Raw genomic sequence first — 60,948 nt, forward strand, 5'->3', positions numbered from 1 at the left:
TAAGTGTATGTATAGAGTAGAGGCAGAATGCTTCTCTTAAAGAGACAGTAACCAATTAACCTGCTTAAGTCTGTGTCATTAATGTTAATCAAACAACCCAAGACAAAGAAAATCACTTCTGTAGCTCTAAAAATAACAGTATTTAATTTATACAATAAAAACGAAGTGTTATTATTCATTTAATTCCATTTCCGGACCTAATGCTAATGTACGACCGTACTTAATGTGCAACTTTGTTCTTTTTTTTATAAATGTTTGTAATTTCTATATTTGTTCTTATTAGATTTTTCCCACCCTTTTTTTCCCAATCCGAAAACATTATGCGATCCATGACTCAAAAAGTGTAGTGTCAGCCGATCCGTGAGTTTTGTGATCCATCACACCCCTAAGATGAACATTTTGTAGGGTTTTCTCCTGATTATGATTGAGTTTTGATTGTCCTATCCAACATCTTGTGTAAATAACTTAAGGATCGCTGTCTCTTTCTATCTAGAAGATGCTGAAATATCACGTATGCAATAGCATGACTTCTTTCCAATAAAGGATACATATGGACCCCAAGTTCTCCTCCTCCTTCTGCCACAGTCTCGATAATCTTCTTCATCACTTCCGCATGTCTAATAAACAACAGAAAGAGAACGGCTTGATACTTTAATTCTTATTGATTTCTGAGATTAGAAAGGGTTCGGGTTTAAAACACTAGATTATTAATATTATTATGTGTGTGACGTGTTAATGTTTTTATTGACCTGCATGGATGCACCGAGCACATAGCAGGTGGAGGAAGGTGAGGGTGATTCTCAATAGTGACGGTTTTCTTGACGTGATCCTGGCTGATATCTTCATACATCTGATCCACGGTCAAAGGCTGTCTGTCCTGAGAAAAAGCAAATCATGCAGAGTTCTAACAAACTGCAGAAAGCATTCAGACACAATATCAGACAGAATATCACTTATTACCTCATCATATCCAAATAGCCACAGTCTCGGTGTCTGATAATATTTGTCATATGTGATATAAAGATCATAAGTTCTAGTCTGTAGGACGCCGTCCTCTCCGCCAGCCTCTGCCTTTGTTTTACTCAAGTCTGCCGTCATTTTACTTGTATCAAGAGTGGCCTAAACAGAACCGAGATAACATGAACTCATATTCAAACATTTGTGCTGTCTGTACCGTAGGAGTATAATTTCTCACATCATCTGTCTCCAAAAGTCCACTTTCTTCATATTCTGAAACACAAATACCAGGAATCAATCACATACACTCATAGCGTGTCATGATGAGTAAATAAAGGGATGTACTGATGGCTACCTTCCATGTCTGCTGCTTCTCCTTCACCATCCTCATCGTCGTCATCACCACCGTTTCCACCCGCCTGCACGTTCATATTCATATTGTCCTTCACATGCACACAAATCAACACATCTATGATTAACAAAACTGAAATAATAACATTGGTAAATTCGCCAACATAGCACCACCTTACCTTATTATCCAAAGAGATTTCCCGAACCGCTTCCGTCACTCCTGTGACATCTGGCAATGCAAAAACATAATGTGTTTGACACTTATTCTCATTTAATATGGATATGTTTTGTGAAGGTCCTTCAATACACTTCGGACTTCGACTTGCATTAGAAACCAGAGCAAAATATTGAATTGTACAGTACATTGTGTCAGATACAATGACGCTGATCATTTGTTTCATACCAGCGTTGTGATAAGTATCAACCCATCCTCCATCTCCGTCATCCTCTTCTATAATGGCCTCCAGTTCATCAGAGTACTCCATCTGTTTACAGCGCTTGTAGCAGGGTACTGCACCGAACATTTACAGAACAGAAAAAAACTGTTGTAAAATGATCTCACCGTCACATCACATACTTATGAATGGTTTAGTCTGTAGATTTGCTACGATTTTCACTTCCTTTACCATTTCGGGTTAATAGAAACTGCTTGTCTTTGGGAAGATAGGGCTTCACTTTTGCTTCTTCTCCAGATGACCTATAAGTAGGCAAAATATATTCTTAATACTGTGAAAGCCTATAGCTGGTCGCAAGAAATCCATTAGTGACAACAACTCTTTTTTATTTATTTAAAAGTTTTCACGAAAACCCAGACCTTTCTTATCTAAATGCTTTGGTTTAATTTGTAGATATTTTTAGATCTGTCCAAACCTGGCCTAAACGTGCATAACCAGTTGTGTGTGTGTGTGTACTTGCCATTGCCATGTCGGGCAGTGATGAACCAAGTGATCTCCGGCAGCAACAAACTACAAAGACCAAAGTGTGTTTACGCTTGTGTTTTTAATTCGCAATCAATAACACAATGCACAATTAAAAAGCCTGAAAACACACACTCACCTCCTCTGGAGTAATGACCCCTGTTTCCTTAAACTTAGATTCCTAGTAAAGTAAAACGAACAGTAAAATGAACTGAACTACCATGAGGAATGCAATTGTATTACAGGCATAATACAAGTAACCTTTCACGAGATGGTAACACATTCCAGATGTGACAACGAGTTAGCAGTGGACAACTTAACCTAGTCACATTTCTCTAGTGGATTATAATAATTATAGTGACTATATTGACATATGAATATTAAATAATGACACATAATTACACTATGAAAAATATTATTAATGACTTAAAAAAGTTTAATGACTTAATATTCTTACATAGGAGGTCATTTTCAACCAGCACAGACATCAACCTCTCATGTCACAATGTTTATGCATACTAGTACCCACTAGAAAAAATACCATAGTATAATGTAGGACTTACTATAGTTAATAGTAAAATATTCTGTGACATTAACAATAGTAAATTGATTGTCGTTACCATACTAAGGTTCAAAAACATTATATTTTGCTTGGAATTTTAGTTTATATTAAAGTATAATACAGTATTTTGTTATGTGTTGATAATATATACTACAGTGTTTTGTTGTATTAACAATAGTGAATTGATAGAACTAGTAAACACTTAAGTATTTATAGAAAACTAGTAGTATATTAATCACGTCACTTCACTTCATTATAGGAAGTGCTACTCTTTGGTAATATACTATAGTATATTAACTATATTGAATTGATACAACTGTAGTCAATACTGTAATATACTTTACTGTGGTAAGGTTCAAAAACACAGTATCTATCAATGTTACTACAGTTTACTATAGTAAATACTACTAATAGTTTTGTCATATGGGTAATATTGATCTCACAGCCTGTCAGTTCATCAATTTCTGCTTACATGTCGATAGGTAGATGTCAAACACTCGATAAACCTCACATTTAATGATGAATAAATACAGACTTCAAACCATGCTAACATTCCTCATCTTACCTTCAGAACTGGCGTTAAAAACTCTGCCACTCCCAGAGCTGTGCCTTTCACCGAGTTTATAACGTTCTGCATTCTGGATGAAATCGCTCCAGGACAAAATAAATTGCTTGTGCTCAATGTATTAGACTTTGAAAAACACTACACACAAACAGAGTCTGGTTAAGGAATTCCTTAGAACCGAGCTGAACCACACGACCTGAATCATCTGACACAGAAACTTCCGCATTTCAAATATCGCGATGCTTCAAAATCACGCCTCCGTTGAAATTTATGCGGCTCTGCGCAGATTTGTATAGCGGATTACATCACAGTACCGCGAGAGCAGGTTTATAGAACAGCGTTCGAATCGCTCTCGCGATACTTTGATGTCATATGTCACATGAAGTCGATCAAACTGACTAATTATAAGCATACTTTTTTTTTTTACAAAAATCAAAAGAACAGTTTTTTTGTATTAGTGTGCCTTCCCTAAATAATGCTTTTCTGTGCTTTTCACTATCAAAATTTAATCTGAATAAAAACTGAATTATTTTCATTCATATACTTCTTTTCATTTACATTTGTATTATTATGTTTAATTTATTATGTTGAATTATCTACATTGCATTCGTTCCGTGTTTAACGTTTGCCAACCCCAAGGGAAAATTTATTTAATATTAAAAATACAAGAAAACATAATAGTGTGATTGTGGACGTAAGCCTTTCGCAAATGCCAGAAATATATCAAAGCTCGCAACTTTATCAAACACATAGGGGCGCGGCTTAATGGCAGAATGGAAAGTAATTGGCTAATCGTGGTCATGTGACGGGGGTGACGTCACGTGCGGGAATCTTTAATCGTCTTTGGTGGTCCAGCAGCGCTCTCCAGAACGACAAAAGGACATTGCAATGTTGCAAATATAAGTTAAACGATCACACATTATGTTTAAAGTGCTTAAACACACTTGATTGTATTTACATAAAGACAAAAAATACGTAAACTTAACACATTATTGTCATAATAAACTGACATTTTAAGTTTACTCTGTACCAGAAATTCGGTGTGCTTTTTTTTACCACGTTTAGGTAATGAATCAGATTTAGCACTTGGAGATTTGTGTTTTAACTTTTTACAACTTAACATGTGAATATAAAGAGACAACTGCGAAAGTCGGGACCACACACAGACTAACATACAGGCTGGAGAGAGACGGGACAGAAAAGATCCGCCATTACGCTGGTAGTTTCTTCTCTCTTTATCACCAACAAACTGCAAATGCATCAGAAAATATCGACACATCTCATTTCAAGCGTAAATTTATTCAAACTAATAAAATCGAGGTGAGTAAATATTATTCAGCTGGCGCACTAGTATCGTGATTTCCTTTCAAAACTCTCTCTGTTAAAACAGAACTGTGATATCTTTACATCTATCTGCGATTAAACCTCACTAACGATTTGATTTTTTTACTATTTACTCTAACAATCCAGAGTTTCTTAAGTCTACAACGTAGTTTTGTCAGATGATATTAAACCACACTAAACAGTTAACATCGCTTCTTAACGTTTAAAGAGTTGTATGCATGCAATGGATGATTTAATCTTTTACTTTAATTTGAATTAAAGTTACATTTATTGTTTAAATAAGATTGCCTGGCGTACGAAACGAAATAAAGTTAATGTAATTTACCTCAATGGGTAGCTCATTGCGTCAGCAACGTAAACATCATAGGCTGGATCCCAAGGGAATATTCATAAAATATATAGATTGAGTTCACTATAAAAATAAAATGTATGTCTGTAAATAAAACCTACATACTGAGTATTAAGAGGGAAGTTTACATTTTAATTTATTTAAAAAAAGCAGTTTACTGTAGTATACTATTAAAATGTAGTATACTACAGGATAGTAATGACTACACTTTGTCAATAATGTATACTGTAGTGAATTCATAAACTGTAGGTATTGCTGTAGTGTATTATAGTGATTACTACACTTTGTTAATGTGTACTATAATATTCTGTAGCATTAATTACAGTGAATTGATAAATTAGTAAATACTGTCATATCATACTGTAGTATATTATAGTAATTGCTACACTTTGCTAATGTATACTATAAAAAAGTGTAAATGCTGTAGTATACTTCAATATTAATTATGGTAAAATGAAAAAACACAGCATCTAGGAATTTTAACAGTTTCATGTAGTAAATACTAAAGTATACTACAGTATTTTTCATGTGATTTACTTGCTCACTGAAAACTTTAATATCACTCAATACTCAGGACTTTCTGTAACACAAAAGCAAATCATCTTTTGTGCTCAATAGAAGAAAGTAAGTTGGATGAACTATTCCCTAAATGCTTCTTTTGTTTGCTCCAAGAGATCTCCGTGAGATGCCCAAGAAATGGATCAGCGTCCTGTGCAAACACACCTTTGTCTCCATCTGGGTGATAGGGCGTCTTTAACATGAACACAAACATCAATGAAACATGGCTGGGGAACGTCACAGACACAGGAGACGGCAGAACCTGGGTGATAGAGTCTGTCGTCATCATAGTCATCGCTCTGTTCGTCTGTCTGGGGAACCTGCTCATTGTGGTGACCCTGTATCGAAAGCCATACCTGCTTACTCCCAGCAACAAGTTTGTCTTCAGTCTGACCCTGTCAAACCTCCTGCTGTCCGTTCTGGTTCTGCCGTTTGTGGTCGCCAGTTCTCTTAATGGTGATTGGCTGTTTGGTGTGGTGTGGTGTAATTTCACAGCCCTCTTGTATCTGCTCATCAGCTCTGCTAGCATGCTGACATTGGGAGCCATTGCCATTGACAGGTGAAGAATATTTTAGTGTTGATTTTTTTTATCGTTTTAATATAGTTTTGTACTTTTGTGTTTACTACACCTTAAGTATAGTAATCATTACACTTCATTAATGTATACTTACTATAGTATTCTGTTGTAATGTTAACTATTGTGAATTAATTCATAAACTGTAGTATTTAGTATCTACTTTCGTAAAACATAATACAATGGGAAAAATAAGTATTTCACATCAGCATTTTTATCAGTAAGGGCACTTCTATGTAGGCTATTGACACAAAATATCCACCAGATGTAGCCATCAAGCCAAATATTGAATTCAGAACATTTAAGTATACAAGTTGAGTCATAATAAATAAAGTGAAATGGCACATGGAATAAGTATTGAACACACTTTATTTAATACTTTGTAGAAAAGCCTTTGTTGGTGATTACAGCTTCTTGACGCCTCTTGTATGGAGAGACCAGTCGTCTGCATTGCTCAGGAGTGATTCTGGCCGATTCTGGCCCATTCTTCCACACAAATGGTCTTTAAATCTTGAAGGTTCCTTGGGCCTCTTTTATGAACTTTGATCTTCAGTTCTCTCCATAGATTTTCTATGGAATTTAGGTCAGGTGATTGACTGGGCCATTCAAGCAAATTGATTTTCTTTCTTTGAAACCACTTCATTGTTTCCTTGGTTTTGTGTTTGTCCACCCTCTTTTCATTTTCAGCTTTCTGGTAGATGGCATCAGATTTTTATCCAGAATGTCCCGGTACATTTCTCAATTCATCCTTCTTTCAATAATAGGAAGTCTGCCAGTACCCCTTGCTGAAAAGCAGCCCCAAACCATGATGCTTCCACCCCCAAACTTAACTGTTGGTATGGTGTTCTTGGGGTGGTGGGAAGTGCCATTTCTTCTCCAAACATGGTGTGTAGAATGACTGCCAAAAAGTAAATTTTTTCTTTAATCTGACCTTACTATAGTCTCCCAATAATCCACAGGCTTTTCCAAATCCTCTCACATTCTTAAACCGAGCCTCAACATGCTTACGTGGTGAGTGTGCATGGATGCCATGAGGTTCAATGCATTGCTTATAGTTTTCTTTGAAACAATAGTACCTGCTGATGCAAAGTCTTCCTGAAGTTCTGCCCGAGTGGTTCTTGGCTCTTGGAGAACTCTTCTTATTATTCTTTGGACTCATCGGACAGGGATCCTACGTGGAGCACCTGATCGTAGCCTGTTTATGGTGAAGTGATGTTCTTCAATTCCGGATAATGGCCCCCACAGTGCTCATAGGAACATTCAGCATTCTGGAAATACGCCATTCAACGATAAGATTACGAAGATCTTGAGAGACTTCTTTGCTTTTACCCATCATGAAGTCTTTCCTGTGTGCCTCCTGGGTAATGAGAAGCCTTTATAAGCCATCAATTAGGACTAAAGCAGCTGATATCAATAAGACTGATAGGATGCAGGGTTTCTCTCTCAATACTGACAGATTTCAGGTGATCTCCTGGCTTTCTATGCCATTTTGCACCTTGTTTTCTTCATGTGTTCAATACTTATTCCCTGTATTATTTCACTTTATTTATTATGACTCAACTTGTATACTTAAATGTTCTGATTTCTTTGTAGGAATTCACACTTAGAAATCCCCTTTCTGATAAAAATGCTGATGTGCCAAATACTTATTTTCCCCGCTGTATATTGTAGTATTATAGTTATCACTACATGTTTATGTTTACCACAGTATTAGTAAACATAAACACTTTATAAATGTGTAATACAGTATTCTGTATAGTAAACTGACAAGGTGTGGTGGATGCTGAGGTATGGTGTAGCTTTTACTATAGTAAACTGTAGTAAATTATTTGTACACTTATATTGTAGTAAATTGTAGCATACTGTAGTATATTATAATAATTACCACACTTTGTTAATGTATAGTATACTATAGTATTCTGTAGTATGAACCATAGTGAGCTGATAGCTAAAACATGCAGATGCTCCCATGACCATGTTGAACTTTGGTATACAAATGAAAAATGTTGGGTTTAAATGCTTACACAAATCTACACAACTTTTTTCTGTGTTCTCCCAGATATTATGCAGTGCTGTTCCCTTTGGTTTACCCCATCAAGATCACAGGAAACCGTGCCGCAGTGGCCATCGTCTATCTGTGGTTGCATTCTCTGTTGGGCTGCCTTCCACCGCTGTTTGGGTGGTCCACGTTCGAGTTCGACCCTTATAAGAAGACATGCTCGGTGGCTTGGCATCGCGAAGTCGGCTACACTGCGTTTTGGGTCGCGTGGTGCTGCCTGATTCCGCTCTGTGCCATGCTGGTCTGTTACAGCCTCATCTTCCGAGTGGCACGGCACAAAGCCCGCAAGGTGCATTGTGGGACGGTTGTAGTAACCCAGTCGCCCTCGTCATCCAATAGGAACGGACGAAAGAACTCCACCACCTCGATTTCATCCGTCGGTAGCCGTAGAGGCGTGATTTATGCTGGCAGCCAGTGTAAAGCCCTAGTCACCATTTTAGTGGTGGTTGGCACCTTCTTGTTGACATGGGGGCCGTATGTTGTAGTCATCAGCACAGAAGCGATACGAGGGAAAGGAAGTGTGTCACCAGGACTGGAAACGTTGGTGACCTGGCTGTCATTTGTCAGCGCTGCATGTCATCCTCTCATATATGGGCTGTGGAATAAAACTGTTAGGAAGGAACTGCTTGCCATGTGCTGTGGTGACCACCATTACAGAGAATCATTCATCGGTCGTCACAGGAAGTCCCGCCTCTTTAGCATCTCCAATCGAATCACAGGTAAATGTTTAGCTGTAATGGGATGTTTGGACCTTATTACAGAATAACATGCATACAAAGTTGAAATGCATCTTTCATCAAATATTTGAATAAAGTTTAGAATCACTTTTGGCCACTACTTGGAATTGAACCTTGGTGTCCATACAGGACACCATGCAACTACTGTGCTGAATAAAAATCTTTGTTTTGCAGATCTTGGCATGTCTCCACATCTGACAGCCATGCTTGCTGGTGGAGGTCAGCTTTTAGGTCCCGGAAGCAGCACAGGAGACACCGGATTCAGCTTTTCTCAGGACTCAGGTGTGTGATGTTGCATTTTTAAAATGTTGTCTTTGAAACCCACCTGTTTTTCCTGAAGTGTTTTATGTTGTAAATGTGATCTTGCAGGTACAGACATCATGTTGCTGGATAACTGTTCTGAGTTCGCAGAAACCTCCCATTGCAGCGCTTCATTCAACAAACGCAGGAGCTCCGTCAAGTTTGAGGATCAGGTGGAACATATCAAAGGTATAATAACCACGAATATGAAGGTCTGATGTCAACTTAAAACAAGAATGATGTCAACTTGAATACATCATGCTGATCTTATTGGGACCCTTAAAGGGATACTCCGGCCAAATATCAAAATAACCCCATGATGACCTCACCCTCAAGCATTTCGAGATACATACAGTATGTCCATCATCTATTGGAGTTAATTTAGTAAATGTCATTGCTTCTCCAAGCTTATAATGGTAGAAAACAGGGATCAGGGAACGACTTTTCATTTAAACTCGAAAAAAGTGCATTCATCCTTCACAGAAGTAATCCACATGGCTCCAAGGGGTTAATAAAGGTCTTTTGTGGTTAAGCTATTATCCATATTTTAAACTTTATGAATTATAACTAGCTTCCGGTAAAGACGCCGTCTTGGACTCACGCGATTCATGAGAGAGTTTTAGCGTAGTGAGCGATGGTTGCCATAGGTACAGTGCACAGTGACTTGCGTGAGTCCAAGATGACGTTGTTACCGAAAGCTAGTTTTTATGGTTTATAAAGAGTTAAATATGGATATTTTACTTACAAAATTGCATTGATTATTTGGAAAAGACATTATTATTAGATAATTAACCCCTTGGAGCCATGTGGATTACTTCTGTGAAGGATGGATGCACTTTTTTGGGCATTAAAGTCAGAAATTGTTCACTTCTTCTGTATACAAATCATCTTCTGTATAATCTTCTGTATACAAATGTTGATTCATACCAAAATGCTTTTTTTGCATAGTTGTGTTTGACACATGAAAATGTCTCGGGTTACGTATGTAACTGTTGTTCCCTGAGAAAGGAACAAGACGCTGCGTCTCCCTTGGCATATTTCCTGCGTTCCTGTAACGCCGTCTTTGGCAATATTTTAAGATAGAGATATACTTCCTGGCTCCCGCGTCACCCTGTCTTTGTCGTTAAGCCTCACCATTGGTTGAATTTGATATACACATTCAGACGCACTTACACTTGGAGGCGTACCCAAATTGTCACCCCAGTGACTCAGCGCAAGTTCCCTCGTAAGGGAACTGTAACAATCTATCTTAAAAGGTAACACAATGTAACTTTCTCTCACTTGAAATGTGTCCCCACATTTAGTCCTTAAATTTGAGGGTATTGAACTTGGTAAGTCCTTGAAAGGTCCTTGAATTTGAAGTTTACTAAGGTGTGGGGACCCTGCAAATGTGTTTGTCTGAAAGATGATGGACATGTGTATCTGAGATTGCTTGGGGGTGTGTAAATCATGGGGTAATTTTAATATTTGGCTGGAGTATCACTTTAATGCACATAATTTCCGAGAGAAAAGCATGTCTTTTATAATATTTAACGATAGAATGATACATTACTCTAAAAATAACTTAAAGCCACAATATGTATCAATATCTGCACTATCTTAGTTTCCGCTTGTAGAAACGATGGCAACACGAGTGGACAATTGCAGAAGTGGTGCTTATACAGCATCTAACACGCAGCTGTTGTTCCTTGCAGCTAATTCATTACGATGGCATAAAATAATGTGATCAAACGTACAGATATAAACATTCACTCTCCTTCATAACTTCATTAAGCGACAAATAGCGTCCTCTAGTGGTGAAAACCATACGTGTGAGGTGAAACCCGTACATGTGAAATAGGGACATCTAGTGGTGAAAACCGTACATGTGATAAGCGACATTAGTGGTGAAAAACCTACATGTGAATAGCGTAAAAATCGTACATGTGAGGTGAAAATCGTACATGTGAAATAGCGTCCTCTAGTGGTGAAAACCACACATGTTAGGTGAAAATCGTGCATGTGAAATAGCGACTTTTTGTGGTGAAAACCGTACATGTGAAATAGCGTCCTCTAGTGGTGAAAACAGTACATGTGAAATAGCAACCTCTTGTGGTGAAAACCATACGTGTGAGGTGAAACCCGTACATGTGAAATAGGGACATCTAGTGGTGAAAACCCTACATGTGAATAGCGACATTAGTGGTGAAAACCCTACATGTGAATAGCGTAAAAATCGTACATGTGAGGTGAAAATCGTACATGTGAAATAGCGTCCTCTAATGGTGAAAACCACACATGTTAGGTGAAAATCGTGCATGTGAAATAGCGACTTTTTGTGGTGAAAACCGTACATGTGAAATAGCGTCCTCTAGTGGTGAAAACAGTACATGTGAAATAGCAACCTCTTGTGGTGAAAACCATACGTGTGAGGTGAAACCAGTACATGTGAAATAGGGACATCTAGTGGTGAAAACCCCACATGAATAGCGTGAAAATCGTACATGTGAGGTGAAAATCGTACATGTGAAATAGCGACTTTTTGTGGTAAAAACCGTACATGTGAGGTGAAAATCATGCATGTGAAATAGCGACTACTTGTGGTGAAAATCGTACATGTGAAATAGCGTCCTCTAGTGGTGAAAACCACACATGTTAGGTGAAAATCGTGCATGTGAAATAGCGACTTTTTGTGGTGAAAACCGTACATGTGAAATAGCGTCCTCTAGTGGTGAAAACAGTACATGTGAAATAGCAACCTCTTGTGGTGAAAACCATACGTGTGAGGTGAAACCCGTACATGTGAAATAGGGACATCTAGTGGTGAAAACCCTACATGTGAATAGCGACATTAGTGGTGAAAACCCTACATGTGAATAGCGTAAAAATCGTACATGTGAGGTGAAAATCGTACATGTGAAATAGCGTCCTCTAATGGTGAAAACCACACATGTTAGGTGAAAATCGTGCATGTGAAATAGCGACTTTTTGTGGTGAAAACCGTACATGTGAAATAGCGTCCTCTAGTGGTGAAAACAGTACATGTGAAATAGCAACCTCTTGTGGTGAAAACCATACGTGTGAGGTGAAACCAGTACATGTGAAATAGGGACATCTAGTGGTGAAAACCCTACATGTGAATAGCGTGAAAACCGTACATGTGAGGTGAAAATCATGCATGTGAAATAGCGACTACTTGTGGTGAAAATCGTACATGTGAAATAGCGTCCTCTAGTGGTGAAAACCACACATGTTAGGTGAAAATCGTACATGTGAAATAGCGACTTTTTGTGGTAAAAACCGTACATGTGAGGTGAAAATCATGCATGTGAAATAGCGACTACTTGTGGTGAAAATCGTACATGTGAAATAGCGTCCTCTAGTGGTGAAAACCACACATGTTAGGTGAAAATCGTACATGTGAAATAGCGTCCTCTAGTGGTGAAAACAGTACATGTGAAATAGCAACCTCTTGTGGTGAAAACCATACGTGTGAGGTGAAACCAGTACATGTGAAATAGGGACATCTAGTGGTGAAAACCCTACATGTGAATAGCGTGAAAATCGTACATGTGAGGTGAAAATCGTACATGTGAAATAGCGACTTTTTGTGGTAAAAACCATACATGTGAGGTGAAAATCATGCATGTGAAATAGCGACTACTTGTGGTGAAAATCGTACATGTGAAATAGCGTCCTTTAGTGGTGAAAACCACACATGTTAGGTGAAAATCGTACATGTGAAATAGCGACTTTTTGTGGTAAAAACCGTACATGTGAGGTGAAAATCATTTATGTGAAATAGCGACTACTTGTGGTGAAAACCGTACATGTGAAATAGCGTCCTCTAGTGGTGAAAACAGTACATGTGAAATAGCAACCTCTTGTGGTGAAAACCATACGTGTGAGGTGAAACCCGTACATGTGAAATAGGGACATCTAGTGGTGAAAACCCTACATGTGAATAGCGACATTAGTGGTGAAAACCCTACATGTGAATAGCGTAAAAATCGTACATGTGAGGTGAAAATCGTACATGTGAAATAGCGTCCTCTAGTGGTGAAAACCACACATGTTAGGTGAAAATCGTGCATGTGAAATAGCGACTTTTTGTGGTAAAAACCGTACATGTGAGGTGAAAATCATGCATGTGAAATAGCGACTACTTGTGGTGAAAATCGTACATGTGAAATAGCGTCCTCTAGTGGTGAAAACCACACATGTTAGGTGAAAATCGTACATGTGAAATAGCGTCCTCTAGTGGTGAAAACAGTACATGTGAAATAGCAACCTCTTGTGGTGAAAACCATACGTGTGAGGTGAAACCAGTACATGTGAAATAGGGACATCTAGTGGTGAAAACCCTACATGTGAATAGCGTGAAAATCGTACATGTGAGGTGAAAATCGTACATGTGAAATAGCGACTTTTTGTGGTAAAAACCATACATGTGAGGTGAAAATCATGCATGTGAAATAGCGACTACTTGTGGTGAAAATCGTACATGTGAAATAGCGTCCTCTAGTGGTGAAAACCACACATGTTAGGTGAAAATCGTACATGTGAAATAGCGACTTTTTGTGGTAAAAACCGTACATGTGAGGTGAAAATCATGCATGTGAAATAGTGACTACTTGTGGTGAAAATCGTACATGTGAAATAGCGTCCTCTAGTGGTGAAAACCACACATGTTAGGTGAAAATCGTGCATGTGAAATAGCGACTTTTTGTGGTAAAAACCGTACATGTGAGGTGAAAATCATGCATGTGAAATAGCGACTACTTGTGGTGAAAATCGTACATGTGAAATAGCGTCCTTTAGTGGTGAAAACCACACATGTTAGGTGAAAATCGTACATGTGAAATAGCGACTTTTTGTGGTAAAAACCGTACATGTGAGGTGAAAATCATTTATGTGAAATAGCGACTACTTGTGGTGAAAACCGTACATGTGAAATAGCGTCCTCTAGTGGTGAAAACAGTACATGTGAAATAGCAACCTCTTGTGGTGAAAACCATACGTGTGAGGTGAAACCCGTACATGTGAAATAGGGACATCTAGTGGTGAAAACCCTACATGTGAATAGCGACATTAGTGGTGAAAACCCTACATGTGAATAGCGTAAAAATCGTACATGTGAGGTGAAAATCGTACATGTGAAATAGCGTCCTCTAGTGGTGAAAACCACACATGTTAGGTGAAAATCGTGCATGTGAAATAGCGACTTTTTGTGGTAAAAACCGTACATGTGAGGTGAAAATCATGCATGTGAAATAGCGACTACTTGTGGTGAAAATCGTACATGTGAAATAGCGTCCTCTAGTGGTGAAAACCACACATGTTAGGTGAAAATCGTACATGTGAAATAGCGTCCTCTAGTGGTGAAAACAGTACATGTGAAATAGCAACCTCTTGTGGTGAAAACCATACGTGTGAGGTGAAACCAGTACATGTGAAATAGGGACATCTAGTGGTAAAAACCCTACATGTGAATAGCGTGAAAATCGTACATGTGAGGTGAAAATCGTACATGTGAAATAGCGACTTTTTGTGGTAAAAACCATACATGTGAGGTGAAAATCATGCATGTGAAATAGCGACTACTTGTGGTGAAAATCGTACATGTGAAATAGCGTCCTCTAGTGGTGAAAACCACACATGTTAGGTGAAAATCGTACATGTGAAATAGCGACTTTTTGTGGTAAAAACCGTACATGTGAGGTGAAAATCATGCATGTGAAATAGTGACTACTTGTGGTGAAAATCGTACATGTGAAATAGCGTCCTCTAGTGGTGAAAACCACACATGTTAGGTGAAAATCGTGCATGTGAAATAGCGACTTTTTGTGGTAAAAACCGTACATGTGAGGTGAAAATCATGCATGTGAAATAGCGACTACTTGTGGTGAAAATCGTACATGTGAAATAGCGTCCTCTAGTGGTGAAAACCACACATGTTAGGTGAAAATCGTACATGTGATATAGCGACTTTTTGTGGTAAAAACCGTACATGTGAGGTGAAAATCATGCATGTGAAATAGCGACTACTTGTGGTGAAAATCGTACATGTGAAATAGCGTCCTCTAGTGGTGAAAACCACACATGTTAGGTGAAAATCGTGCATGTGAAATAGCGTTTTTTTGTGGTAAAAATCGTACATGTGAGGTGAAAATCATGCATGTGAAATAGCGACTACTTGTGGTGAAAACTGTACATGTGAGGTGAAAACCGTACATGTGAAACAGCGACCTCCAGTGGTGAAAATTGTACATGTGTAATAGCGACCTCTTGTGTTGAAAATCCTACATATTGTGCCTTTAATTTTTCATCTTCACTCACGTTACCGCAAACTCTGGTGTAGATGCAAACCGCTTACGAACTTACGACGATGCAAGTTCAAATCTCTGTACACAATTCCTCTAATACTTATTTATTTATCGCTGCTGGTGTCAATGAAAAGGCAAGAAGGGCAACATAAAACCAATCATTTACAAAGTTGAACATCTGTTGACATAAAAATGTTTACATGTCATGTACTAATTTAAGATTCCTACCTTTTATTTTTGAGCAGGTGAAGATCAGTCCCAGCATCTGGTGAAGGCAGAGATACACCAGGTGATTGACAGCTTTGCGTCCTGCATGGCTAAATCCATAGAAAGCGATGCCAAACTTCTGCTGTTTGGAGCTGAGTCTCTAATAGACAATATTTCATCGTGTCAAAGATCCTCACGCTACCCAGATGGTCAGAGAGCTCGTCTGGAGAGTATCGATGAGGGAATAGTTTACGATGACAAAGACGAGGATGATGAAATCGAGGAAATATGTGCATAGAGTTGATAAATATGCACAACACAGCTGCATATGGGTGACTGTAAAAAGCATGCATTACAAAGATAAGATTTATCAGGTCCTCAAAAGCATATGAAGATGAAATACTTGATTGTTGGAGAACATTTGCCAGCGAAGTTGGAGACAAAATTTGTGTCGTTTCTAACTAACATACAAAACCACTGCAGGAGACAAAGGGACTTTACTCATATTTCCTATAGTTATGGAGAAATAGCCAATGTGATTTCATTTTTGTGATGTAAAATAAGTTTGTACAAATGGATGCCCACAGAAATTATTATCCGTTTTGGATCAAGGCCTTGCTTACACATGTACAGATTTTTTAGTTGTGTGCCTTAAAAATATTTTGTATTGCTGTATTTTTTAATGCACTATCACCATGTGACCAGTACTGCATGTTTGAATGGACTCATAAATAACATTTAATCCAGCCACAAGTGTATGAGATCAGTTTTGTACTATGCTGAAGCACTGCTTGAGCTTATAATTCATAAAAATGCATTGACAACATTCAGTTTTTTGAACAACATTTGACATTTCTACAGTGAATTTTTTGCCTTTTTTGTGCTTAGAATGGCAAAATATTTATATTATACTTTAAGATGGAAATTATTTTATGATATTGTGATAGCTTTTTTATTTTTATGATAATAAAAGCTCCTGTTATTTGTATTTATCTTAGTGGTCAGTAACGTTATTTATCTCGTCTTATTCATTTTTGAAATTTTTATGGATTTGTATTCATAATTTTCAGCAATCTTGCAATAAGACACAGTTTCTTAGTATTTTGTGCATCTTATTGACTGATGGAAATAAAAATGTTTTTCTAAAAGTTGCACATATTCATTCATCCATCAGTTTCCTGCCCAGAGCCTTCAAATCGATCTGCAAATAAAATAAAGTGAGAGTATCATAACGTTCTGGTCTAAACCATGAGTTAAATAAGCAATGATGTGTGGATTTACAGGGAACAAGCAAATTGATCAAATGTATAGGAAGGTTTATAGCGTTGTAGCTAAAGTGTCTGCTAAATTTGTAAAAGTAAAAGTAGCCTATAGGCTACTGTATGTTTGGTGAATAGAAAAATTATTCATTTAATTTACTAAATTTTTTCCAATAACTTTATTTAATTTACATTCAAACAAAAGTTTTAATTTAATTTATTTGTCTTAATTTTTTGTTTAAATATAGCTTAAATAAATTGATTGCAAGCACTTACCTTAAAAAATTGAGTTAATTGAATGAATCATTTTCTTCAGTGTATATTTTTATATTTAGGCTATATGTAAGGATCAAAACACTAATAGTAATTTTACTCCTGTTTACTATACAAAATATCAAAATATACTACTTCTTTTTTCATGTAGGTTTCTATTCCTTAACCCACACACCAAAACATGTGATCAACATTAAAGAACATGATCTGGCCTGTAAATCTAGTGAGAACTAGTAAATGTCCAGACCAAGTTAGTTGTCATGATTCACTATGTAATGTTAGTGAGGACATTTGGCCCTTACAAATATAAGTAAAAATGCCAGTAATACATTTAACTGTTACAAAATCTATATGGAAAACATCAGCTTTGTAACTTACATTAAATCAACCTTCGGATGAAGTTTTTTTTATTTCCAGCAGCAATCGATATTTCTTTAGGATAAACGTAAAGCAAAGGAGTCTAAAAATGTCCCACGACACATCGGGATATAAAAAATAAAGCAAGATCTACAGACGGACACCCAAAGAGAGAAGTATTATCCATATCAGTCAAAAATCATATCAACTATAACACTCAGTTGAACATCACACACACAGGGCCTGAAATGATGACTTTTGAGGTATTTTTAACAGCTTTTCTTTTATGTGAGGAGAGTGACCTGTGAGTGTTGTGGATCTTAATATTGCTGTCAGAAATGATCGGTCTGTTCTTCTTCATCCCTACTGACTCCTCATTCTTGATAAACTGAGAATGAGGCTTTAAATTTTATAAGGTGTTTGTCTCTGCAACAGTTTTATTACTTTGATCTGCACTTAAGAGAGATACGATGTGTCATCGTATGTTTTAACTCTCTATAGAATTGAAATCTTAACAGCGTCACAGATTTGAACTCTTCTTACTTGAAACAACTTGCAAAACTTACTTGCAAAATTACACACATAGCCTATTGATCTGTCTGTACTTTTTATTTATTTATTTTTTATGATTTATTTACGTACTTTATTCAGATATTTACTAACAAAAAAAGTGATACAATTATTTTGACCTGTACAGTATTGAGCTCACGTAAAAATGTATCATGAAGTGACGGACTCTTGTTCAATAGCACCATCTAGTGGTCTCTGAACCGCGTTTAATTTTTAGTGTCTCTAAATGTTGTCAGTTTATTGCTTTATTTTTCCTTTTTGGTTGGAAAGTTGGAAAAAAAGTGTTCCTGTAGCTTATTGCGATACCTACACTACACACAACAGTTGTGGTTTGATCCCAAGGAACACATAATAATAAAAACAGCTTGGGATAAAAGCGTCTGTAAAATATAAATGTAAAATCAAAGCTATTATAAAATATATTACATATATAATCTGTAAGTGTTGTTTTGAATGCCAATTATTAAAAAGGGGGGAACTGTGAAAAAAACATTAAGCAAGACGACTTAAAGACATTTGGGTCAGTCGGTATGAATGGTTTAAGGCAGATAGGAGATGGATCAGCCTTGTCAATTGAATGAGAAACTTAAGTTGACTCCATAAAGAGTTGAACAGAGGTTCCCAAACGTATCATTTTGCGACCCATATTGTAGAGGCGGACACTACTTGAGTACTTTGAGTAGCCTAAATTTTCCAAACATCTTTGCTTTATCAAAGTGTTTGTCTTGGGATAAAATTTACTTTACTTTACTGAAAAATGTTCACTACATTCTAAAGCATAGATTCATAGGCTACTGTTTATTCCTTTTATATTGCATATGAAAATTGATTTAATACCTAATTACATAAAAATTGTGTACTTTTACTTTCTTGAGTAAAAGTACAAAAGCACTTTTTACTTAAGTAAAAATAAAAAAATACTAGATGTTCAAACAGAAATATGATGAAATGCTCTTTAAAAAAAAGTTTTATAATTGCATATTTTTATTTTCTTTGTCATTTATTAACCCTTATTCAGTGTTTGGGGTCCCATGGGACACCACTGGACTTTTCCTTCATTTTTTAAAAGTGTAACCTTCATCTTAGGGGCATGAAACTTTTCCTAAATAATCTATTGAAACATGCACAAAAAAAGGGGCTTTATTTTGTTGTCCTAAACATGTGTAAAAAAACATTTTATGGTGTTTGGGATCAAAATGACCCTACTTTAAAAATGAATGGGAAAAAACCGTTTGAATGAATGGGAAAATGAAAAAAATATTTTTTTCATTTTGTTCGACAAAAAAAAGTAAATCCACTAAAAATCTGAAAATACATTTTAAACCAAGGTCTACATACTGTTTAACCAACTTCCAAAAAGTGGAACGAACTTTCCATCTAATACACACACGCACGCGCACACACACACACAATACAGATTTTTGTATCTATTTCAGAATGTTTAAATATATATTCACAAAATTATATATCATAAAGAAGTTTTTTTTTTTTGAGAAGTTTTTTAAAAACTTAAGTGAAAATCAAATGAGTCCCTATGGACATCTATTTGATATATGTGGTCATTGCACTTTCTTTCTTTAATTATAATTTCTAAAGTTTTTCCACAAACCAGCAGATGTCTAGCAGATTTAATTAAGATCGACATTTTCTTTACAAAAAAACAATTTTTCATGAGCCAATTTATGGCCTAGTTAAGTAATTGTGCAGTAAATCGGTAAAACACTTCCAAATTAAAAAAAAACACAGCATAAATGTACACTCACTTAAAGGATTATGAGGAACACTCATTCAGTTTGAAGACATTCAGATGGTAGAGTCAGAATTTGGCGTAAACAGAATAAGAACATTGATCCATCATGCCTTCTTACCACTGTGCAGGCTGGTGGTGTAATGGTGTGGGGGATGTTTTCTTGGCACACTTTAGGCCCCTTAGTGCCAATTGGGCATCGTTTAAATGCCACGGCCTACCTGAGCATTGTTTCTGACCATGTCCATCCCTTTATGACCACCATGTACCCATCCTCTGATGGCTACTTCCAGCAGGATGATGCACCACGTCACAAAGATCGAATCATTTCAAATTAGTTTCCTGAACATGATTGAGTTCACTGTACTAAAATGGCTCCCACAGTCACTCAACCCAATAGAGCATCTTTGGGATGTGGTGGAACGGGAGCTTCGTGCCCTGGATGTGCATCCCAAATCTCCATCAACTGCAAGATGCTATCCTATCAATATGGGCCAACATTTCTAAAGAATGCTTTCAGCACCTGCCACGTAGAATTAAGGCAGTTCTGAAGGCGAAAGAGGGTCAAACACAGTATTAGTATGGTGTTCCTAATAATCCTTTATGTGAGTGTATAGTTGAGAAGTAAATTTAAAAAAATAATATTTTCCTATAAAAAAAATTATATTTCCTTATGCAATTGCTCTTTTTGGGGTCTATCAGAACGTTATCCTTTTTGAACACAGATTAAGGGTTAATGGAATGTAAGTTTAATTGCAATATCAAAATACCTGAATGGTATATCATAGTAAAACCATTGTCATTGCTTGTCATTAGTTGTACTAAACTATGTTGTGTCATTCACCACTACAGCCAAGCGACCCACCTTATCCCACCGTGCGACCCACAAGTGGGTCTTGTTCCACAGTTTAAAAAAACCTCACTATAGAGTCTTTAGAGTAGAGGGCAAAGATGTGTTTTTAAACACCAAAGACTTATGAGATTATTAGGGAGGTCTTTTTTATTAAATTTATAATCTTCATGTCATGTTTTTAATAGATAAACTCAACAGGGATATAATGCACTTGGGAATTACTTGGGAAGTCTTATTTAAAGTTGAATAAATCAATCTTTCCCAAACCACTTTTTGGCGTACTATAATTTAAAACGGTTTCTAACATTTCCCAATTTAGCTCATCCAACATTTCTAGCAGCATTATTTGAGTCTCAGTAAACTATCACCAGTCCCACATAATCGGAGATGGAAGAAATAAGGAGGCTATTTTAGTCGTCTCTGGAAGGTTGTTATCTTCTGCATCCATCTTTCTGAGCAGGTGAAATATTAATTAGGGACACGTGGTGGCTGATGTTGCTGGAAGCAGATGGTACGATGCATTGCAAACATCATCAGGATGGACAGCTGCCGGTCACCTGCACGAAAGTCACAGTGAGCTGCTCATTAATGGCATTCGCCAGGGGAATATGTCAAAGTGTGCGACAGTGTCGACCTGAATATGTTGTTCCCACACATCGTATACTGTATAATGGCTTAATTTTAACCCTGTCTGGGAAACTGCCCAATGATATTTTAAAGCCACTTTGGATAGAAAAACTTTTCTGGGCAACTTGAGAAGTGTGCTAGTTGTTTCATAGGAGCCCTATTATAAATGTGACTTAACACAAAAATGAACATTCCTGTGTAGGAACTGCAAACTCCCAGAGGAAAAGGATCTATTGCTCTCTACACAGAAGAGACCTTTGAGAAATGACTATAGTGGACTGCATTATTTACAGGAGAGGAACACATAGTGTACAATGCAGTAACCAATGCACATTTTACATACAGTAAGGTGGTAGAGGTGAGATATCACACACAGCTTTTGGATTGCCTCATTCAGAATTTCGTTTTCCTTTCATCCGTCTTGATTTTATTTCAGAGCTCGCTTCTGTGGTCTATTTTGGGAGCCGGTTTCTCGAGGTTTTAGGAGATTATAGCTGCGAGTCTGGCAGCTCATGCAAAAGCGCAGCAGCTCGTCTGTACACAACCACATAGACTCACAGGAGAGCACAGAGCACCACGTGCCCAAACTCTCTGCCTACACACACAGACACGTTGTTATAACAGGTTGATTGGAAAGACAATTTCTTAATTACAAAATCTCACATTCCCTTCGATTTTGAAGGCTACTTGCAAAACATTTCACAGAATTCAACCTGGTACCCTTAAAAAAATGGACACCTCTGTGCCATGTAAAGAGGTGATTTATTGCATGCACCTGCTTTAATGTGAATAAAGTGGTTTGGATCCATCCAGATGGAGTAAATTCTGTAGATGTCTATTTTTTGTGACTCAAATCATGTTTAGTCACTATTATGATCGACAGGCCTCATAAAGTTATGAATACACATTCATATGACCTCATTCTTATCTCGTAAAATCCTGAAAGGACAGCTCCAGTGTAAAGGAACATAAAATGTGTAAATAGTCCTTAGGTTTTAATAAAATCGAATCTTGCTCCCTGTTGTGATAACAAAGATGTGGAAAGCTAAAATATTTATACATCATTTGTAGGGATGCACCGATGTATCGGCCTATAATCGGTATCGGCAGATAAAAGCAAGTTTTCCCACTATCGGTCAACATCAATGAGAATGACAACAGAAATCCAGTTTGAACGCTCTGCATTTCTATGATTTCAAAATAATTTTTTAATAATAATAACTATCGGTAGATGTCATTCTGAGTAATTGAATATCGGCACCAGGGTTGACAAATCTCTGGTTTTCCCGCAAAGTTGGGCTACTTTAATACTGTTGCCATGAGCTGTTTTTCATGTCTGCAGGTTGAAGCCACCCCAATAATGTGTTATTTAGTTTCAGAAATGCAAATTTTAGCAGATAACCCTGTAAAATAAAGCAATAAGCCCAAAGAAGCAGTGGGTTACCAGTGCATTTATAACAAGAAGCGTTGTTGGGCACGACGCGAAGTGCATAAAACCCCCTTAGCTGTTATAAAATGCACTGTAACCCCACTGCTTCGCGGGGGTTATTGCTTTTATAAAACAGTTACTTCATATATATAACGTTAGCGGGATCTTATTAAATAAAACACAAATAAGCTGTAATTATATTGGTACAAATATTACTCTTCCGCCAAACAAAGTAGTTCCTCAGAATCAAGTGTGACTGAAACAGAGCGCAGTTCCCAACCAACACAGACACAGCAAAGACACAATAAAAAAGACTGTCGTGTTTATTTTATAAACCAACATTCATCTTATTTATACATTAAAGGAATAGTCTACTCATTTTCAATATTAAAATATGTTATTACTTTAACTAAGAAGAGTTGACACATCCCTCTATCATCTGTATGTGTGCACGTAAGCGCTGGGGCGCGCTGCGACGCTTCGATAGCATTTAGCTTAGCCCCATTCATTCAATGGTACCATTTAGAGATAAAGTTAGAAGTGACCAAACACATCAATGTTTTTCCTATTTAAGACGAGTAGTTATACGAGCAAGTTTGGTGGTACAAAATAAAACGTAGCGCTTTTTTAAGCGGATTTAAAAGAGGAACTATATTTTATGGCGTAATAGCACTTTTGGGAGTACTTCGACTCGGCGCAGTAACACCCTCCCTCTCCCATTATGAGAGTGAGAAGGGGAGCGGACTTTTCAGGCGAGTTGTAGTACTCCCAAAAGTGCTGTTCCACCATACAATATAGTTCCTCTATTAAATCCGCTTAGAAAAGCGCTACGTTTTATTTTGTACCACCAAACTTGCTCGTATAACTACTCGTCTTAAATAGGAAAAACGTTGTTGTGTTTGGTCACTTCTAACTTTATCTCTAAATGGTACAATTGAATGAATGGGGCTAAGCTAAATGCTATCGAAGCGTCGCAGCGCGCTCCAGCGCTTACGTGCACGCACACAGATGATAGAGGGATGTATCAACTCTTCTTAGTTAAGGTAATAACATATTTTAATATTGAAAATGAGTAGACTATTCCTTTAACATTTATATCGATCAAGTGATGATCAAATATGCTTGGAAGCATGCTTAACTCTTTCCCCGTCAGAGTTTTTTTTTAAGTTGCCACCCAGTTTTAGTTTAATGCCTTGCAGAAAAATTATCTTCTTTAAATAAACATAAAATATCAAATGAAAGAACAGACGATCCGCTTTCAAACAACAACAAAAAAAAAAGGTTCATCCTACCTTCATTTGTTCTCTTATCACCTCTCAGATTTTTTAGCTTAAAGCGGAGATAATTACATTTTTGTGAATATCTTTTGTAAGAGATCAGATTCAGAGCCTGATCAAAACACGCTGTTTTTAGTGTTGAGTGAATGCGTCAGTGTTTAAGTTGGGTAATATTGCCACCCAGTGGATAGCGGAAATATGACTTTGAGATATAAACTTCTCAGGGAGCGTTTTTTCTTTATTGATTAGATGACTCAACAATATTTATTGAAATTTATCTGGATATCGCCATAATTGTGCAATTGTATACAAATTAAAAATATGATTAAAGACACTGGTGTTTATTTTCATAAATCAGTACGCAGCAACAGTGGCGCAGTGATACTCCTGTAATGCGGTCTGAACCGTGAGGTTACCGGTGTATTTTATCACGGCTTAGAACGAGTTTCAACCAATCAGAATGAAGAACCAGAACTGCCCGTTTTATAAAAATTATTTTACCCCAGAACCTGATTTTAAATGGAGATCCCCCTCTTCAAAAAATTATTGGGCTCATTTTGGCTAATTTTGAGTAGCAATTGATTGGGTTTTGCTTTGAAAACCTGGCAACCTTGATCTGTACATATTGTGCATCCCTATATACTTATACATTGCAAATAAAGCAATTGTTTAGATACACTGATTAGTTTTGTAACAAGATGGTATCTCTGTGAAATAGAAACCTGGAGTTGCAAGAGTATTTAATAATCAATTAACTTTAAAGCAGTCAAAGGCACACTCCACTTTTTTTGAAAATATGCTCATTTTCCAGCTCCGCTAGAGTTAAACATTTGATTTTAACCGTTTTGGAATCCATTCAGCTGATCTCCGAGTGTTAGGATGTAATTTTATGCATTGGTTTCTGCATGTTTTTCGTCCGCTTTTAAAACTATTCTCGCCTGGAGTTGGGGTTAGATTTAGGAAGTCGCAGAAAGTGATTTTAACCTAAGAAAGATAAGAAAACAAAATATAAAATGACACGATAAAGAAAATCGTGCCAAAGACACAAACACCCATTGATAAAAATTTGTGCTGGGAAAGACAAAAAAGACATTCATCTCCAGAGACACAAAAAACAGTCCAAATTCGTGTAAGCAAACACACATAAAATTAATCAAAATTTTCGTTACTTTAACACTTTAAAGTTTTAAATAGGAAAAATATCGAAACTCTGATTATTTTTGAGTGTGATGCTAATGGTCTAATCAGATTCAATGGATTGTGCTGAGCTATGCTAAAAGTGGTAACGCCAGACCCGTAGATCAGCTGAATGGATTCCAAAACAGTAAAAATCAAATGTTTAACTCTAGGGGAGCTGGAAAATGAGTATATTTTCAAAAAAGTGGAGTGTCCCTTTAAGAAAGGATGCGGTAAGTGGATTTAGTCTTCACAAGTACATGGACAAAGAGAAATGGAAAACTGGAGATGCTTTCCGATATATAATATGCATTTATTTGACTCAATAAGTACACTTGTAAAACAAATTGAATAAATTAAAGTGAAACAAAATGCACCTGCTGACCATGCAAACCTCAATTCTCATTCTATGTAGTTTATTCGTATCTCTCACTCTTTATAAACTTAAGAAAACAAGCAAACATTCAAGTAGACAAATTGGTTTGTGTCATTCCGTCTGTATGTTCAGTGTCCTTTATACACACTATTATTGTACCAATTACCCCAAAGGACAGAGGTAATAGCAGTTGGTATTGCAATATTGTGATAAATCACAATGTCTGAAGTCAAATAAAGTTTTTCAATATTAGGTCCTTTAATTGGCCGCTTATGCTGTCGAATAAGTCTCAGATGAAAAACAGAAAAGTAATGATGAAGACATTCAAGCCACCACACTGTAATGTGAAACTGAACCGAAGCTTTGAGGTGAAAAATATTCCCATCTCTTGAGATTAAAAGTGAGATATGACTGCTTTAAAACCTTACAACCACAGGTCTGATGGTGTAAGATGGATGGATTTCATCAACCATCTGAAAGAAGGACAGATGGCCTTTGGGAGACCATGAAGAGGACAGTGTTTGAATTGCGAGAGTGGGTAAGTGACACTCCTGACAACAAATAAAACCTTATGAGGTAGAAATAAAAAAAGCATAAATAAAAAACAAAATAACGTCATTGCCCTTTAACGGTTTAATTGTTGATTTGTAAAATTGAGTTTATATCTAAAATGTGTGTTAAAGGAAAACACCACCGTTTTTCAATATTTTACTATGTTCTTACCTCAACTTAGACTAATTAATACATACCTATTTTTTTTCAATGCGTGCACTTAATTTTTGTACAGCGTGTCTGGAATGTGTTAGCATTTAGCCTAGCCCCATTCATTTCTTAGGATCCAAACACGGATGAATTTAGACGCCACCAAACACTTCCATGTTTTCTCTATTTAAAGACTGTTACACAAGTAGTTACACGTGTAAGTATGGTGGCACAAAATTAAACATAACGATTTTTTAAGCAGATAAAAAATGAGACCTATATTGTATGGCGGAAGAGCACTTAGTTTGCAGCACTTTGACCTCGGCGCGCAGTCGCTCAAACTTCATCAACCATCAATATTACAATATAAAAAAACTTGTCGCGTAACTACTCATGTAACAGTCTTTAAATAGTGAAAACATGGAGGTGTTTGGTGGCTTCTAAATTCATCCCTGTTTGGATCCTAAGGAATGAATGGGGCTAGGCTAAATGCTAACACATTCACGACGCGCTGTACAAAGATTAAGTGCACGCATTGAAAAAAGAAAGAAATGTATTAATTTGTCTAAGCTGAGGTAAGAACATAGTAAAATATTGAAAAACAGTGGGATGTTGCTTTAATTATGTGGCATTAAGCATTCATTAAAGATAAACTATATGTTAGTTTGAAGATTTATTTAATAAATATTATCCCTTAAAAATGTAGCATTTTAACAATAAATAAAACAATATAACAATATTATATAGACTTTTAAAAATGCTGGGCTATTTTCAACCGAGCGTTGCGTCAAAAAGCGAATAACCCAACCAGTTGAGAGTTGGGGGGCCCAGATTGTCATATATACTTGGGGCCCCTAAGGAAAAAATTTTGGGAAACTTTCACTTGATCTGTTAAACCACCCAAGACCTCACACAATTCAAACACTGAATGATGGCCTCACCATCTCACCACCTTACTACTGTAATCTTCTGTCACACCTCGGACAGTTTTGATTTCCTCTTCCACATCTTCTCTTTCCCCTTCACCCGGGTTCGTAAACTGAGGCGGTTTCTGCTCCTTCGTTTTCCTGCGTTGCTCTCGTCTCCTCTCTCTCACCTCCTGCCTCTCCTGCTGGTGACAGTACTGCACCCTTCGCAAGAAAAGCTCCCGCGCGTACTCGTACAGCTGCACGTCCAGAGCGTTCAGCTCCTCTATGCGCCTCCTGGTGGACGTCCCTACCGTGACGCCGGCCGCCCGGGTGCCGTTGATCTGAGTAAAAGCAGAGATGAAGTGTAAGCCGAACGTCCTCTCAAACAGAAACTGTGTCTTCCGCTGGAACTCCGTGAGGCCGAAAAAAGCCATGTGACGGAGGTTGCGTTTGGCACTGCTCAGGAGCAGTTCGGCACGACGCTCCTCGCTCATGGAAGATAGGTTGTAGCAGCCCACCAGGCTCAGATCGGCCAACATGCGAGTCTGACGGTTGTTGGCGAGGTTTGACGGGCAGGCCATGAACTCCTGTAAAGACACACCGGTCCAGTCTTCGCTGCTGTAGCAGGCCGGCAGCTCGTCCGGAGTGGGAGGACGACCGTCACACATGTGCAGCGCCGTCTTCCATGTGGCTCCTCGCTGCACGTGCTTCCACTCGCTCAGGTAACGTGACACAGGGTCCCGCAGAAGTGTGATGTAGTAGAAATTCCTGTGTAGATCAAACAGAGGATCAGTGACTTAATCCAGCACTATAAAAATTAAAACAAAATATTCTGTTCTCAAACACCACCAGCCAACTCTAGTATCATATCTAGAAACTCTATACCTAAGATTCAAACTTTCAACCTTTCTGGTGTCCTTCCAGACATTTTATGGTCCTCATCTTGTTACCAAAATAATAGGATTTAAGATATTAAAGTAATCGTGTTTTCCATATGTAAAAATTCAGGGAAACTTGCACACTCACGTCATTGCAAACACATACACAAAAACAAGACTGAAATCAGACAGATAGATAGTTTTTGTTTATTAATAAAGTACTATTAATAAACAAAATGCTCAAATCTTATTTTTGCTTGACATGAGAAAAACAACATTCGGCAGTACTAGTAGTGATTTTTTAACTTCAACACAACATGAAATAAAAAAATTATTTGATGTATGTAGGGATGCCTAACGTTCCATTAGTAGTGACTAAACGTTCAAATAAAAGTTTTAGTTTACATAATATATGTGGGTGTACTGTGTATAATTACTATGTATAAACACACGCACATGCGCACGTTCTGGTTTACATGTTTTTTGGGGACATTCCATAGACGTAATGCATTTTATTCTGTACAAACTGTATATTCTATTCCCCTTACCTGCCCCATTCCCTAACCCCAACCATCACAGGAAACTGTCTGATACCTTAGATTTTCAAGAAACATTATTCTGTTTGATTTATTAGCTTGTTTCCTCATGGGGACATCAAAATGTCCCCACAAGGTCACAAAAATACTGGTATTCCTATCTTTGTGGGGACAATTGGTCCCCCCAACGTGATAATTACCCGGCCGCGCACACACACACACACACACACACACACACGCACGCACGCGCACGCACGCGCGCGCACGCACGCACGCACGCACACACACACGTATTATGTTTAAGAAATATTTGCATGAGTATATATATGTTTATATTTATATATAATTTATAATAATATAAATATAATTTTTTCTTAAAATTATACATGTATGTGTGTATATATATACATAATTATTATTACACATATATTATGCAAACTTTTATTCTGCAAACAGTCGCGACAAGGAATCCCTAGTTCCACTTGACATAGAGCTGTTAATCCCATACAGAAAAAAATTTCTTTGGCCAAAATTTGTTTTAAATATATGCTTAATATATTTGGTAGAAAGTAAAGCTTAATTAAATATATTTACAATTATTAATATTAATAAAATTAATAATTTAAAAATATATTTAGTTTTAACCTTATTATATTAATTTATATTATATTATATAATTTATAATATATTTATATTTACATATATCAATTTATTTCAAAATGTATTAAGTGTTTGTATAAGATGTATAAAGTATACATATATAAAATGTATAAGTATGTATAAAATATAAAAATATATTTTTGCAGTTATATATTTAATATATTTATAATATATATATTTAATATAATATAATATATATAATTTGAAACTTTTCATACCCGTTATGTTTACAGGTTTGTAAAATACAACGTTTTTCTTCCAGTGTGACGTGAATATAAATGCTTTTAAATATATTGCAAAATTGACAAAAAAAAATCCAAGAAAAGTAAAGATCTTCCAAAATATATTTCAGTACATATATTTTTGGCAATTTTTTTATATTTTGAAATATATTTAACCTCCAAAGATCTGAGCTTTGGTTTGTCTTTTTTAGATTTCTTCCAGCTATTTTGGGGTTAGGAAAAACCAATAAATATAATAACCAAATATTTTTCTTTGAACATGAAGCAGTGCAATTGTCCATCATGTTTGTGTACAACAGGTTCCAGTTACACAGAATTAAGTGCAAAAACAAAAACATGTTATGTCCACGTATGTGGACATCCAAGTCTTAGGAGGTTAAATATTTTTTGGCATATGGGTATAGCTGCAAGATAAATCTAAATTATCTAAATTTTGCAAACATGTATATCACAAGATGCATATGGTCAAGGTTTGCAATAACTGGATCATTTTAATAATAAAAAAGTTATGTATATTATCAAACTTTTAGGTCAACACAAAAAGCAAAGAGACTGAAAAGAGTGATGCCTTGTTCCAGAAAAAATGTGAAATATATAAATATATTTCTAAAATATGACATTCTGTATGTTTTGTCTCATATTCACCATATGATGTTTAGAAATTACATGACTCCACAGCAAACAGAGCAATTTTGCATTTATTGCCCCAATACTTATGGAGGGCACTATATATGTTATATCTTTAAATAAATGTAAAAATGTATGGAATTATTGATAGCACTTTATTTTACAGTACATGTACTTACCTGGTACATATATTGCTAATAAATTGCACTTACAGACAAATAACATAAGGTACTTACTTTTGATTATGTAGATGGTAATTAAAAGGTATCATTACTGTACTTACATGTGGTACATATATGGTAGTTATTTTGTAACTCTAGATAAGTACTGGATAAAACCAGTACTTATTGTCTATGTATAATGTAACTAACAAGAAACACTTCTGTACTTACAAATGAACGTACAATATAAGTATTCAGTAATTACAGGCATGTGGGTTAATGACAGACACTTATGTATAGTGTACATATATGATAACTAAGAGCAAACATTACTGTACTTACCAATTGTATGTACTTACAGACAAGTGTAAGTTAATGAAATGCACTTATTATAGTGTACGTATGTTATCATAGGAATGTACACTAATAATAAACACTACTGTTGTGGTGTGGTTTTAGTGAAATAATGTGAAACATTACAGTACTTACTAATAATTATTATGGTGTTCCTGTAGCTCAACTAGTAGGGCAATGTGATAGCAACACGAAAGGTGGTTGGGTTTGATCCCAGGAACACATATACTGACAAAAAAAAATTGTAAAAAATGTAATGCACAGTAAGTTGCTTTGGAGAAAAGTGTCTGCCAAATGTATAAATGTGTTTATGTGTTTATTATAACAACAACACTAATCTGCAACAGAGAAATAAAAGCATCCGCGGGTGATAGCCAAGAAACTTCTTCTGTTAATACTCCACAATCTAAAACAGAAAACAGGTTTCCAATATAGTGGTATTTATCACAAAATGAGAAAAGCAAGCGCAGTAAAACATCCAATTTCCTTGCTCGGCAATAAAATTGCTTTGCGCTCGGAATAGCGTCTTCATGCTGGAGTTCCTCATAATTTCTCTCGTTTCCTCCGGGTGGAATTGTCACCTCCTGCGCAAGGTGCACATTATTTCCACTCAGCTCAACGAGAGAAGCGCCACTCAGTGTATCGCTAATGACAGCTGGATAGAAAAAAGAGCACAAATGTACATCCTAAAGAAATAATTACCAAAACAATGTGCAAAAAGAAGGCGGTGAAAAGATGAGGAATGTGTAGTCACGACTTGAATTGCGTCGACGGTCTATTGAAAGATCTGCCACGTCGTGGTCAAATTACGGCCCTCAATGTCATACCGGGTGGGCATTATAATGTGCTGAAATCATTGACGCTCTACTACAGTAATCCATCTAGTCTTCGACACTGACCTATGGAGATGCGCTGTCAAATGCTAACCTGTTCAATAAAGTCAAGCCGAGAATGATATGATATGATAATGAAGGTCAAATTCATAATCGCAGGCTGAATGGAGGTCGGTCTGATCCTAAACAATTGCACGTAATAGAAAGCAGTGATATAAACCAGAGGAATCGCACATTTTCAGCATTCATTTCCATTACCTCACTTTTGAGTACTTGTACTTCATGTCCCAATCCTTGGTTGATTTAAAAATAGAAACATTTACAATCTAGTGAGTGAGTGACAAAATGACGCTATCATGCTGTAAGCAAGTTTATCTCTACATAAGTACTAACAAGAGAGAGGGGGAGGGAGGTGTACTAATTAATCTAATGAAATCGTTTTTTAAGCACACATAATTAGTCAGCTCAAAGTCTATTAGTGTGGCCCACAGGAAAGCAGTCTTTTTTCATTACTGATACAGAGGAAACCAAAACAATACTCTCTATCTCTCTGGCAGACCACCAAATTACAAGAACACATCAGCCTAATGAACATGCACTGATATTCTTTCACATTTTTCGAATAAACTCACATTTATAAAGGAGGTCGGGGCTAGTTGTCACACCTCGTATATGAGTGAAAATTTCACTGGGCGATTTATGTTTGAACATCGGTTCAGGAAAAAGACACATTTAACACACACTGGCCTTTTGTGACAACATGCCCCATAGTGGTGCATCATGCATGCTCTTACTATAAGGGAAAAATTGGGACCTGGAGTTACAGGTTAGCAAACTTATGTAGGATTTTTTTTTTAGCTGGATAAACGATATAAAGAGTTAAAATAACAGCTTAACAACTTAATTAATTGTGACATCTTGTCCATCCTTCATGTATTTAGATTTGTTGTAAATCAAATTTTTATAGACTTATAATGGAGAAAAGAAAGTCATGTAGGTTTGAAACACTGTACAAACCACACTAAACACATTGATTTTGATCTTTGACACGACCTTACCCAGTTAATATTAAAGATATCAAGGTTTTATCTTAACATTATATCGATTTTATTTAGAAAACAGTATTACAAAAATGACTTTAGCTGGGTTTATCACAAGCAGGGTCTCCGTTTTTTTTTTTAAATGATTTAATTACTGTTTTAATACACAGTTTTTAAAATACCTTTTCTTTCTCAAAAAATATGCATAAATGTGACCCTGGACCACAAAACCAGTCTCCAGAGGCGTCATGCCCATTCAAACTGAGGGGGCACGTGCCCCCTTGGTTTTTTTGAGCCAATAAATTTTGCATTCAACCTCAAAATCAAATAAGCGTCCATTAATCTGTTATTTGACTTTTAATCTGTTTAATATGCACAATATTATAAATTCTGTGCTGCATCCTTGTCACTTTTCGGAGATTTTCGCCGTTTTGATAGTGTTTTGATCATGTTACATTACTTTAGTCGTTACATTACGTCTAGTCGCAGACGTCATCAGCGTACTGAGCGCGCTCACGAGCTCTCTGCTATTGCTGCTGCATTTTGCTATCTGAAGAATTAAAACGTGTTAGAAACGCTAACAACATTTCCAAACCCCAGTACGGTAATGCAGTTAACCTCCTCTGTGTAGAAAATGTATGGTTTAAAATTTGACGGTCTCGACGTTATATTAGTAGAGATTTCTAGATTCGTCTTTTTGGCACAACGCCAAAGTTCACGGGGCGCGGAATCACACATGCTCACATATGAGGTAAAATTAAATGCAAAAATCCGTTCCTCTAATAATTTTATCTAAACATATTTTTTTGATATCATTATTGAACATTAAAATCAATCACGTGGCTATAGCTTATGTCATTTTCGTTGTTTATACTAAAATTACATTAATTTTATATGATAATGCAGTTGTTGTGCAAAATGCATTAATGAAACAATTAAACAAGTCATTAAGACTTAAATAAATAAAACATGCCGTTTCAGATGTAAATATGATGCAAATGTGTCATTATTGCGATTGAATAGTATTTGATATTAAAGTTAGTCAACACTTTTATTCTGGAGGTTTTTGCATGAAAGCAGGGGTTTTCAGATTGTTAGAAATGTTAAGTGCCATGGAAAGGACTCTATAATATTTTATTTGATGTCTGTGTATGCACAAATTTCTGTGAGCTGTGCACACTGTGCCCCCTTAAAAAAATTGGTGCATGACGCCCCTGCCAGTCTCAAAGGGATACTTCACCCAAAAATTAAAATTCTGTCATTATTTTCTCACTTTTATGTTGTTACAAACCTGTATAAATTTCTTTGTTTTGATGAACACGGAGGAAGATATTTTGAGGAATGTTTGTAACCAAACCGATCATGAGCCTCATTCACTTTCTTAGTACACTTTAAAAAAATGCAGCATTTTTGTCAAATCAACATATATTTTTATGTTACTTTAACTTAATAAATTAAGTTAAATAATTTCAACTTGTTTTTATAAGTTATGCCAACTTTTTAAAGTAAAAACTCAAAATAGTAGGTTGAATTGACTTGCAGAACCATTGACTGTGGGTTAATGAATATGGATGATCTCTGCTCTTTTCTTCAATGGAGCGGGGCGTGGCTCATTATAGATAATGAAGCAACAGAAGAAAGACGGTACATCTCTCTCTTCTAATACAGTTAACAACGAATTACAATATTTGTTTTTGATTTCACTTACATCTTCCAAAAGCAGACATTCCAAGCATTATGTAGACATTTATCTTTTGTTTATATGACAAATATTCGTTAAGTTAGAGTTCATTTTTCTGACGTGTTTCTGAAAGGACTTCACTGAGGGAGAGAGAACAAAACGCGCATCATGTTTATTTTCTTAATTTTGCGAAAAGCACAACATGCTGTTTTTATTGGGAGTGGACAGAAAAAAACTAGACAATTTAACGTTTTAAATGATGTATAAATCATATCTGTATGTCAAAAATCAGCAGAGTTATCTAAGTCTCTTTGGGGAGTGATCGAAAAATAAAGAGTTTGCGGCGCCCGCGCCGCAGCCGACCCCAGAGTGTTAACGTCATGCTGCATATTATACCGTGACCATGGAAGTGAATAGGGCTCACAAACCGTTTGGTAACAAAGATTCCTCAAAATACCTTCCTCTGTGTTCATCAAAACAAAGAAATGTATTTTTCAGGTTTGTAAAAACACTGGGGGAGTAAATGCTGACAGAATTTTAATTTTTGGGTAAACTACCTTTAACTCTTTTACTGCCATTGACAAGTTATCTCATCAATTAACTCTTTCACCGCCAGCATTTTTTTTTTAAAGTTGCCAGCCAGCGCCAGCGTTTTTCATGATTTTCACCAAAGTTTAATGCCTTCCAGAAAATGTTCTTCTTTAAATATATAAACATACCAGTGGCGAACCGTGGGTACTTCACCTGGGCCTTCAAAATATGCAATGAAGTGCAAATGCCTCTCCATCCATAATACTAGGCTATTCGTATTTTCGTTAAATCATACAGTGAGCGTGTAAAAATTCTGAGAAAAAAGTTTAAAATTACTTGAATCTAACTGATAAACACAAATACAGACTCTGCTGCTCTGTAATGACAGGGGCTCTGTAAATTTGCATTTAACAAGCTTAAATTATGTTCTTTAATTTATATTTTATTTTTTGGAAATATATATTAAGCTGTCGGATACCTTGTTAATCTTTTTCATAAGGGGAAATATAGCACCCTGCGTTCTCAATGCACCTCCTTGTGGCTTATAACTGTTGTTATAAGATATCCAGGGAATATCCCGAGGGCTACCAAAATGTATCTCCGCCCTGCCCATCAGGTATAGCGAGGTAAAAAATATTTCAATGTTTTCGCATTCTCTCAGATTTAGTTAGGAAATTATATTGTATTTAATTCGGCGTCGTCTGTCAGTCATTACTATCCTCACGTAACAAGTGAAACTGCCAGGAAGTAAAAGTATAATTAAACCCATTATTTTTCTTGTGTTCGCGTCATCCTCTGCACGCGCTTCTCCCAGCTGTGCTCTTCACGAGTACGCGCTTAAGTACTTTCGTTTTTACCTCAGCCCTATCAAGCTAGCCACAACGTCAATCACGTTTTCCGCCATTTACCTCAACCACTCTCACCGCAAAGATTCGGGCCATTAGACTGTATTAATATTAACGGTCTATGATCTTCGTCTTTGGTGTTTTACGGCAGCTCGCATCCAGTTTGTTGCATGATTAGGACTTCATGAAGGCTTACAATGTTTTTTTTTTTTGCCCGCCCACTTGAAATCAAAACGTGATTGGTCGATTTGCCCGTCACTCTCCACACCAAAACACATAGCTTGGGATTCATGAAGTCCTAACCAATGAATGAGCCAGCTAACCGGGCCTTAATAGAGACAGACGATTCTGATTGGATTAGATGTTTTCATGACATGAACCTGACAGTAAGCTTAACGTCAGAACATAGATGAGAGAAAATATATTACATGTATTGTATTAAATTGAATTAAATAGAAATAAAAAATGTAAAAACATATTTTTATTGAATATTATTTATTTGTATTATTATAATAAAAAATCTTTTTATTAATTTTTTTAGGCCTTCTCTGAAGGCGTAGAAGGCCCTGAAGGTTCCCCACTGAAACATACAATATACCAAATGAAAGAACAGATCCTCTGTCCCATGACAACACATTGATTTTGATCTTTGACACGACCTTACCCAGTTAATATGAAAGATATCAAGGTGTTATCTTAACAGATCCTCTGCTTTCAAACAAAAAAAAAACTGTTTCATCCTACCTTCAGTGGTTCTTTTGTAATCAGCTTTTGAATATGGGTAGGTTTCTGCAAAAACACCACATTTTGGTGTATGGAGATAATTCAATTTTTTTCCAATTATGGAGATAATTCCATTTTTGTGACGGACTTTTCATAGAGATCCCATTCAGAGCGATCTTTAAAACAGACACGGACATGCAGCCGCTTGCCATAGGGCAATACTTCTGGGTTTAAAAAGTTGCGGAAGTTGCACCTGGTGGATAATAGCGGTATTGCGAAAAGACGGAAAATCTCGTCATTGGCGGGGAAGCGTTTTCTCTTAATTGATGAGATATCTCGTCAATGGCGGTGAAAGAGTTAAGAAAAAACATTTTCATGCAAAAACTTGTTTCTGAAGAATTTTTATGGTAATCTGCAATGCCACGATTATCCACTAGATGCCACATCTATCCAATTTATGAAAAAAAACTGAAGCCAAAAGAAAAATATCCATATTTAGTTTAGGATTTTATAAGCAAAGAAAAAATATAGATAGGATGAAACGGTTTTCCCCCCTTTTGTTTGTTTGTTTGTTGAAAGCAGAGGGTCTGTTCTTTTATTTTATATATTTATATGTGTATATATTTTTAGAAGAAGATTTGTCTGGAAGGCATTTTGTAAAAAAAAAAATGCTGGCGGGCAACTTTTTAAAAATTAAAAAAAGTAAAGATTATGTTCAATGAAGATATTTTGTACATTTCCTACCATAAATATTTCAAAAATCTATTTATCATTACTTATATGTGTTGCTAAGGATTTCATTTGGACAACTTGAAAGGTGATTTTTGATTTTTTTGCACCCTCAGATTCCAGATTTTCCTAACTAACCATACATTCATGGAAAGATTATTTATTTCAACTTTCAGATAATGTATAAATCTCAATTTCAAAAACTTACCCTTATGTATGGTCCAGGGTCAGGACAAATATGTGTTTGAGCAACCTGATTAAAAAAAATGTCAAGAATGACAGCTAACCTAACAACATAATTAATCTGTGCGTTTACTGTACGTATATTTTCAAAGTTTCTTGAACATGGAGAGATCGAGGGGTTACCATTGATTGACAGCGCATAATTCAGAGCGATTAGAAAGTGAAAGGCGGAGTAAATATCTAAAGTCCATTAGTTTGGCAGGATGAATGTTAGTGCTTTAAAGCAGAATGCTGATCTGGTTAGTGAGAGAAAGGTCTTTATGTATGTGGAGGCTGCCAGAAGAGCTAGCACATTAGAGCACTTACTGAAACACCAGAGGAGAGAGAGATAATGTACATCACGGCTGAAACGCCGCCTAATATCGGCTAGATTGAATTACTGGAGTTCGCAATGTGCTGGAATGCGGGCTGCACTTTTGCATCACTTTTCGCAAACCCTGACAGAGATCCCCTTAGGTTGAACAATAAATCAAAATCCCCAGGAGTTTTAGGGACTTTATAATATTAAATAACTAACCTTGGATATATTTTTGTTACATGACATGGGAAATATGAAAAAATATCAGAATTGTAGTGCTTCTCATTCCGATTTCAATTCCACTTTACTGTTTCACATTTTAGCTGCTGTTTTTTTTTTAGCAGCAATCCATAACTTTTGCTTCGCTAGCATATAAAATTGCCAGCATACTTGCCAAGTTACTTTCTTTAGGATGGTTGAAGTCAAATGTAGTTAAACTGACATTACCTGTGAAATCGTACCCGACATCTCAAACTATAAATTATCATCATAAAGTTACCACTGGAAATCGGAGATGGTTTTGAACACGGCTATTTATGCACTTGTGAAATAGCCAATGTATTGTGAAATAGCCAACTGATTGTAAAGATCCCAAATTTTATATGATCGGGCGCAGTGACTTGTTTACGAGCAGATTGGAAGCTTCTTGAGCGAATATCTCTTGTTAAAATCGGGGTAAATTTGAGCTGAAAATCCTATAGCGTGACATGCCTTAAGTACAGCATAACTTAGTAATTTTTTTTTTATTAATTTCATCATGATAACACTTTATTTTATGGTGTCTTTGTAACATGTTAGATGTAATTACCGCCCCCAATACTATCGTGTTTTGGTGATCTCACAGGCTGACAATACCTTGATCTCATTGTGGGTCATATCGCCCCCACTAAAGACCATATTAACTCTTTCCCTGCCATTGACGAGTTATCTCATCAATTAAGAGAAAACATTTGCATAAAAAAACTTGTTTCTGAAGAATTTTTATGTTAATCTGCAATTATGCACTAGATGGCGCACTTAACCAATTTATGAAAAAACTGAAGCCAAAACGTAATTTACTAATTTTAAACTCTATGTATGTCTTGATACTCGTTCTGAATCTGATCTCTAACAAAATTCCTTTACAAAAATGCAATTTATTCAGCTCTTTGATAAACATTTTTTTTAAGAAAAAAAATATAGATAGGATGAAACATTTTTCCTGTTTTGTTTGTTTGTTTGAAAGCAGAGGGTCTGTTCTTTCATTTGATATATTTGTATGTTTATATATTTTTAGAAAAAAAATTCTGGAAGGCATTTTGTGCAACTTTTGTAAAAATCACAAAAAATGCTGGCGGGAAACTTTTCAAAAAAATGGCTGGCAGGGAATGAGTTAATGCCTTAATTCTACCCAATACCTAACTTAACAACTACCTTTACTGTGTTTATTGAGGCAAAAATCGTAGTTAATAGTTAGGTTAGTGAGAAGTGTTCCCCAAACTAAAGTATTCTCCAAAATTGGTTGTCCACGGTCCACTTGTTGGCTAAAACAACTTTACATAAAGCTGCAGTGTGTACATTTTTGCGGCATCTAGTGGTGAAGTTGCGCATTGCAACCAACAGCTCAGTCCACTGCTCACCTCTCACTTTTGGAACACATAGAGAATCTATGTTAGCTGCATGTCATCGTCGGGGACAATTTGGTAAAAAAAGTTTGTCCGTTAAGGGCTTCTGTAGAAACATGGTGGCACAAAATGGCGACTTCCATGTAAGGGGACCCTCGGTGTATGTAGATAAAAACATCTCATTCTAAGGTAATAAAAACGTAATGGTAATGAAAGGTCCCCCCCCCCGATCATATAGTTTTGTATAATATTTTGCATTCATGTCAAGAGATCCTTCTAAAAATTACACACTGCACCTTTAACTGCTGTAAGTATTTTAGACCGACGATAGTTTTTTAACTGGTTCTTGGTTGCCAACTCGAGTCAAATTCTTAATAAGCCTCAAAAGCTACAGATATGCAAACCGAACCCTTTAATACATTTTTAATACTGTTCTTATCTTCACTGTCCCCTGCTGATGTCATTGCATCGAGACAGCTGTCGTTCTGCATATACATTTATCCAGAGAACAGTGATACCAAACTCAGCGTCTCTCATGTCTCTGTTGTGTAAAAATAATATCTGTCAGCATGATTCATATGACAGATAATGTAACAGAAAACATTTTTTTGGCTGGACACCATGCAGTATGGTGAACGTGACAGAAATACAGTACATACAGCAAACTTACATTTTTAAAGTTCCAATTAAAATAAAACAGACAATTCTTATTTTGTATTGTAATACTGCTATGTTTATTATAAACAATTTATCTGTGTAAGTTTTCTTTTTATTCATGTGCCCTCATAAACTTCAATCAAAGTCTGTAAATGTACCTCTTGGGGCGAACATTCTCTGATGATATCAGTTAGATGGTTTGGGCAGGAGCATCCGTTATCTCCGTCCGGTTTCACCGGGTGGGAGGGGCTTATAAATGCACAGAAGTGCGCATTTTACTTTCACTTTTGAATTAGATGCAACTGTTGTTTAAATCCAGCGCTTGCGTAAGCTGGGTTAAATCACGTATGAATTTGCGTGCAAATGCGAGTGCAACAGCTGGTTTAAGTGCTTGAGTCAATGTGCGCAGGTACTTCTGACAGAAACCCGCCAGTCCCAAGCAGAGCAACCGGCTATTCCTCCATAAAGCGCTGCTTGAATGATGGGTTTATTATTATTCTTAATGAAAAACACAACAACATAACGATCTCGCCTATATTAAACATCATATATGTATCTTATAACAAAAACGAGTAAGCACGCGGCTTCTGCCATCGTCTGCTCGCCGCAGTCTGATAGGAATAAATGAAATCTGACACCTGCTGCACTGTGACGTGGCGCGCGTTCAGCTCCGGCTGAATTCAGGCAGCAGACACGTTCAGTTGTAAGGTTTTGGTCTCTCTAACGAAACTAAATGATTTAATTACAAGAAAATATCAAAACGACGGTGAAAGACGGTGTCGCGGTGGGCAAGTGATCTAACCGGTGAGAGGCTGAAGCACCGGTAATCACCGTTTCACCGACTATCGCAACAAGCCTAACCACAACCTGTGACTCCGGTTCATGGGGACTTTAAAAATAAAAGTGCAATGCAATTGTAGTACTGAAAAGTGGGCGACACATCCCCAAATCTAGCTGTTTAAAACATAATTATAAATGAGTAGAAGTCTGAAAATATTCAGATCTTGGTTTTGGATGTGTTGATTTTGAAAATGTTTGGTGGCCGACCGTATAGCAGGGCTAGTCAACTGGTGGCATGCGGGCCAAATGCGGCCCTCCAATAATTTTTATCCGGCCCGCCCGTCATCTTTGGTCGTTTTTCTTTTGGAAGGCTGCAGCCTCCAGAGGTCGCATATGAAGACTGCATATCCATCATCAAGTTTAAGTTAACTGAGGATTACATTCACAAATTATAAGCATATTCCAACAATTTACAATTAAATAAGAATAATAGTCAACTTTATAATTGTTAACATTTTGAAATAAGACTTAATGCCGTATGCAGCCTGGAAATGCGACCTCCGGAGGCTGCAGCCTTCGGATTGAGAAACGGCCATGGTCCGATTTAAATTCAGCGTGGTTACTTTTACCTTTCCACTGTACATGACAAATGACGGCTGAATGACTGGCTATATGTTGTAAAATACTTGACATGTAACAATAGGCTTTATGCCCAGCTGCACTACTTCCAGAACTTCAGCCGGTTCCTTGTTTCCTGTCTGCCATTATTGGACAAACTGATTAATCCAGGTGTGCCTGACCTCAGTATTCACAAACAAACTGATTAATCCAGCTGTGCCTGACCTCAGTAGTCACAACAACAATAATCAGACACACCTGGATTAATCAGTTTGTCCAATAATGGCAGACAGGAAACAAGGAGCAGGCTGAAATTCAGGAAGTAGTGCAGCTGGGCATAAAGCCTTAATGAACGTTAAACAGTTATAAACAAAATATGCTTAAGAGCTCTACATGTGTTGATATTTTACACTTGTACTTTTTTGTGCAATGTTCAATGTTCATAGTTGTTCATAACTATTAACATTTTTGGCTCTTACGCTCTTACATGTTAAACTGCAATTGTTTTGAAATATTAAAAAAGAAAATTGGATACAAGAAGTGTGCATCTTCTTTGAAAATAAATGTTTTTTTTTAACATTTTTTTAACAAAATAACACACACACACACACACACACATTTATATGGTAAAAGTAAAACATAAATAAAAAGGTAAAAATAGGGGTAAATGTTTGGCCCGCATCATATTTACAATTTTAAAATCTATCCCCCGAAAGAAGATGAAGACCCCTGCCGTATAGCATAAGGATCCTTGATTCGGAAGGTTAGATAAGAAACAAACACTTAAACGCGGAGTGCATGATTTTTGCAACACTTTAGAAAAAGGAGTCGGGCCGAGTACCAAAACACAGCACTAAGGGGCGTGTCTACTAAACAACATCGTTGCCTGGGTTACGTATGTGTGGGGTGGGTCTATCAAAACAAGGTCCAGATTCTATTGGGGTAGGGACGTGTTTGTTTAGGTTATTTCAAATATCAACATTGGCTTTCAGAGATCAAGCACCCCGCCTAAAGTTCATAAGACGTGTTAAGCCATTTCCATTTGAGAAACAATTTACCACAAAATGGTCGGTTGACCTAATCAGGCTTCACCTCAGTCAGACGCACGCAACGGATTTATTGATCCCGGCGAATGTCGGCTAAACCTGACGCTTCATCTCCGTGTTAGATCTGAAGTGGAGCCTCAAAGAGGAAATGAAGCCGGTGCAATCAACATTCTTTTTTTATTGACATTAACTCTTTCACCGCCAGCGTTTTTAAAAAAAGTTGCCAGCCAGCGCCAGCGTTTTTCATGATTTTCACCAAAGTTTAATGCCTTCCAGAAAATGTTCTTCTTTAAATAAATAAACATACAATATACCAAATGAAAGAACAGACCCTCTGCTTTCAAACAAAAAAAAACGTTTCATCCTACCTTTAGTGGTTCTTTTGCAATAAGCTTTTGAATATGGGTAGGTTTTTGCAAAAACACCATATTTTGAGCAAAAAGCAAAAATAATTCCATATTTGTGACGGACTTTTCATAGAGATCCCATTCAGAGCGATCTTTAAAACAGACACGGACATGCAGCCGCTTGCCATAGGGCAATACTTCCGGTTTTAAAAAGTTGCGGAAGGGCGCCACCTGGTGGATAATAGCGGTATTGCGGAAAGACGGAAAATCTCGTCATTGGCGGGGAAGCGTTTTCTCTTAATTGACGAGATATCTCGTCAATGGCGGGGAAAGAGTTAAAGGCAGAGGCATAATTCAAAATGCATGCTTATGTTTGGATCATTTCAACGTTTCCATCAGTGACAAACAAGTGTCCCTGAGAAATTTAGTCACTTTAGTTCATTTAAGGACAGCTTTCAGAAACATCTGCCATGCTGCTTCATGCTCTACAGGGTTAACAATAAATGATGATCTTCTGTTTGACTAAGGATGCACTCACATTTGGCACGGTTGCCTTGAACTGTGCATGAGGGTGTTGGTCCCCAATCCCCAATTAGCTTAAGGCAATATTGCCGAAAGTTGTCGGTCATCCGGGTACTTTTACCTGCTGTTTCACGAGTTCGCATTAACATGTAATCAAATATTGCAAAATTGGCGTGCTGCCCAAATGGAGGGATCAAAGTTTGGAATATTAGCCCGAACCCAGAGTACTCCCGCCTCTTTAACTGGGATAAATATATATACTGTATACCAGCAGCGATTTAGGCGATGGGGTGGAGGAGGGATGCTGCAAAAAACTGTCATGATACAGAGTTGAGAGACCTCTTTGCGCTGATTGGTTGGACCATGCGCATTTTTCGAATACTATAAATTTGGACAAACGCCTCACCTACTGTATAGTATGGAAGTAGGCCACTTTGTAGCCTAAAAGCCTCAGTTCCTATATATTAAACACAATGCATGGACAACATAAAGGCATGTAAATAACAATGAGAAAATCGGACTGCTTTAAGGTTATGCAGTAAATACTGTAGTTGTGCTCGACAGCCTCACTAATCGCTCTAACTGTGCTGTTTTCTGCATTTTCCCTACCGCAGCATATTTGTAAAGTGCACATTACTTTCAATTGTGTTTTCAATTAAGAAAAGCAGATGGCAGGTCTTGCAGTCCTCAGGCACGCCGTAGATTCGGTCATATCATCAATTGTAGAGGCTGTGGCAGGAACAGCTTGCCATTTCAATGCACACAGCAAAGCATTAACGCCCCAAAAGGCCGTTTCTGTCGCATTGTGCTGACTCATCCACCACAGTTAACGCCACGGCCCCCGGCTCACACACACAAATGAGATCAGATGTGGATGGAGACAGATATAAGTCAAAATGGATTTATCTTTCTACCTTAAAGTCCCTGTGAACCGGAAGTCGCAATCGACTTTACTTCCGTGATTTCAAGTTAAACTGAGGAAAATAGTGGGCATGGCTTGTGTTTTCCCCTCTGCTTTTAATGGATATAGGCGTTTAATTCAGAAATGAAACTGGCATCAGACTGGCAGTGTGAGGGGGCGGAGTTAACGGATGCTCCCACCCAAACCGTCTAGTTGACGTCATCAGAGAATGATCACTACAAGAGGGTGGAAGTACATTTACAGATCTTAAATGTAAAGTTTATGAGGGCACATAAAAAAATAAAAAAATGACTTGGATCCATTGTTTATAATAAACACTGCAATATTACATTAAAAAAATAGGAATTGTCTGTTTTGATTTCATTGGGACTTTAATTTTAGTTTAACCCTGTTTTGCAGTTACATTTCCTCCTTAACAGAATAACATTTGATTCTTAACTCATTCCCTGTCAGCCTTTTTTTTAAGTTTCCCGGCAGCATTGTTTGTGATTTTCACAAAAGTTTCACAAAATGCCTTCCAGGAAAATGTTCTTCTGTAAATATATAAACATATAATATATCAAATGAAAGAACAGACCCTCTGCTTTCAAACAAACAAACAAATGGGAAAAAACTTTCATTCATTTGTTCTCTTTATATAACCTCTTAAATGTGGTTAGGTTTCTTTAAAAATTACAAAATTTTGAGCACAAAGCTAAAAATAATTGCAAGGAATTTTGTTAGAGATCAGATTCATTACGATGATCAAAACATACAAAGTTCAATACTTCATACAGTTTCATATTGATTAAATTTCGTTTTTTTTATAACTTGGGTAAGAGCACCATCTAGTGGATAATACCGGAATTACAGATTACTGTAAAAACTCGTCAGGAAATGGTCATTGGCAGGGAAATGCTTAGTCAATGGTGGGGAAAGAGTTAAAATGACCCCATGACTCAATGGCTATGTTTACTTGCACCAAATTTTGTCAATCCAACTGAATTTAATACAATTAACTCTTTCCCTGCCATTGACGAGTTATCTTGTCAATCTGCAATACCGCTATTATCGCTCTTCCGCAACTTATAAAACCTGGAAGTATTGCCCTAGGGCAAACAGCTGTTTGTCCGTGTATGTTTTAAAGATCGCTCTGCATCTGTTCCCGCTGTTTCATAATCCTTCCGTTACGCCCCGTGTGAATGTACCGTAAACGTACCTATTGTTTTGCTTGCTCATAAAAATTTTATATTTAAACTTATTGCAAATAAGTGCACATATAGATGTGTTTGCTACAAATAGAGGCAAAAACTAATTTTGTGAAATTATATGTCAAACACAATCCGATAACGAACGAACGAATGAGGGAACATAACTAGCTCAGGAGGATAATGTGCTTACATACATACTAAAATAATTGGAAAGGGGAAGATAAGGCCAGTTCACTCATTCAGCTCATTTTGGCAACAAAAGGCTTTGATGGGGGAGAGGTTTGCTTTGATCCCTTATCATTACGCTTGAGCCTCTAACAAGGCTTACTGCTGTGATCCACCCTCTGTGAGTCCACATTAAACAAATGCTGTCTACTCATCCTTATATGCAGTTTTGCGATAAAAGTGTCTGCAAAATGCATGCATGTTAATGTAATTCACTGGTCAGTGAAGTTTAAATGTGCAAAAACAGTGAAGCACAAGAAAGGCTATAATACTGGCAAGATATAAAACAGATTCTCTCTCTCTCTCTCTTTCCTTAACTGTCTCTCAGTCGGCCGTCCACCCACACATAAACCGTGTCTCTTTCTGCTTCTCTGATAAAGAAAACTGCAAATGAAGTGATTTCTCATGGCAGATGCCAACTGGTTGGCACTGGATTTTTGGGACTGACTCTTCGGTATTAAAGCTCAACAAAGATGCTGACAGCTTCACTGTTGCCAGATTTGATCTGCGACACTATAAAAAATCAAGACACGACCAAACCGTAAGAAAAGGCCAGTCTGGCACTAACTACTGTTAGTGATACAGACGACAAATGATGCTCTCATGCAGACAGTAAACTGAGTAATTTTACTATATGAATTATACGATAATAAAGGGACATAAACGATGGGCAAAATAAACTATATTCAAAATATATTCTGGGAAAACACAATTTTCCTTCTGAAGCGAGTTTTCTCAAAGATTATAGTTAATTTCTGTGTTTTCTTAAAAGTCGACTGCTATTTAGTGGAAAAGAAAGCTATTTGTGTGTGTGTGTGTGTGTGTGTGTGTGTGTGTGTGTGTGTGTGTGTGTGTGTGTGTGTGTGAGAGAGAGAGAGAGAGAGAGAGAGAGAGAGAGAGAGAGAGAGCGAGACACAAAGACTATGTAATACACACATATCAGTTTCACCGCAGCCAGTACAGTGCTGCTCATTGCTGATCCCAGATCAGAGTGCAGTCTATTCTTGGAATACGATGGAAACCCCAGGGGATGCAAGACTGGAAACTGAGTAAAAGGAGAATTTAACAAAGGGAGTGAGAGAGATGTGTGTGTGTGTGTGAGTAAATGCAGTGTGTTCATGCATAAATCTTCGAGACTTTGCATACCCAAGGACTCTGAAACTGGATAGCATTTAAAAGCTCCAGCAAGAAACCCCAAAGGCTCTTGGACCAGATTCAGTTCTGCCATCCAGTTCTACATTCTGCACTCACCGCATATCTCTCATGCACCGCCTCTTAGGTTGATTGGTGACCACAATACCATGTCTCAAAGTTTGTAATTTATAACTTGTCCTAAGTGCAAAAGTATGTTGCAAAAGTAGCCTTTTCATTCTGCAATGAAGCAACAGTTTTTGCAATGCATAACCTTCTCAGGGTACGTTTACACGACAGTTTCCAATTAGGGTTAAAGGTGCATCGTGTAACTTTTAGAAGGATCTCTTGACAGAAATGCAATATGATAATACACATAACTATATTACCAGTGGTGTATAAAGACTATACAAAATTAACTGTATTGTTTTTATTACCTTAGAATGAACCGTTTTTATCTAGCCTCCATACACAGCAGGTCCGCTAACATGGAAGTCGCCATTTCGTCCTGCCATGTTTCTTCAGTAAACAGACAAACTGCTCTACAGTGCGTGTTTTGTCCCTATGTTGTCTCAAACGATGACGTGTTTGTCTTGTGGCGGCTACCGTAGCTTCTCTATGCGCTGCGAAAGGGAGAGGTGAGCCGTGGACTGAGCCGTTGCAATTCACAATCTCACCACTAGATGCTGCTAAAAATCTACACCGTGCACCTTTAAATGCAGCTCAGCTGGATAGGCTCCAGGTTCGATTTCCAATACATTTACAGCATAAAAAAGTAAGTGTTGGCCGATATGCCCCATTTTGAGATCATCCTATCGTCAGCCTTTGAGATTGCAGATACATAAGGGGCAGGGCAACGGTTTACTCATTTATTTATTTATTTGTTCATTTTTTACTAATTTCTGACAAATCACTAGCCTGGGTTTCCGCATGCTGCCTTCCGCACAAATTTATTCACGCTGCAAGTCTAGCATGGAAACTATGGACCAATTTTTCCCCTGAAATAGGGAACCAAGCACAGAATGGGGAGGGGGCAGCAAGACGTTGAAGTCGTCTATGCGACACACCGAAGCAGTTTTGTTAATCCAGACGCAAAGTTACTTTTTGATGTACGCAATGCGCATGTAAATGTGAAACTATCATCATGAAAGCCTGCTATCGGCAATATGTCTGACGATCGTTGATACACAATACAATCGTCTATCGGTACAACCCTAATGTATAGCTTGAATTTAACAAAGGGTCAAGATTGTTGCTACTTCTAAAGCATAAAAAATTGACGAAATACAATTAACTTATAAATGGTAAGTGGTATTTATTAATATCATATTGTCATAATGCCTGTACTGTGGTTGTCACAGTGCCCCTAAGTTATGTTGCTTTTCAATATCAACATACAGCTACCGGTTTAGCTGCATAGCTAAAAGTTGTTGACGTTTGAATTTATGTCGTCATCTGGTATAATTGAAACGATTGGCTATGAGCTACGTACAGACGCATTTGATAGACATTCGTAGCGCCCAACAAACGGCTCTGGGCATTCGTAAACCATGCCTCAAATATGAGAAAATGAGCATATGGTTCCCAGACCACGTCTCATTCTCTATGAGACTGGTCTGGTGTTAGCCAGGCTAACAAATCACTTGATTGGTGGACAAATAAGAAGCTGACTTACTCCAAGGGCAACACTATCATGACTGCAACCTTCTTAAAACTGAGTGTTGAAATTTTCTGTGTGCCAGGGAGGGGAACAACACACTTAGCCCTCTGCGTGCCTAACAACCTCTCTAGTGCAAGGAAATGGCAGAGCCGCGCGTATTACAAGCTCATGTGCAAGAAAAAGTGTGAGTCATGCGTATTACAAGTTCAGGTCCAAGCAAGAGTCCAAGACACGCACATTAAGTCCAGATGTGTGCTAAAAGGAATCTGCGCTCGTTACAAGCCCCCTTGCGCAAAGTGAAGCCCACAAACCCTCTCATGCGAGGAAAAGCACGCAATGCGCATGTTAATGTGAAACTATCATCATGAAAGCCTGCTATCGGCAATATGTCTGACGATCGTTGATACACGATACAATCGTCTATCGGTACAACCCTAATGTATAGCTTGAATTTAACAAAGGGTCAAGATTGTTGCTACTTCTAAAGCATAAAAATGTCTCTGGATAAAAGTGAAGAATTTTGAAATGGTAAGTATTCAGACATTTTTGAACACTCTTGAAAGGAAAAACAATTTCTGAGAGCCGATGCCACCAATGGCATCAACTCAGTCTTATTTCCATTACAAAAACGATTCTCTGAACTGCGTGAAAGGCCATGCCATAAAACACATTAGGAATAAAACCACAGGAAGTGATGGCAGTGACCCTTTGGAGCAGAGGGGGGATGCACTACTCATACTAAGCCAGAGATTTTTGCATAAATCTGGATGGTAATCTCTCACTCAGATGATAAGATTGCAGCTCTCGCTTGCACTAATCTTCCTGAAGGAATCTGAAGATTACAAACGTCTGAAGGATACCTCGCTCGGAGCGACCGTCGCATCTCTGATTGTTGTCTGACCGCAACTGGGGCTTAAATATAAGTTTGATGTGTATAATGAAATTTAGCTATACAAATGGAGAGTGAGGGCCCAAATACAATCACATTACAGTGCAAATGGTCGAAATCACTGAAAATACTTTTCTAGGAATGAAGCAAGGGAATTTCAAGAGTAAGGAACGTGATAAAATGACAAGCCAAATTGACATGGTCTCTTAAAAAAATAAAGGTTCCTAAAATAGTCTTTGTTTGGCTGCATGGTTCCATAAAGAACCTTCAAGGGAAAGACATGTAAAAACACAGAAAGTCGCCCTGACCCATATCCAGGGCTCGAATCAGGGACCTTATTTCTGTGAGGCAACAGTACTTCTGTGCCTCCCCAATTTCATATTATAGAAAAGTAGCGGGCAGCGGCCTGTGAAATAATTAATTTCCACTTTACACAGACACATTTTTGGTAAAATGCACATGTGCACCTCACCAAAGCATTCTTGCAGCAATAGACGCAAAAATAAATAAATAACATAAAGCGAGTGACAACACAGTGAATGTTCGAAATGATCCAGAAGCGGACAGATTAATGGGTGACACAAACAGAATACACTTATTTTGTGAGAATGCCAAGCACTTGATATAAAAGATTGTTATTCTATCGGTGCACATGGGATGTGCTGGGCTCCTTCATGCATTGCTAATGTAATACGGGTAGTGCTCTACTCCCAAACATACTTGACGCCTGCTCTATTCATACAAACATACAAGGGCCATTTAAAGATCAGGACTCTTGATGTGTAAACCTAAGAGAGTTGTGCTACGGTGTCTCATATTGTAGTCCATTAAAATACATTTGGCGAATAGAGCACTGAAAAACAACATGACGTTTTTTTGTGGAGCGACTGTTTATGCTGCGCAGTTTGAAATTTGCCATCAGTCTGTGTGTGCGGGCACGTTTAAGTGCATTCAAAAGTGCACATACGGAGAGACGCGTTTCAAAAAGCTAGCGAACATAAAATCTTTCTGTTCTTGACAGGGCACATACATACAAACTTATAATAGATATAAATGTAGCAATGTCCAATTATTTTAAAAACAGGATGCAATCATGATATTGAATTAAATCGTTAACATCATAATCACAATCAAATCGAATCAAGGAACCTGTGAAGATTCCACCTGTAATCATTTTGCAAAAAAAATCCAATCACTTCTCATCAGACATGAAGATTTAATTCTCTTGTCAATGTGATGTCACACAAACAAAGCCCCGCCCACACCCAATTTTTTGTCTGGTTAATTTTACCCCAAAGCTTTTCAAAAAAATGTTGTTAACACATTGTAGTGCTAATGCGGCTAAAGATACTATTGTTCTCACAGGATTCAGATCTATTTTAACCAAAAACGCTCGCTGTCTGTTGGTAAGGGATTGTGGAGCCGTAGCTCATTTGCATTTAAAGGTACACACACATAAAAAGCGCTATTTTGCTCCAACCCAAATAGGGGCATTTTTAATATGCTATAATAAATGATCTGTGGTGTATTTTAAGGCTGACACTTCACATACACATTCTAGCCACACATGAGACTTTTATTACATCTAAATAATATATAAAATAATAATAAGTATAATAATAATATGTGCCCTTTAACATCCAAAATGGTTCAAAAATGGTTCTTCTACGTGAAGAATCTTGTGTAGCACCTTCATTTTTAAGTGTGCATAGTCCTGCACTTTTACTTGCCATACACATCTCAAATGCCAACATAATAATACAAGATTATAAGGGAAGTGCATTGGAAAGCACTTGGCTTTCCACAGTAACCCAATAAAATGCTATCAGTGTACTTTAAGTTGGGTCTCAGAGTATCAGATCTTGCTTCGCCTTCACCCTCTTGAACGCCTGAGTGCTTGCTTGACAAGGCATCGCGGGCAAGGACGGATTTAGATGATGAGAGATTCAGCGTGCGGCGGGATTAATATCCTGAAACGGAGCAGCAGATGGGAGATTTTTCACTATTGTCTGCTCAATGTAACGTGATCATGTATAGGAAACCACATCCATTGTTGGATACAGCAAAGTGAGAAGCTGCGGTGCGATACATGCAGGGTTCATTTGCGCCCTGCACCGTTCGTCGCTGCGTTTGCTATTGCAATTAGGTGGCACCTTTTGCATATTTACTAATAAACTACCAAGAGAAAATTCACAGAAAACAGCAGAAGTTTCATCAATTACAATCTTGGTCAATTTGAGATATTTGGATGACATAGTGCCCATTGCTGTAGATCAACAGCTCTGACACATTTAGTTAAGAGTATTGATTTATCTTCAGTGGTTAGCAGCAGACCCTTCATTCGAGGACATATAAAGAAGCTCTGATTTTAAGGCCAGTTGGATAAGAAAGGCTTACAGAAATGAGGAATATTCATGTCCCAAAGCGGTTTGAGAGAGCATATGCACACCTCTTGCACAAATGACTATTAATATCCCACAGCCCAGTAAATTTAATGTCACCTAAAAGAGCTGGGAAACTGAATGTTCAGCGTGAATCTATTTCCTATGAAATGAAAGTAAATTATTCTGTAATAGTCTTTACTGGATCATTAAGTACAATCATACAGTACTGGTCCAGCTTCAGGAGAGCAGCATTTTATGCCCTGTCTATATCTTTGCCAAGCTGCACTATATTTACACACACGTGCATATAACAAAAACTGCATGACTCACAGATGTAGATCAGTTTAGAGAAAACTCATGATTTAAGCAAAAATGTTTGTGAATTTCTTAGGGAAAGTATGTATTTTAAACATTCAGCATAAATTCCCCATTGGAAACTGAATAAATGAAAGTTGTTATGAATATCATTAATACAACTATAATGAAGTATGTATAAAACGGTTAAACAGTTTAAGATACATAAAATGTTGAATGTACACAATCTACTGAATTCATTTGTACAGATATGAGATTTAAAATGGGTCAAAGTCCTTTAATTCACATTCGAAACTACTAGTATACTCTAGTATTTATTGTAGTACTCAAGTAGATACTATGGTGCATTTGAAACTTACTATGGTAAATATTAAAGTGTAAGTATAGTTATTGTCAATTCACAATAGAACAGAATACTATAGTATACCACATTAACAAAGTGTAGAAACTGCTAAAATGCACTACAGTGCAATACTGTATGTTTGGAAGTTTCTCCTCTGTCCAATTGCCACGCCCACTTTGCTTTCAGTTTCCCATGCAGCTCACCACACCTGTAATTAATTGGCCTCAATCAGCCACAGGCTTTATCAGACAGCACCTGTGCACAGCCCCTGCCCTTCGTTCATGCTACATGGAGGATTTTTGTGTGGTGCTGCTGAAAGATTGTGTGCCTTGTGTGCGTTATTGAGTTATGTAAGTTTCCTTTAAGTTAATTATGAGAAGTGAGCATTAATCTTTCATTACTTTCAGTTTGTCTGTTTAAATGTAGATTAAACGGTTTAATTTGGTTTATTCATGTGACTTTCTGTTGTAATTGTAAGATTATGCATTTGAGTATTTATAGGTTAATTATGGGGCTGACAATATTTCTGTATTGACTTTGTTTGTAGCTAATTTCTGAAATCTGAGTTCTTGTATATATGTTTGATTTCCTTCAGTTGTATTGTGGCCTTATGTAATTAATTGTATTCTATATCCTTTGTCTCCTAGAAACCACACACACGCATACAAATACTTGCCTAATAAATTAAACACTCTGTAATTAAAGTGACTGGACTGGATTGTTCTTACCGACACCGCCACTGGTCTCAAGCCAGCCACCTACCATCCCTCTTAAACCTCCTTTTCACTGTAGTTTCAATACAAAAGTATACAATAGACTTTACAGGAAAGTATTTACTACAGTTTATCAATTTACTATAATTAGCGCCACAGAAAACGATAAGTATACATTACTGTGAACAGTGTTGCAACTACTATATTATACCACAGTTTACTATAGTAAATACAAAAGCATTATAATATAATTGCACTATAGTTATTATGACAGAATACAAGTTTAGTAATGTGTATGATTTACGATAGTTTACTGTACTTAAAGTAGCCTACAGTATTTTTTGTGGGGAGTATTTCTTCATTTAGTGTTTACTGTATAAGTTCTTGAGCATGAATGTAATATCCACTCACATGATTAATAAAGTAGATATAAATTAATACTTTCGCATTAACTATAGAAAACTGTAGTTTAAATTTCTAGTGTTACCTTACTATAATAAATATGAATGTAAGAACATACTGTCAATTTAGTTAATACAACAAAATACTTATACATTAATAGTATACATTAACAAAGTGTAGTAGTTGCTATAATATACTATAGTGCATTACAGTTTACTGTAGTTTACTATCAATACAAAAGTATAGGCCTACAACAGGATAGTATATATACCGTACTACAGTTGATCAATTCACTATAGTTAACACTACTTAACACTTTAGTATACTGTGTACAGTGTTGCAATGACTATAGTATACTACAGATTACTAAATAAATACTCAAGTAAAGTTTACTAAATACTCGAGCATATTGGAAGAACGGATAAAAAATGGCATTTTGGCTAATTCTGGTGCATTTTTAGTAATGTTAATTACACTGTCCCTGTCAAAAAAAAAAAAAAAAACTTATAATACTATAAATTCACTATGGTTGTGTTATGGCAGAATACAGTAGCCTACTATACATTAAGAAAGTTTAGTAAATAGGCTACTACTGTTTAATTACTATACTAGTAATTAGTAATTACTATACTACGATTTACTGTAAGTATTCTACAGTATTTTTCAGTGTATACTTTATAAGTTTCTGACTGAGCATGGATGTTACCCACCCACATGGTCAGTAATGTAGAGTTAATACTTTCGCATTTACTATAGAAAACTGAGGTAAAATTCCTAGATACTTTCGTGTTTTCAAACCTTAGTAAATATTAAAGCTTTAGTAGTTAATGTCAATTCACTAGCCTATAGATATTGCTATAATATACTACAGTGTACAGTAAAGTAGCCTTAATACAAAATCTGTATTTTTTCATGTGGACACTTACCGTCGTTTGGAGTCTTTCTTCTGCTTTTTGTTCATGACAGCAGGTACACAGTTCGTGAGCTCCGTCCAGTCCGCGTGCAGACCGCAGCTCCAGCCCGTCGAGAAGCGCGAGAAGAGCCACGAGTCCGCTTTACCGGGCCGGTGGCACGAGCATTTCTTCAGTCCGGTGCGGCAGTCGCACGGTCGCTGCAGGCGGATGTTGCGCACGAGATGTCTGCCGAACGTGGTTCCTCCGGTCTTCTGGATATGAAGGAACACGATCACGTCTTCTCCCTTCATGTCAAAATCCACGTGGCGATCGAGATCCTCGCGCGTGAAGTTGAATTTGGAGCGAAACCCGTCCGGAGACTCCAACGCTGGATGTTTGGATATCGGGAAACTCTCTCCGGTCCCAAAACGACACGACGTGCTACCCGCCGGGCAGATGTACTGATAGCCGATCATGACAAATAAAACGGTTAAAACGGGAACTAAAAGGAGCTTGTTGGATTTATCATCCATTGCATAAACAACGAACAGGGTGGTCACGCCATTGGTGATGCATTCATTGCGCTCTCCATGTGCCTTAAAAAGATGATGCGCGGAGGAAAAGTCATTTTATATCTCAAAGCATTGAGCCAGCAACGCACAGATCATGAGTTCGAACCCCCAAGGAACACACATACTGATTAAAATAAATGTATAGCTTGAATGCACTGTAAGTTTCGGATAAAAGCCTGATGCGTATATGAAAAGTCTGGTCCAGTAAAAGTGACCCTTAGTTTAAACCTAAAAATCGTCACACCCCTTTTGTTAAATCATCTAGAAAAGAAATGAACAGCTGTACGTCTCCTCGTGGTACTAAACTTGGAAATAACGCCTGCGCTCCAATGATTTTCCATGCAACTATCTCACCGATATATGGAGCCCGTCTTTGGATAGCCACGTGCACTCAAGTCACTAATCGTGTAAGTCTTTGTCCTATATTCTTGCCGGTGTTTTCCTCTTCTGATAGATTGTGGTGTGAGGTAGGGCTGGTAGGGCACCGGTTCTTGAATACAGCTCTTGGAGATTATATTGAAGTTCCTGCTGCAACTTGCTTGTCGTGTCTGCGTCCGTGCTTGTGCGTGTGCGAGGAGAGAGAGAGAGAGAGAGAGAGAGAGAGAGAGAGAGAGAGAGAGAGAGAGAGAGAGAGAGAGAGAGAGAGAGAACAGCCCCAAAAAGCCATTGAGAAAAACTGAGTCCAATCATTAAGTATCCTTCATATCAGTATTGCAGACAAACACATTTAAACCAATTGTGTCCATAAGCCTGATGTGTATAAATGTGTACTATAGTAAACTGCATTTGCTATAACTACATTTTGTTACATACACTCTCTAAAAAATGCTGGGTGGTTGGTTATTTTCAACTCAGCATTGGGTCAAAAAGGGACAAACCCAGTCGTTGGGATCAATTACTTTAGAAAATGTTTATATTTGACCCAACAATGAGTTAAAACAAGAATACAAGAGGTAGAACAAGAGGTTAAATAAGAATACAACGGGTTCGATTTCTTCTTTTTGACCCGACGCTGGGTTAGAAATAAACCAAAAAAAAAAAAAAATGGTTTGTGTAATGATACAAAATATAAATGTATTATTATTATTATTGATCACATTGAACTTTGACTAAATGGTTAAAGGTCCACATTGAGGCTTATTGGCCAAAACCTAATACCATTTGACTGGCTTGTAAAGCAATTCAACCACAATTTGTTTGGTTTTACATGCAGTATGGGAGTTTATCATTTCTACTCTCGCAATAAAAGACAAACATGTAATAATGTGGCACAGTAGTGCTTGGATTGTATACACAACGCAAAGACAATAGCAGAAAATTGCCTCAATCAAAAACTCTTTCAAGCTTATGTTAAAACTAACCTGTCAAACATTGGCAAATCAAGCACTAAGGTGCCTTTTCCTGTCTGCCAATCTGGTTGAGAGATTTAGAAAATACAGACAGTCGGAATTGGTTTTACATTTCAGGATCATAGAAACAAATAAACACATGTTCTCTAAAGCAATAAAAGAAAACTAGTAATATTTATATAGTTGCAAGATGATCAAGAAAGGCAAAGGAAGCTAATGATGCAACCATCCAAAACTAAGACTATAATTTCTAGTCATTGACTAGGCAGTGTTTCAGCACCACGGACAGCTCAAATGAAAACTACTATTTTAAGTTTTGACTTGTGATAAGTTAACATAATTAATAATAAAAAAATGTTTTAAACGTTTTTATTGTTTAACTTAATTTGTTAAGTTAAAGTAACATAAAACTTGTTTTTACAGTGTGTTTTAAAGGGCACCTATTTCAATGCTAAAAAACAACTTTATTTTGGGTATTTGGTATAATACAATGGTTTGTGGTTAAAATCATGGTTTTCACATCATTATTTTCCACATACCGTACATTTTGTGATTGGCCTGAATACCTCTGACATCAGCCGGAAATGTGACGCCACTTACCCTGTTTGAAAGATTCACTCACAATGCAATGCTAACAGGAGTTCACTTACAGACTGTGAGTCCGAAGCGGGAGGAATTATGATAATGTCGATCTTGTCTACATCACCAATCCCAGGAAGTAAACTGTTGCCTACAGTCTGTGTGTTTGTTGTAGAAAGAAAAGAGATTTATGTTGGAGACGATAACTCGCGTCATCATTTACTTTGGGGTTTGTACCTTTTGCATATCGTTAACATGTAACTCACACTTACACACCAAAGGAAATGTAAAATCGTGAATCGGACCCCTTTAATACACACTTAACAAGCTTTTTAGCTATGAATTGCACTGATGTGTGAGTCTCACAAGCCTTGGGTGCAACATGACATATTAACAGTCTTGGATCATGTAGAGCCAGGCTTAATAAAGTTAATGACTTGTAAATGACTTGAGTAAGTAATGAATTCAGTGAGTAAGACAAGAACTAATGTGATTGATTCAGTAAGAGAGTCATTTGACTGATTCAATTTGACAATAATGTAATTAACCATTTAATGATGTGATAAATGTTTTTCTGTAAATTTTTTGCTCTCTGATGCAGTTTTTATGTTGAAAATTTGTTTGGTAAAATACAACCAACATAGATAAAGCAAAAGTACATTGTATTTAGATTTTTAAATGGTCTCATGATCATTAAATTCAATTTAGAATGCAAGCTGATGATTTATTTCATTTGTGCTATAACAACAAAAACACTCTATTTTAGTATTTTAGTATTCCACTGTGCATGCAGACCATTAAAAAACCAGATGTCATACTTGTGAATACTTGACAGGTAAATGCTGCTCTTCTATTTATAAAAAAACTAACCCACTCTCTCAGCAGGTATTGTTTTGGCTTTGTAAAACAAGTAACTTGGTATATGCACTTCTTCTATTGCCTCGATATGATAAATCGCTTTATTGTTTCCTAAATTTTGTACCTTGCTTTTTCTGCTAAATGTAAATGTAATGAAAATAATTTTTTCATTTGAGGTTATGATAGGTTTTAATAATGCAAATAATCACATCGATCCTGGATACAAATGCAGATGATTTTTTTTATTGAGGATGAACAAACATGTTGACAAGTTTAAGACACTTAAGATAGTGTATGGCTTTTGCTGTATAGAATTAAGGAGTAGCTATCTTTAAAATGATAAACATGTCATAAACACACAGCGTGTCATCTTTCGGTTGAGTGCATTTACATGCATTAGTCACCAAGCACCACAGGAGCCTTGACAACAAGATGGGCGAAATTATTTTGTATGACAGTCTGGCTGCTATTAAAGGTTAGATGTCTTCGGTGTCACATCTGTCTTCTTACGTTACAAAACAGCATTTTAAAACTCAAATGTGGACATAAAGAAATAATTTGTGTGGATGCCTTCAAAAATGAATCGGTTACACGGTGGAGAGTTTTTCTAAGAAGGAATGCTCGGTTGTTTCAACCCATGGTTAGGTAATCAACCCAAAAAAGTACTCAAAAATGTTACTCAAGTGAATGTACAAATACTAAGTGTAAATTTTACTCAATTAAAAGTAAAAGTATCTGGCCAGAATCATACTGGAGTTAAAGTAAAAAAGTAACAAATTAAAATTGTACTTGAGGATTAAAAAAGTAGAAGTAACAGGATAAATGAAAACTAGAGATTCTTGTTTAAGATTTTAAAGTCTAAAGTCTAAAAACATAAAGTCGATAAACCACATACAAGGTTTTATCCTGCTTTACAACTGTTTGAATTTAATTGTATTTATACTGTATATCAAACTTTAAGACTCCTACCTAATTTCAGTATGCAACATGCTACTCAAAGTTGTAAAACCTTGAATTTAACCTAAATTTCCAACCCAGTCTCACCCCATGGCGTCAATATTTGACGACACTTGACCATGCGTCAATATGTTGACGCGGAGGGTATACCTTTCGCGTCACTTTTTGACGAACTGGGGACTTCAATACTATCAGGTACGCGAAATTCTCTTTCCTATTTTCTTACCATTTTCTACCATTTTCGCGTCGGTTTAGGGTTAGATTTACATAATGACATCCCTACCCAAACCTATCCCTAACCCCAATGTCAGTTGACAACTGTTTAATTTCGCGTACCTAATAGTATTGAAGTCCCCAGTTCGTCAAAAAGTGACGCGAAAGGTATACCCTCCGCGTCAACATATTGACGCATGGTCAAGTGTCGTCAAATATTGACGCCATGGGTGTCAAGTGTCGTCAAATATTGACGCCATGGGTGTGAGACTGTGTTGAAATTTCAAGCTCTATCAAGCCTCTTGCAGGCATCCAGGAAGAGGTGTATTAGACCTTGTTCACACTGTCAGTCCAAATCCGATGTTGGTGCATATGTGATAGGAATCCAATCACATTTAGAACGTGTGAACGGCCAAAAACCACATGAAATCGTTTTTTTTCTAATCCAGTTCAGGCTACATCTATAGGTGGTTTGAAATCCCTCAAACTGCATTTCTGGAAATCCATTTAAGTCTGACCGCCCTGATAGCATTTGTGTAGCTTTTCAGTTATGCTGTCGTGTCATGTAAAACAGTCAGACATTGAGGCAGATTGTCGTGCCAGCACGACATCATTGCATTGAAAGTCTGGAAAACGTCATAACGCTTCAGGACCCACAGATAGGATCTGAACAGTTGTGAAACACATTATGGACAGCGAATCTGTCAAATTGGATATATATGCACCAAAATCAGATTTGGACTGACAGTGTGAACAAGATATTAGTCTTAATAGAGAGGCTGCAAATAGCAGGGACACGTGTCACTCGTGTAGTCAGTTTCAAAGAAACAAAAAAATCTTTATAATCAGATGAACTGTTGGCCAATTCCTTAGTGTGGTCCAAAGGCTCCAGAATAAATAACATTTAGGTTAAACTTAAATTAACCATCAGCACAATTCAATTGTTGGAAATTAGAATGAAGTGATCTCAAAAAAATAAGTACTTTTTGAGTGTAAATAAAATTGTAAGGAGTAAAAATTACTTTTTTTCCTTAAATAATGTAATTAAGTAAAAGTATTCATTTTTAATTGTACTCAAGACAAGTAAAAATCCCCAAAAATAATATATATATATATATTATATATTATATAATTACACAGTGCACACATGTAAATTTTGCAAAAAAACTTTTATTTTGTATGCGATTAATCACAATTAATCTTTTGACAGCACTCTCTTAATAACTATTTTAACATCAAGCAAGTCCTGCACCTTTTCCCAATTCCTGTTTTAAAACTGAAACCAAAATCTTAGATGCGCAACTGGATAGACACACATCCTTTATATTTGTTAAAGGTGACATAGAATGATTGAACGGGGTATTTATCCTTGTTCTGTGATGTGACATGTAGACTAATTTTTATTGTTTGGGTCTGTAATGCCTTAGAAGCTTCCTTAAAACCTCAGATTGCTCTATTAGGGTGGGGGATTTTAAACAAGTGGTTTTGCACCTATTTGGCTCCCCCTACTGGCTTAACTTGCAATCTCATTACTGATTGGCTGACTTTGCTGCCACTCAAAAAATGTAGCCAATTATTTTAAAGTGGAGGGGCAGTTAGATGCCTGTGATGTCATAAGCATTGGTTTTTCAGATTGGGCCGTTTTCTGGCTGACATTTCTAAAAGAAGAATTTCTATTAGACTGAGATGTTTAGCATGTCTAGCACTTTTTGTATGTTCGTGAATGCGGGTAGACTACCATTATTCAACAAAGACAAGGTAAAAATGTTTTTTCATTCTCTGTCCCCTTTCAGCATTCAGGACCGTACACCTCTCGGAAAACGTACAAATAAAGATCATTTTAGATGTTTGTTGACTATTTAATGTCTAAGACTGCGTCTCAATTTATCCAACAATGTGCTAGGCCTAGGGTCAGAAATTGCGCATTGCGTTTTTGGCATGTTTAATAAAATTAGTGTTGTTAAAATTAATTTGCGTTAACGCGCTGTAGTGTGTTGATTTTGACAGCCCTAATTAAGATATTGGATATAACAAGACCAGGGAACAATGCATCACTTAA

At 36.9% G+C, this 60,948-nt stretch overlaps 3 protein-coding genes across 4 annotated transcripts in view; 1 reads left to right on the forward strand and 2 right to left on the reverse strand.

The window, feature by feature from the left end:
* The window catches only part of atg3 (autophagy related 3), a 6,057-nt gene extending 2,469 nt beyond the window's left edge, over positions 1–3,588 (reverse strand). Inside the window, exons 1-11 of the mRNA XM_073815332.1 lie at positions 3,353–3,588; positions 2,365–2,406; positions 2,224–2,273; positions 1,935–2,005; positions 1,712–1,819; positions 1,488–1,537; positions 1,313–1,400; positions 1,196–1,230; positions 961–1,119; positions 750–877; positions 549–617 (exon numbers count right to left, since the gene is read on the reverse strand). Of these exons, the coding sequence (XP_073671433.1) occupies positions 549–617; positions 750–877; positions 961–1,119; positions 1,196–1,230; positions 1,313–1,400; positions 1,488–1,537; positions 1,712–1,819; positions 1,935–2,005; positions 2,224–2,273; positions 2,365–2,406; positions 3,353–3,424 (872 nt within the window). The 5' untranslated portion in view covers positions 3,425–3,588. The remainder of the gene's footprint in view (positions 1–548; positions 618–749; positions 878–960; positions 1,120–1,195; positions 1,231–1,312; positions 1,401–1,487; positions 1,538–1,711; positions 1,820–1,934; positions 2,006–2,223; positions 2,274–2,364; positions 2,407–3,352) is intronic.
* Positions 3,589–3,987: 399 nt separating this feature from the next.
* Positions 3,988–16,902, forward strand: gpr161a (G protein-coupled receptor 161a). 2 transcript variants are annotated; one of them, XM_065293749.2, is made up of 6 exons: positions 3,988–4,672; positions 5,731–6,162; positions 8,237–8,955; positions 9,148–9,255; positions 9,343–9,462; positions 15,824–16,902. In XM_065293749.2, exons 2-6 carry the CDS (start codon positions 5,804–5,806, stop codon positions 16,081–16,083), a joined length of 1,566 nt encoding a protein of 521 aa, XP_065149821.1. In that variant the 5' UTR covers positions 3,988–4,672; positions 5,731–5,803; the 3' UTR covers positions 16,084–16,902. The 2 variants fall into 2 exon arrangements, with proteins under 2 accessions (XP_065149821.1, XP_065149820.1); XM_065293748.2 differs by having other exon boundaries at positions 3,989–4,672; positions 5,718–6,162.
* Positions 16,903–27,009: 10,107 nt separating this feature from the next.
* hs6st3a (heparan sulfate 6-O-sulfotransferase 3a) lies at positions 27,010–55,472 on the reverse strand. Its single transcript, XM_065260279.2, has 2 exons — positions 54,395–55,472; positions 27,010–28,107 (listed from the first exon to the last, which is right to left on the reverse strand). The coding sequence occupies exons 1-2, from the start codon at positions 54,892–54,894 to the stop codon at positions 27,369–27,371; spliced, it is 1,239 nt and encodes a 412-aa protein (XP_065116351.2). The 5' UTR covers positions 54,895–55,472; the 3' UTR covers positions 27,010–27,368.
* Between the last annotated feature and the right edge of the window lie 5,476 nt (positions 55,473–60,948).

This window comes from Paramisgurnus dabryanus, chromosome 7 (genome assembly GCF_030506205.2).
Source record: "Paramisgurnus dabryanus chromosome 7, PD_genome_1.1, whole genome shotgun sequence".
Classification (NCBI taxonomy): Eukaryota; Metazoa; Chordata; class Actinopteri; order Cypriniformes; family Cobitidae; genus Paramisgurnus; species Paramisgurnus dabryanus.

Excerpts from the sequence above, each read along its gene's own strand:
- hs6st3a (XM_065260279.2), bottom strand. The coding sequence starts at position 54,894 with ATGGATGATAAATCCAACAAGCTCCTTTTAGTTCCCGTTTTAACCGTT. Across the intron at positions 28,108-54,394 it reads AAGAAAGACTCCAAACGACG|GAATTTCTACTACATCACAC; the intron begins GTAAGTGTCCAC and ends TGATCTACACAG.
- gpr161a (XM_065293749.2), top strand. The coding sequence starts at position 5,804 with ATGAACACAAACATCAATGAAACATGGCTGGGGAACGTCACAGACACA. Across the intron at positions 8,956-9,147 it reads CATCTCCAATCGAATCACAG|ATCTTGGCATGTCTCCACAT; the intron begins GTAAATGTTTAG and ends TTTGTTTTGCAG. Across the intron at positions 9,256-9,342 it reads CAGCTTTTCTCAGGACTCAG|GTACAGACATCATGTTGCTG; the intron begins GTGTGTGATGTT and ends GTGATCTTGCAG.